The following is a 72,089-nucleotide window of genomic DNA, read 5'->3' as shown; positions in this document are numbered from 1 at the left end:
TACTTTCACTTGTAATTGTTGCATCTAATCATTCTTGCCTTGAAAAGGCATTGAAAGTACTCTTTGGGAGATTATTTGTGTCATCTTGGATTATCCTTGGTAGCCCTAAAATAGAGTGTTCATGGGCTGAATCTTTATTTGTGATCCCCTTCTTTTATCTTGGTAAAACATGGGCTGTTCTTGGTTCTTATGAGTGACTACAAGCTATACTCTTTGTAAGAAAGTTTCAAGGACATCTTTTGACACTGTTATGAGATACTTTTGGTCTCTTATTATCAACCTAAAATAGGGAATTTCAGGGATGAAACCTGTAAACATAGATTCTTCTCCATCTACAATCATTGCAAGTACATACTAGACTTGTAATTCACTCTACAAAGTATCTTGCTTCCTCTTCATTCAAGGAGAGTTTCAAAGAAGTGTTTTGGTGATTTCTTGCCATGATTTGGAATTAATATTGGCTATCCATAATAGTCATTCCATAGGCTGAAGCTTTTATGCAACTGCTTTATTTGTGTTATGTTGATCTAAGTCATGAATCTCTTGATCTTTTCATGAAAAACTAGCAATAGTGATGCTAGTTCCATAACCTTGAATGATTCAAAGGTTGATATAGGCAGTCTTCATCTTGATCCTCTATCTTCGTTGTACTAATTAGTTGAAAAGAGAAAGTGTCTTGAAAATCTTCTTCATGCCTAGCTGATATAGGCAGCTATATTCATTGGCAAGGAAGGGCAAAACTCTTTTTGTATATCAATTGAAGTAGTACTCCTCTTTACAAACCATCCATCTTTGTGATCATAAGTTTCAAGATTTTTCATAGTCTTAACCCATTTATTCAACTCTCTTATGTCTAATCTGTCTTTCCAAGGTAAGCCAAAGTATATGGTGAACTAAAATTTGTAAAGTTCCTCTTGAACTTATAAACATTCACTTGAATCCAACTTATCTTTTGAAGACACATCTCCATCTATCTTGTCCAATTTTCTTGCCAAACCCCTATGGTGACCTTCAACCCTACGCGCTACGATAGCGTGGTTATGGAGGATGGAGCTTGGAGGAAGAGGCTTGAAGATGCTTGAGCTTACATCATGAATCGTGGGGTGATCAGAGTGCTTGAGAGAGGAAGTAACTCAATCGAGCATCAAGGTAAGCTCATTACACTCGTAGAGAGGGATAGCGCGTCAGCTATGTGAGAGATGGCCATTAATGCTTGCTTGAAATGCTTGAATAATAAGCAATTTGTGGGTCTTGGCAGTTGAGATTGTTCTTGCCTCTACATTTTGTTTCCATTGCTGGAATGACCAACAAATTCAAGCTTGAGCACTTGGGCACTTCAAATTGAGCATCGAAGTAAGTGTTTCATCCCCGAATCGGAGCTTGAGGTAGATAGGAGATTTAGGTGTGTTAATCATCGAAAACAAGTAAGTATGTTTGGGTTTGGATTTGTGGATGAGTAGGCTAAAGAAGCATGAATGCTATCTCGTGATTTTTTTATTACATTATGTAGGATAGGATTAAAACAATGTGAGCACATAGTAGGGTTTTGCTGCTGTATAATAGGCTGAAACAGGAAAGAGAAGGGAAAAAAATGATACCTTGGGTTAAATACTAGTAAGAGGAGCAAGATTAAGATGAATGCAGGCTTGGATAGGGCAATAAGAGGCAGGAGTGGCAAGGAAGACCTCATTTCACATTAGAGAGAGAGAGAGAGAGACCTACTAATCACAGAGGATCTCACGCACATTGATTTCGGTGTTTTCGATCGATTTAAGTGTGTAGAGATCTTCTTTACACGCCAATGATGTGATCTAGAAGGTATGATAGGGGGCCAAGAGAAGCGCTAGGAGAAATCAGCCAAGAGTCCTCGCCTTGCATTATTGAGTCACAGTCCTGATTCCCAGAGTCGGGCAGTAAGACTGTCCGATCAAAAGAATTAGACCATCCGATTGCCTGGAGTCGGACCACTAGACTGTCTAGTCGAAAACACTTGGCAGTCAGAGCAACTCCTTTTATCCTAACCAAACCAACAGTCCGGTTAGACACCCACCCATCCAATCAGATGACCTTCTCCAATCAAACCGCCCATCAGTTGAGGACTGCATAACCTGATTGGATAAAAAAACTGCAATTGGACCACACGAACAGTCGAACTACCTTTCGTGGTTGGACCAGACCAGTCAGACCGTTCGACTCTGAGAGTCAAACCACCTAGAATCGGACTGTTTGATTCTAGGAGTCCGACTAGTTGGGTAGAAGACAAAAGAACTAGGAGTAGGACCATCCCCCCACAGTAGGACCTATTGGGATAGATTCCCAAACATATTAGGAAACCCACCTTGGCTGGCCAAAGCTAGGAACTAGAGGAAACTATGACTGTGCCGCTTAGAAGTAGACTCTAGGAGCTTGGTCACATAGCCGACTAGGCTTGTAGCCCAAGGATTGACCTCTTCATTGTGACCCAGCCTTGATAGAGCATAGAGGGAGCAACGTAGTTCCTATACTACCCTCAAGAGCGACCAGAGACTGCACGCAGAGCCGTACTTGATCATAGATACGAAGGGGAGATAGCTAGAATTGCATGATCATTTCATTTATGCATCCCACGTAGTAATTTCTTCCACAAAAGTGCACTAGAAAATGACAAAAAGCCTGATTTTGCACTATCCACAATGAAACACCCAGCACTGAGTGAACATAAGTTTAGGACTGTTTTTAATAACAAGGAATGCAGTCAGACTTAATAACTCAAGGAACACACCAATAGGAGGAGACCCCATAACATAGTCGGATGCTTTGGAGCCCATCAATAGTACCTTCAAAAATGGCAGTGGGACCAAAAGGATAGCAAGATTGAGGGCAAAGTGCTAGCAGAGTTTCTAGGATTAATTGATAACCTCGTGGAGCAGGAACAATGTCAGGAGCAAACACAGACCAAGGAGAGGACTAACTGGACTTGGTCGCAGTCCAAGTCATGGTTAACGAATACGACATGATAACCAGGACATGCTACATGGTAGGCCAGTAGAGGAGGTGGTGGCAAGCCTAGAGAAAGAGAGGAAAGCGGTTAGGAGAGCACTGCATGGCATAGTTGCCTACAACAGCGAGCAGAGAACTAGAAAGCTGCAACAAGACATAGATGTGCACAAGGCTTGACACGTGCTAGCCTTAGCCGACAAAAAAAAGGCAGGACTAACCAGGGAAAAATAGAAAGCACTAGAGGTAGACCTCACACTGAGTGAGCTTGTGACCAAGCACCTCATTGACAACACGGTTGCTTAATAGAGTGCGGCAGCATTAGCAACCTCGCAACTCTCAAGCCTAGGAATTTCTTAGGGGACAAACAACCAATAAAAAATTCTTATGATAGCTAAGCAAGTGGACAAATACCAGCCTAGTAGCAACCCGTACAGTTTTGTTGAGCAGTTTGAGCAAGTTTGCGAGGCCAACGGTCTCTTGGACCTTGCACAATGCTCCCAAGCTTTCAAACTTTGCTTAGGCGATAAGGGTAGGACATGGTATACCAACTTAGACACTACAGAGCGAGCGGGAAAACTTTTCTTTACTAAAAGATCTCTTCATTAAGAGATTTTGAGAAGTGGAATACTCTGATAACCTCATAGTTCAACTGATGAATGTCAGTCAAAGGGAGAAGAAAACCATAAGAGACTACGTCTCTCATGTGTGCAACCTCTTCAAGAGAATCCCCACGAATGAGAGACCAAATGAAAGAGCAGTCTCCACCGTGTTCATGAATGAAATTCACAGCGAGGAGTTGTACAAGGCTTTGGGAGGTAACTCTAGCCTGGAGGAGCGAGATGTGCTAGCAAGGGTCTTTGATGAAGCAATTAGGGTGGACGACTAGTTGACAGAGAGGAGCTCTTGAAATTTGAACTGGGAGAACTCCAGTCAGAGAACCTCTGAGGGGACCACTAGCTCCAGTAAGGAATCAACTCCTAGCACACAAGATAGGGGGAAGAGTACAGATCAAGGCCAAGAGCTAGCCAAGGTGAGAATGGAGTTAGCACAACTGCAAGAATTGGTGAGGAAACCAATGTGACCACACATCCAATGTGTGCATTGTGGTGGCAACCACCTCCTAGCCAAGTGCCAAGATCCTAGGTCTAGGGATTGCACAAATTGTGGTAGATTTGGCCACGATGCCATGCACTGTAGGTTACCTAGGAGATTCCCCCATGTCCAGCAGTACAACCCGCCATACTTGGGGAACAGGTTATTAAATTTCCTTGGATGAGGAGCCTAGCTTGTGCATCTAGCACCAAATGATACAAAGCCCATCATCCCTAGGATAGAGATCAACCCGACGGGCATACCCTGACCACCAGGACCCTATGCGACCTAGCCACCGAGCTCCAGTCCATTGTGTGGAGGAGCCTAATGATGATGAAGCCTATGTAAACCCTTATGTCTCGTACAACAAAGAGGGCAATCCAATCTTGATGGACTATCGACCAGTTCTAGTGATGGCATTAGGTAGAGGTAGGGGAAAGGGATTCACAAGGCTAACCAAGATCCAATCTTGTGTTGGACTTGCGGTCACCCGAGCCACATATCATCATGCTGTCTAGAGAGAGAACAACTGAATAAGGAAAAAGCCGACCTCAGATGTGTCGAATGCAGCATCACTCACCTCTTTGTTGATTGCCCTAGATGGAAGCTATCCCCTAATAACCCGACAAACGTGCCCTCAGTGCCCTTGGGACTATTTGGAGTCGAGACATTCGACAACGAGGATACATCCATCCCATTGCATGTCATGACGAGAGCACATAAAAAGCAAGCGAAAATATCATTGCCAGGGGCCATCAATGTAGATGCAACCTCAGTAGGGAAAAAGAGCCAACGGAGAAGGAGGAAAAAGACTCACGTGTCACTCTTAAGACCGAGGATGCGACAATGCTAGTGATCGGCAAGAAGGTCACAGATACAGAGCCAGAAACTACCGCTCCAAAGATGGTAGAGAAAGGGAGTGTCAAGATAGGGGAGTATCCCCATCCTAGGCGTCAACTCAAGGCAATAGCCAAAGTCAAGGAGTGGGTAAAAGAAGCCTAGGAGCACCTTAAGGATGTTGAACCTGTCTTAGAGGACGAGAACGAGGACCTCTCTAATGTAAGCATGCCAGTCTCACCTGCACGACCAAGGTTGAGAGACACACCCATGCCACAGGTGGCGCCACCATTTAGATGCCACGGGTCAGTCAAGAACTATGGCCAAGGAGCAAAAACCTAGGAGAGAGGCAAGCAACCAGCAACCTCCTCGCAACATTAGTGACCACCCAGTAACCCTGAGTTTAGGAGACCTCCTCAAAGAGCACCCCACGCTATGGCAGGATTTGAAGCACTACGTGGAATAACCGGTGGAGCATGTTGCCACTCACTTGCATGATCATGATGCAGTCACGTAGATGCCTAGCTTGACACTACACTCAATGCTGAAGTCACTATACGTTAATGCCTTTTGGTAAGGCACTGAAACGCATGTATTCTTGCCTATCCTAGCCCTAGGAGACATCACAAGGAAAGGAATCATAGATACCAGGGTGGGAGTGAGTGTGTTGAGCCATACTGTGCTCTAGGCTTGGGGAAACCCACCCATCGAAACCGCTAGGTTCAACGTCACTATAGCTAACGAAATGAAAGTAAGGACAATTGGAGTCTTAAAAAATTGGCTAGTGAAGATCATGGGTGTCCAGTTCTATGTGAACTTCATTGTCATGAAGGGAGTGGACTATGACATTTTGTTAGGACGACCCTAGATGAGGAACAATCGAGTCATTGAAGAATGGGGCAATGGTCTAATTTTCCTAGGGAATCGAACAGAAGCGGTAAATGTTGAGATGGACACTTGGAAGACAACCCCTATTGACGTAGATGCTCGTCTCGCTGCCATGCTCAGGGGTGACACACCAATAAGGAAGTCTCATAAACCCCTGACCAAATACATCCCTTGTCTTGACAAAGAGCAAGATTGGATGCACGTACTAGCAACCATCGATCTTCCATTCTCAGACAAGGAGCAGACATACAAACAGGCTGCAAAAACTGCAAGTGGCTCAAGGAGGGAGTCCATAGTGCCACTCTGTATGATATCCACGAGCTCAAGCAGCCAACCTTCCCATGTTCCTAGCAACAAGCTAGAACTGCAAAAGACCCTCGAGTATCTGGCGGGCAGGTTGACTGGCAATCCCATTGCTTATCTCAAGCCCCTTAGAGACCTCTTGAATGCTCCTAAGTGGAGATGGACTAGGGTGTATGACCTGAACTTAATGTAAAATTGGGCCTTAGTTATCGACAAAGGATAGGCTAGAGACAAGAGTCTAGAGGATGAAAATTGAACAGGAGGAGCCGATTCTGATGATGAGTACAAGGATTGCTACTCCAGTAGTGAAGAGATCGGGGAGGAGGTAGACATCATAGAATACGACACTAAAGGAAGGGTAATAGAATAGCTCAAGGCCAACCCTAAGCCCCAAAAAGGGAGTACTCACAGGATCAAGAGGGGAGTCATGTACTTGTAAGCGACCAAGGCACACACTTCATCAACGAGGTGATTGCCCACCTGCTCAACCTTCTTAGTCATTTATAGGAAATCCTCACCCTGCTACCCTCAAATAAGATCTTAGTCACCGTCCTTACGAAGGTGGTTTCTACCTCGCGAAGTGACTGGGATAACAAACTTATGGTAGCATTATGGGCTTATCGGACGGCTTATAAAATGGCTATGGGACAGATGCCCTTTAGGATGACTTATGGGACTGAGGCATTTTTTCCATTAGCATTCCTTGTCCCTAGCCCGAGGATAACAGTGCGGGAGGGGAGGGAAGCTTGGACCAACTACCTCATGGAATTGGAACGACTCACTGAGACTCGACTCCTAGCTACCCATGCCCTAATTTGTGAGAAATAACGACGAAAGATGTGGTTCGACAAGCATTTCAAACAACGTGACTTTGAGTAGAGAGACCTTGTTTTGCTCTACTATAGCACCAACATACCTATGCATCATGGCCACCACTCGGCGCACGCATACTTTTGACATCTTGATTGACGAGGGAGCTGACTGTAATGTCCTAACTCGTGCTCATTGGACCCTCATTGGTCAGCCACAGTTACATGTATACAACTCTAAACTTAGCCCATTTGGGGGCAGGTCATATGCACTCCTAGGGAAATGCAAGATCGCAGTCTCTATCGAGTTTGAGAGCCTATCCATCATCTTCTACATATTGCCAAATACAAAGGGTGTAAGGTCAAGAAAATGATAAGATTTTTGAGCTTAGGTGAAAATGGCTATGGAGTCACAGTTAGGGTTTTTGGGGCAGTCTGGTTTTTTTGACATTGCACGAGCTATACTTGATCATTTTTAAAACTTTTTATATGGAAATGAAGCTGACTTGATGGGTTATCAATGCCCCATGGTGGTCGTCAACATCGCGCGGACTGTAGGCACACCGTTGTCGTGATGCTATATGTCTACTACTACGAACTTGAGGGCGGAATTTTTTGGCTAGGATTTTGAAACTCTTTAGACATCGTCATTAGGAGTTTATTTTCCATTGCATCTATCTTTTGTGTTTGCATTTGCATGACTCACAAGCACATGTAGTTAGGCTAAGCACAATTTCTTCAATGTATTCATAATGTTTTGTGTGGGAGCATCGCTCCATTGATTGCATCGCATGGATCTAACGTTGCAAACTTTCTCAAATCATGAGTGGATGAGCACAAAGATCTGTTTTAATGTATACTTTCTTTTTAGGGCACAATGCATGACTCAAGGCAAGAAGTGATGACAGTGTAGCTTCTTTGGATACCTAATCTTCCATTTACCGCATAGACAAAGATGCTACAACTTATGGAATCTCATGTTTCTGCAATAAGTCTCCAAAATGAGAGGAACATTGCACCCTACTACAGCCCTTCATAAACCATCTTAAACACGCTTCTCTTGTCATGGAAATTCATGGGAAATTATTTTTGAAGAAAAGAAATGCCAGTGACTCAAGCAAAATCTTGAATGCAAGAAGATGAGGTTCTTTTGGCAAGATCATGAATATGGATTGACTTCAACAAAAGTGTTTTTCACATCAACAAGATCGTCAATTCTAAAGAAAAATTGGACCAATGTTGATTTTTCACTCCCAGTTCTTTCTATCTTATGCTCATCAGACTTCCTTTCAAAATTCTAAAAGGCCTTGATGGAAATCAAAATAAAGCTCATAGTAGAGTAGGATGAAAAGAAAGGGCACATGGAAATGTAGTGGATGGATTTGAACACTTTGCCCAAGGCACCTTATCACTTTGATTTTCGCTACTAATTACTGTGGCACCGAAAATAACAAAGGAAAAATTTTGGCATCGGGAAGGAAACTCATAGTTATTCCCAAACTAATACATCTTTTGCTCATTTTGCCATTATGTTAACAGAGACATCAACAGATGATCACTTGGTAGACACATGAATGTAGGAGCTAAATATTCCCAAACTAATACATCTTTTGCTCATTTTGCCATTATGTTAACAGAGACATCAACAGATGATCACTTGGTAGACACATGAATGTAGGAGCTAAATATTCAAAGTCCACCTACCCCTATCTTTGACCGAATTCAATCTACTGATGATCATGATTTACTAGCATGGATAAGAATAAACTCTTGATATTTTTGCTGTAAAGCGTTACGGGCAAATTGATGATGAAAGCCTTGATGCAATTAAGCTTAAGAAAAAGTGACAGCTTTGAATGATTTGAAGGCGATATAAGTAATATACTTATCGACGTCAAATAAAGCTTCTCCAAAGCCTTCCTGTGGAAAAAGCTATGAGCTTTTTTGATAGCCACGTAAAGGCGACACTATTTATGGAGGAATAATCAGTATTAAATGACCAACTTGCTGACTGCAACGGGAGGAGGTCGTGTGGAGAACCGACAATGGAGGAGCCTGCATAAGACTCCAAGTATGACAACAACGGGGTGAGAAGACGCTACGGTGAAGGACGTGTTGAAGGGCTGACCTGCAGTTGGAAAAGCCACTGCAATGATAAAGAAAGATTTGCAAAAGACGACGTCATCATCTTTGGGATTCCGGTTTGCCAAGCATGGAGGTGCTTCCTACAGGACGAGCCCGCCTGCGTTCAGACCGGAGGGCTGCATGGCGACAATTGATAAGTTTGGTGACTGTGGACAGTGATATCGGGCCGTTGCAAAGGTGACGGAAGAGCTCGGAGGTGCGGACACTGTTTGTGAACGAGGTGATGAAGGCGTGCAGGACGAGGCTCTGACGAAGGAGAAGGGAGGAAAGATGATGGTGACGAGAGAGAGAAAATGGACATTGGTGTGGTAAAGATATCTTTCATCATCGGCATGTAGCGGAATTGAAGAGGAGACGATGCTGAGACCTAGTTGCCTTCCGGCCTATGCCTACTGTCAAGAAAGGTGGCATGACCGCACGCTCATAAAAGAGTGGTTCCATTTCTGTTGCTGCTGCGGAGGGGGCATCATAAGTCTTTCATGGTCCATCAATTGGCGATTGTCAATACACAGGAGAGACCAGTGATAGAAGAAAAAGAAGAGTATGAGAAGGAGTGAGTACGAGAACAATCTTCAATAGTATCTCATGAAAGCCGGTGATTCTTAAAAGATAAAGCACCTCCACCTCTTCTCATCCAACAAGGAACTCTTCGTTGGTGGAGTTGATATCACACCCAATCCGTGCTCATCGCTCCGGTCTATTGAGTCTATTTTCCAACATCGACAGACAGTAATCACCAAAGGTGGCAGTTCAATAGACGGATGAAGGTCCATTAAATCGGGATTAAGGTGCCTATATACACGATTGGAATTTGGGCTGCTAATGTCCAGATGAGGCTTATCAAATGATGTGCATGTTGAATGAAAATTAGTGAGAATGTTTTTTGCTATACGTTTGATGATTCTTTGTAAAAAAACCCATAATACATAAAGCTATAATGCTGAAAATAATTTTCTAAAATGTGAAAAGCGTCTTTTTAGTGTAAAAATGAAGGTTTTATTGGTTTCGGGTGGGAAAAAGAGATGCACATGGGATTAAATTCTGAGACAAAACATCTTTCAGCTGTCATAATCAATCCATATTCACAAATAAGAAAATAAATTATTTTTATGCATAAATAAATAGTAGAAAATAGGAAAAAATAAAAAGAAAATGGGATTTGGGACTTAGAAAAATACGGAAAATTATGGTTAGTATTCGTGCATGTTTGGAAAGGGTCGAGGTATGGAGTTAAGCCTTAGCTCACCCTTGTCTTTATGTTCTAGTGCATCTTTATTGCTTTATATATCGGAAATGACAAAAAACAAAACCGTACACCTATGCAACCCAGCACAACCTAAATGTTAGAGGGAAAGGATGAGGTTAAGAGATTAAGAGGGCTAAGAGGGTGTGAATCTTTGAAATATTTGATTGTGCATTTCATTTAGAATTGTGATATTCCAGTTTAAGGGGTTAGTAGCACGAGAAATGGGTACTAGTCTCCATACATCGAAGCTTATGTTTAGTGAAAATCATGAAAGGGCTATTTTTCCACATCACAAAGTGCTGATTTGATGAATATTGTTTGTGCACTAGGATCATATGCACTATGTATGATGCATGCCATGGTATTGACCCTGGATTGCATAGCAATTGTCTTCCTAGGACATGACTTATATGTGGAGTGGAAAGAAACCTAAGCTGTAGGTTAGTCATTCGTTTTCTAAGTGTATTATTTGGTAAGGACACATGGTATCTCCTGGAATACATTCAAAATGAAAGAGTGGAGTTTGTATTGTGTGTACTTTTTGTTGAAGCGACGCATCTTGGAGCCAATCCGCAAGGTGTAGGAGAGTCGCAGTGGAGCCACGACAATTAGCCGAGAGGTGCTTTCTTATGTTTGTGCTACGAGGCACTATGCCTAAATGTTATGGGGTCTCCCTTTGAGGAGAAGAGATGGTGAACTTTGGACTATGACTCAATACAAATGTAGAATCGATTAGGATAGAGTGAGGCTCAGATGCTCTTGGCCATAAGGCCGTGTGGTGGGGTTGTTTGTTGTGTGCATGAGTCTGCCATAGCCAGTTCCGGCCCATTTTAGGTCCCATCAGCTTTCACAAGTAGCTACTAATTCTATTGCTCATATGATGAATGGGATGAAGAAGGTTCTACGAGATTTTATTCCTAAGCTTACTCTACCCTTCATTGATGACTTACCTATCAAAGGTTGTTTTGAAGAAGGTAAAGAAGATTCTTTAGATGACCATGGATGCAGATTCTTTGTGGCTTCACATATTAGAGATGTTGAGAGGATTCTTTGCAGACTGGAAGAAGTGAATTTGACCTTGTCAGGGTTGAAGTCTATTTTTTGTGCCAGAGAATTTTTGATTGTTGGTCATATGTGTGGATATTATGGCATGAATCCTTCTCCTGCGAAGGTTGATGCCATAGAGAAGATTGCGGAGACTTGCTCTTCTACTTCAGAGATTCGTAGGTTTCTTAAAGCTTGTGTGTTTTATCTTATTTTGGATTCCTCATTTTTCTCATATTGCAGATGATCTCTACCAGCTCTTGAGAAAAGGGAAACATTTTTCTTGGGAGATAAAACATACTAAAGGCATGCAGAAACTAAAGAGATTATTGAGAACTGCTCCGACTCTTCGAAAGGCAGATTATGAGTGTGGCAAACCTATTGTTCTTACTGTTGATACTAGTCCTATTGGCATTGGATGGACTGTTGGCCAAGACGATGCAAATGGGAATAGGTATGCTATTTGGTTTGGGGAGAAAGTCCTAAACGAGTGACAACGAAGGTATCCACAAGTTAAAAGAGAGCTCTTGGGAGTTGTCACAGCTCTCAAGAATGAGAGAGAGTACTTCATTGGAGCTGATGTGGTGGTGGAGATTGATTGTTTGCCTCTTCTAGGTATGATCACGAGTTGTTCTACTCCAGATATTTCCATGCTTAGGTGGATTGGATACATAAAATCCATGAATCCTGAGTTCAAGCACATATAGTAAGTAAAGACAACCCAATAACTGAAATGCTTTCATGAGCAAGGTATGAAGATATGGATTTTTCTTGTATTGATGATGTTGATGATGGGGCTGATCTTTCAACCATGCATGCTAATCATATTTGTCATGTGTCTGCTTTGGAAAGATTTGATGAGAATTTGTATATAGGAGAGTATTTGCAAATTGGTCGTTATTTGAGTACTATGTCTAGACAGGATGGATGGACTTATGCAAACTTCATGAAGATTAGAAGAAAAGATTATGGTTTCTTCTTGTGAAGTGGGATACTTTGGAAGCATCCACAAAAGCAAGGAGGACAGCCATTGAGATTTGTTTGTGATGCCTCACAGGTGCCCATCATGAAAGAATTCCATGAAAGTCTTTGGGCTGGGCATCGAGCTATTTGGGTGACCTATGAGAAGATCAAAGAGTATTATTGGTGGAGAGGCATGTATAGAGATATCTCATAGTTTGTTGAGACATGCGCTGATTGTTAGTTGTTCTCTTCATCAGTGAGGCATAAAGATGAGCTTCATCATACCTACCCGCTGCGTATTCATTACAAGTGGGTTTTTGATTTGATTACTATGCCTGTTGGACTATGGAAGATGTGCTATATTGTTTTGGCATGAGAAGATCTCACAAATCAAGTGGAAGGAAGAGCATTACGAACGAAATCTACTTTAGTGGTTTGTAAGTTTCTATTTTTGGAGGATGTTATTTGCAGGTATGGATGTATTGGAAAAGTTACTGCAGATAGAGGTGAGTTAGATGCTGATGAGGATAGGGAGTTTTTCTCTCGCCTTGGAATTAAACTTACTTTGAATTTGGCATATAATAATACAAAAGGCAACAGGAAGAGCAAAAGAGGCCATCTGCCGATTGTGAAAGCCTTGGCCAAAGCATGCAGTGGACGGGTTGAGGAGTGGCGTAGGTTGTTGCCTTATGCCTTATGGGATGATCACACTACTCACAGTGTGACTATAGATTATATGCCACCTAAGTTGATGTATGGATAGAAGGTAGTCATGCCTACAGAGACTTGCATACTTACTTGGAATGCTTTACCGTGGCAGCAAGAAGAGATGATATTTTGGCTCTTCATATTCGTCAGTTGGAGAGAAGACTTGAAGATATTGAGAGAGCAGTTCAAAAGATTAAAGAGGCTAGAATTCGCAACAAAGATGAATTTGATAGCAGACACAAATTGAGGCATAAAGAGATTAAAGAGGAAGGTTGGGTATTGGTCTATGACAGCAATCTAGACAACCAATATAATGCTATCCACAAGGTTTCTAAACGATAGTTTGGACCCTATTTAGTGCAGCATGTTCATAACAATGCTACATGTTCCTTAACCGAGCTTGATGGTATGGCCTTGCGGATTCTGATTGCAGGGAAGAGAATCAAACTATTCAAGAGAAGAGATGATACAACCTATGCAGTCGAGGAGTTGGATGATGCGATTTATGATGGATTTGAGTCAAGAGATGATGAAGATGAAGATGTCGACATTGCAGATACTTTTACAGAAGATGAAGAGATTGTAGAGATTTATGATGGACTTGAGTTGAGACTTGAGTTGAGCTTGGTGGTGATAAGGATGGGTAGCTGTGGCCCAACCATCTAGAGGATGTGCAGGTTTGCAGGGGGCGGATGTGATGATGCTACGCATCTACCACTGCAAACTTGAGGGGGAGTTTTTTCACCAGGATTTTGAACTCTTTAGTTAGTGTCATTAGGAATTTATTTTTTGTTGTGTGTATCTTTTGTGTTTGTATTTGCATGACACATGAGCACATGTAGCTACGAGGGTAGGGCATGTAGGCAAGATCATTCCGTTCTTCTTGTAACATGCTGCAGAACGCCATCCATGCATTAAAATTAGTGTCCCAAATCCTCCTTCGCCACTTTGGCTATGCCTCATAGCCTTGGACGATTTTGGGAACTTGGTAGACCTTGTTGTGTCAGTAGTCCGTGGGATTCCACTTCAATTGTGTGATGATGATGCTCTGCTCCTCAACCTATTGGTTCTCTAGGTTATTGCCCAAAAAAATGATTCCTTCCTCTACTTCCAAGGGTAAGACTCATTTTAAGGCCCATGGGTAGAGGAAGGAAAACTTGAAGGGTTGGGATTGGAGCTCTTATTGTTGCCAGATAGTTAGCTCCTGCGACCAGTTACGGGGTGGTGATCCTTGCGTGGCAACATTGGCTCGTCAGGAAGCTGATGTGGATGTGTATGTATCCTCTGTTGGGCTTGCTCCACAAGTTCCCATCTTCTTCTTCTTGTAGCAATAACACGCTCATGAACCTGGGTACCCTCTGGCTCTTCTGGGGGTAGATTAGGTAAGGGCAAACTGGCCTCTTTGATATGTTGTTCTTCTTCAAATGCTTGCTCGAGGTCAAGCCCTTCCTTGGTGTCTTGTTCCATAGAGAGTTGGATTGGGGGTGGGTGGGGCTGCTCTTGTTCCTTGAATCCAAGTTCCCTAAGCTCATCGCTAGAGAGGTCGGCTTGTCACAAGTAACTACGTTGCTGCTCCATGGTAATGCCCGTGCTGGTTGAAAGTGTGTGCTCTTGTAGGCCATATATTAAAGCTCTAATTGTAAGTTCCAGCTTCCTCCTCATCCTCTCCATCGAGTCCTTGCCTTCAACTTGTGTGACATGAAGCACATTGCTCAAAAAGGCTTGCCTTTGCATGTTGGAACACGCTTCAACGGCCTCAACTCTGGACTTTGTGAATACCCTCTCACATTTTGATACTGTCGGGCACTCTGTTAGTCCCCGCACTCTTTCAAGGTTGTGCTTCTCCCAGTACTGCACCTTTTCTTCCATGTTTTCCTTACCCCTCTCCATCTCCCTAGACACCATCATTACCACCTATTGCTGCTCGCTCCAGATTTCCATCATCTGGCTCTTCTTTTTATCTTGATGGTTTGGCTGCTCCTTGGCTATGCCCCTACCTTGCTTAGCCACAGAGAGTAGTGATGGTAGGCTTCTACAATCCATTCTGATAGATCTTCAGTATTTTGTGCATAACTTTAAAGCTCTGCCCGGTGCAGCTTCCTTTCAGTCACGGCCATGGCCATTATTGCCTGCACCTCCTCCCGAGCGTTCTTCAAGTCATCTTGTAGGCTTCCTATGGCTTTGTCAATGGCCTCATCCCTCATTTCTGACATGGCTTCTATTTCTCTCTCCAGCCTTCCTTGCTCTTCCATTGCCGACCAGAGTTGGAATATCAAGGCATCCTCTTGTTCTTGGCATCATTATTTTGGTGTCTGGTCTCCTTCTTGCGGTATTTCCTATAGTTCTACATGTATAGCTTCCACCCTTGCCATTTGCTGCTGAAGCTCAGCATATTGTTGGATGATCCACTTGTGGTCCCACTACTCTACCACTAAGTCTTGGGCTTCATCCTCTAGTCTTTGCCTTAGGAGATTTTCATTTTCTTGAGCCTTCTTTTCTTGGGCACTGAGTTAATCTTTCAAGCTCCGAATTTCTTTCTGATGCTCAAAGGATTGCCGTATCATCTCTAGTTGTAGGGCCGCGGCAACCCCTCTTTCGACTTTAGCTCCATAGCAACGACCTTCTTCTTTTCCTTGGCTCTCTCTAGTTGGGCTAGGAGTTTAGCCGCATAGGTGTCATAGTCCATAGCCGAGGGCATTGTTGGCAGTGTTGTGGTGGATGCTTCCACCTTTTTTCGCTTTGGGTCTTGCCTAGACTCGGCATCCACCGTAGGAAACCTTTTTGCCCTTGGTCTCTTGGTGCCATTTCTTGTACTTTTGTGACAAGGAATTGCATCATGGACATGAGTTGAGTGGTGTCCATGGCAAATGTTGGATCTCTTGCGTGGAGGAGGTGGTGGTGGCAGTTTGAGGCATGAGAGTTGAAGGGAGGGGGTGCAACGTGGCCTTGCCCTTTCCCACAATGATTGGGACTACTTCAGCGTTGTTGCTTGGTTTGCCTTCATGCCATGGGCTCAAGATGGCCATGCCTCTAGAATCGTAGGCCTCCTCTACAGACCTGTGCATGGCCTCTACCATGTTTTCATCTTCCTTTCTTTCTAGCTCTTCTGCCTCTCTCTCAGCTCTTCTATTTCACTCATCTTCTGCCCTCTTGGACTCTTTTTGGGCCTTCCTCAACTCAGCCCAACCTGGTCATTGTTTCTTTTGTCTCCTTCTGCAGCTTTGATGGGGTTCCCTTCGTCTGTGCCTTAGGCTCTCCTTGGCTGGTAGACTACGTCTCTTGCTCTTTCTTATCACTTATAGCCCTTTTTCTTACCTCCACTTGTTCATGGTGAGGCACTTGGTTAGGGGTTTCCCCTAATCCCTCTCCACCTTTCTCTGTGTCATTCAAGGCCTCTTGGATGATAGTTGTTAGGATTCCACCAAATCTGATGTTGGATGATTTGGAGGAGGACTTCTTTCAAGCTAATCTTACTGTGGAGGTCGGGGATTCTCCTCCTGCCACCATTCTACCAGTGGTCAAAGCTTTTGTCGAGCTTTCAATAGTTTTGCGCACGAAGGTGTTCCAATCTATTTCTTCTCGGGATTCTGCTGCAATGCTCTCCAACCAAACGGTAACCCAATTCTGCTCATAAGGGCATTATACCTTTGATTGGAAAAGAGAGTATGGACTATCTTTGTATGTAGCTTTTGGTCTCAGGATTTGGAATATCTGCTAAACTTACCCCATCCAATGTGCATACGGTAGCCTTGTTCATCCCTAGCATGCTATACATGTCCCTCTTTGGGCATCGCTCAGTCCTGCTAGCTAAACCTAGGGCCTTCTCCACCACCTTAGGACTCAATTCCACCTCTACTTGGTGGGCTTCTTCCCCTTACCATGCCACAGTTCCTTTCGGCATTGAAGCTCCTCAGAAACTCTACACATTTTTCGTAGTTGACCACCTGCCCAACCTTTTCTACGTACTTCTGTAGGCTGCACTGGTCCACGAGGTGTTTTATGGGTGGCTCTTCCATGATAACGTCCTCTAGGTTCACGGTGTGGTTGAATGTGAACTCACTGTAGCCCCTTGTTTCTACCACCAAGCCATACTTATCTTGCTCTTCCTCCATGAACAAAAGCTTGCTATCTTTATCTTGCCTTGCCATTTTAGGTTTTTGTCATATATCATGGTTTGCCATTAGTATTTCTAAGCCATTTTCTTGCTGGAAAATAAATAGGAATCGATCATGATTTTATGGCAAGAAGAACATGCTTTAAGAAATAAAAAGAATTTCCCCTTGAGCAGTTCTATTCATTTCCAAGATCTTATGACAATTTTCCCTGATTTCACCTTTATCCCCTCCCCCCTTGGGAATGAGAAGAATCCTTTCTAGGATTAGACATGGGAGAGGCAAGACATTTGAGCACTATAGCGTGCTATTTACTTGGGCATCAGTCAATTATAGAAATCAAGGTTGTATTCCATTTGGGCATGACGATGGAGACTACGAGGGCTAATGCATACTTGGGTAATGTAAGTCAGGACATCGGTTAGAAAGTCACCCGAGTTGATGCAGCTAGCCACACGTAGCTCTTCTTCCATAAGGATACAATCAATGTAAGGATGGACCAAGACCTCGACGTCTAGGTGTTTGGATCAGGTGGTGGCCAAGACCCTAAATGAGGTTGGTGCTACGTAAGTCGGGTCATACTCAGTTGTTTTGATTGCACATCACTACTGAGCATTAGTCAATATTTGGCAACTGCATTTCTCCCATTGGAGATTTAGGTTACCCCATTTTTGTAGGAACGAGGAGTTAGAGTTAGCGAGGTGAGTAAGTTCCTCAATATCAATGGTTGACATAAGGCTTTGGGGCTTGCGGTAGGATGTTATTAATTGTCTCATGAACACGTGATCTTTTGAGATTTCACCATTATCGATCAACTCCTTTGAGACTTTGAGGGATGTTATAGTTATAAACTCGTATTCTTCCTAAGTGCAGGAGAAGGGACGAACCTCGGCGGTAAGGGGTTCATCAAGCAAGCCGAGGTCAAGTCTTTCATAGTTCCTAGAACGTGGTGAAGGTGGTATCCAAGAGCTTGATGCAACTTACCAAAGTCTCGGCTTCACCTTCACCACGTATTCTCAGCAAGGTCCTTGGTGATGGATAGAAATGAGCGTTGTTGGTAGAAAGGCCTACGGCCTACTAGTGGTTGGGGTGGAAGGGAGCTAGACCCTAATGGCTTGAAGGGGGGGTTGACGTGACAGTGGTGTGTCTACGGGTAATTCCTTAGCCTGGTTGGTGTGACCTATGCTGCTTTAGGGTACTTCTTGAGATTTCTGTAATCACACCTACTTAGCCTCTTTGTATGGAGAAATGTGGGCTCAGGATGAGAATCCCATATGCACAGTAGGAGAAGTGCTACCATCCAGTTTCCTATAAAGCATTGTACTTGTAATATTTCCGTTGTGATAATATTTCTAACCCATGTGATAGTCATGCAAGGGAATTCCAGCATCCAAAAATACACTGACAGTGTGATTTTCAAATTATCTACAACGTATCTTGATCTCCACTTGCATAAATGAGTTAAAAGAAAAAGAAAAACCGTTTAGTTACGTGGGAACCTCCTCCTAGGAAGCCAAAAGGATAAGCTTTAGGAATAAGGGAATTTTTTAAAATTATTTCCCCCCTTTTTCCCCCAGCGACTGTCGTGCTGGAGGGGAGGGGAATAGCAAGGATGACTGAGCATCCTTGCTGGATGCCGTAGAGGGGATAAACCCATGCACGAACTGCGTGGGGGAGGGGAGGTACCTCTCCCTCTCCCATATAAACCCCCTGTGGGGGGAGGGAAGGATTAGAGAGAGAGAGGCGGTCATAGCCATCGCTTTGCTGAAACCCGCGAGTTGATGAAAGGCTGGAGGAAGGAGGCGAGTTTCTATTGGTCACGCCGGGGAGATCAAGAGGGAGGAGGAAGCACCGTGTGAGGCCGCAGACATCCACCAAGCGTGGAGGGAGGAGACGTTAACTCCTTGCGACTGCTGTGGAGTCAGAAGAGGTCACCGCCATCTGCAGTCGCGGGCCTCGCCGCCGTCCAATTTGCCACCAGTCGTCGTTTTAGCTTTCTTTCCCCCCACGTGGCGTAGAAGCCTTAGAAGCTTCCTGGGGGAAGTTTTTAAGGGCCTCTTAAGCCCCCTTTCCCCCTTAAGCCCTTCCTTGGCTTTGGGAACCAACCCCCCCGTGTTTTATTCCCCTAAGCCCCTTTTTACCCTCTTATAACCCTTTTAACCCTTTTCACCCCCTCATAACTCTTTTATTTCCACAATCCCCTAAGATTTTTCTTAATCCCCCATATCCCCATTATTATTTCCCCCCCCCCCCCCCCTGAACTTCAAGATCCAAATCATCATCATGGCCTCGGATGATATCCCGTAAGGAAAAAGTAGCCCGTGAGATAAAGATAGGGAGGGAAAGTAGAGGGAGTGAAAAGAAGGAGTGAAGGAGGAAGAGTGGGAAAAAGATAAAAGATAGGGAAGGAAAGTAGAGGATAAGGAAGTGAAGTAAAATATAAGGAAGGGAAGTAGGGAGAAGTGAAGGAAAAAAGGGAGTAGTGTGAAAGAAGTAGAGGGTGAGGAAAAGATAAAGAAGAGTAAGAAAGGAGTAAAAGAGTTAGAAAAGAGAAGGAATAGAGGAAGGCAAGGAAGGAGAATAAGTGCCTTCTATTCCTTTACCCCAAGTCCAAGTCCTCTAAGGGTTCCTGTGGTTGCAAAACCACACTCACCCATAAACTTTTTTTCCAAAGAGACGGTGGAATTCCAGAAGAAAGAGAAAAAGGCTATCTCACATTCGAACTACGATGCCACCTAAGAAAGTCCAAGGTGTAGCTACGGGAGGGTCATCTCCCGGTATCCATGTGAATATCTCACCCCAAAACCAGGTTTTTCTTCTTGGCTTTAATTTGGTTGTAAGTCGATCATGAAAAGAGAAATTGTTAAGGATAGGATATATTTGTTCGAGTTATTTGTAACGAAGGAGTTTAGCTTATGAATGATAATGTATAGAACTTAGTTTCCTTCAAATTGCATCAAGCATTATAAATTACGAGCAAGATTATCCATTTACTATAGTAGTATATTTTAGTTAAATCCTAAAGGTATAGAAATTATATCTTGCACCATTAGTCTTATTCCTTTCGCAACGAATCATTGTAAATGATTAAATTCATGAAAGGTTTCTTTCGTTGCTCAAATTACTAGGAAGTTATCATTGCTAATTGCACATCGTAGCAAGGGAAATATTTGTTATTTGGTATGAGTTCATCTGCAAGGAAAAAGAAAGTTTAAATTGAACTGTATTGACTAAAAAGTAAATTGTCACAAGGATAGCAAAACCGTGACAAGACGATTAATATTACCTTCCAAGAGTTAACTAAACCAATCTAAACATAGAAATATTCATACCCTAAGCACTTGACTACTTTCCTTATTGTAGGGTCAATAAATTCGTAAAGATAAAGAACTAGGGTTTGTCCCTAAGGTTCTTAAAAAATAAACCCTACGCTCGACATACGTCAGCTTAAAGGATCTAAAAAAGATTATTCCATCGCAGGACTTGCGCAACAAGTACGAAATCATTTAGTCTTGTGATTGATTCACAAGGAGAAAGGGTAATAACCCTCAATAAGGATGGCAGATCCCTATGCCAGTTATCTTGCAAAAAGACGTATTTTTGGATATCCTTCTAAATAAGGAAAGTTGTAAACCGGAAACTAGCATATCTAAGGAAGTTTAGGGTTAACCAAGTTGGGTTAATAAGGTATGCCCTACACCGGAATGTAAAAGATCTTGCCAATTTACAAGACACCTTGGGAACGAGTGCTGATACACTCAAAAAGGAAAGAACACTTCCTTAGCAGTTTGCCAAACAACTGGGTTGATTAATGGAAATGTTTGTGCTTGCTAGAGATTTTAGGGATCTGTTTGAATTAGGAATTACAAATTAAATGAGTACCTATACTTCAGGTTAAAAGGCCTGAAAGAAGAGGCAGTTTCAATTACCCCCGACTACCTGCCTAACCCTAACCAAGGGGGTTGTTCACCGCGCCGGGAATGTGGACCGAACCCGCCGCGAGAGGTCTCTCCGTTGAGCTCTACTTGGAGTAGGAGGACGCTTGGGTGCCATGGGGGCTCTGGCCGTAAATCCCTCGCCTTCCGGGTCCTGCACAAGAGGCTAATGTGACTCGGGATTGGATCTCGAGGCCCGCATACCAGTTTACGGGCGGAAGCTTGGAATAGTGATCCCTGGGGATTACTGGATAGCCTTCGGGCGGATTATGGACAAGCCTACGGGCAGAACTCCTTGTATTTCAAAGATAAAATGATGAAATGTTAAAAAAAGAACTTGCTTGATATTGTTTTTCTATGTCACGTGATAAGATTACGTGAAGGAGCCAGTGCTTAACAGGATTAATTAAAGAAGCTGATTGTTATATGTCAAATTAATGTGTTAGATAATTACATAACTAAAACAAACTGAGGAAAGTGCGGAGGATGGGCCATGGGTCTGTCCTACGGTTGGGTGGTTCTGATTAGCCGGGAACTTTTCTCAAAAATCTCGAAGAACAGCGGGATGATCATCATCATCAAAACGAATAACGAGAACGATGACCTAGAGTTACGTCTTACCCGATTTATGCTGTTTTAGGGGAACGGAATGGGACTATGTCTTATGGCAGAGAGGTTGAGCTTTGCATCCCTCTCGTTTCCGATTCTCCTTGAATGAAGTGCAGCGTGAATCCGCTTCGGACCTGCCGTTTCTGCGTAAAGTAGTTCGCTCGGGTCTGACGTTAGTTGCTGTTAGGTAATGACCAATCAGGAAAACCCTAATTCCAGTCGATCCTAAGTGGGAACGGCTAGGATACTTCCGCTACGTGGCAGACGCGGAAAGACCTAGATCGCAAAACCCGTAACATTCCATGGGAGTGTCGGGCGGAGTTTTCTAGACATCCTTTCCGATGGACTGCTAAGACGTGTCCTGGATGATACTAGGGGACACGTTACAGTTGGTATCAGAGCCGACCAATAACGGAATTGCTTTTATAAAATCTCAATTAAATGAAGTAAAGAAATTGCTACTGTCCAAACATTTCCTTACCTTCAATGCTGTCTTGTAGAGTTATGAAGCGTGGAACAAATTTTTGGTATTTCGGGTCATGTTTATGACTGCAATGCATTCTCCGCTTTATAGACAAAGAATTGGGATGATGAACATCCTGGAGCAGATTTATAATCAATCACCTTTATACATAGAACGAAGATGGACAGGGGGCGCGCGTCATAAGGTGAGACATCTTGTTATGAAGCGTGTCTCTCACCTTTGACCGTCCCAAATAATCTGAGAATCGTGAATTCTCGGGATTAGGGTACCTTTTATGTAATGCCCGCAGCACCTCTTGCCACAAACCATTTTTCTAGTGCTTGAAGGGAATCATGCAATCTTTGTATGTGGCATGCACGACACTCCTCAAGTAGGCTATCACTTCCTTCCCCTCAAAGCCATGCAAGATACCACCAACATCAGTGATAGAGTAGTACATTTGTGGAGGCTCACCTCTCTCATTTTCCGATGAGGGTGATCGAGAGCCACCACCTAGACAACCCCCACAAAGCCCTCGACCTCCTCGTCCTCCCGCACCACTCTCCCTCCTCCCTCGACGTGCACTACCCTCTACCTCACTCGATACACGTGCTTCTACAGATGCACGTGCTTCGGCTGATCCATGTACCTCAGCTGATCCCTGTGTAGGCAAAGATGTGATAGGTGTCCCAGACATCACACTGAAAACCTCATCTGCAGTGGGAGGGCGACCAAGATAATTGGTCATCTCCCCTATGAATTGCTCCTTGTTGAATGGGGTGCTGGAGGATCCAGGATTCCACATCTACACAAGAAAAATCATATTACCCTGTGCAGATAAAACATATTACATACAACATCTATACCTGCGTCTCTGTGCGCGTCTATATCTGCGTCTCTGTCTGCGTCTGTCAGCCCGTCTTTGTGGGCGTCTGTCGTGCGTCTATTTTCGCGTCTATAGCCGCGTCTACACTGTCATCTGGACGCGCTGACAGATACGCACAGTCGCACCATTTCTTCTTAAACTTGCTTAAAAAACAAAGCTAAAAAACCTCCATAGATGACAAGCTCCAGCATGTGAAGAGAGAGAAGAGAGAGACAAACAAACAGAGAAACCAAACAAGATTGAGAGAGAGAAGAAGAACTCACCTTCTTTGCTTGTTCCAACGGGTGGCGGCGGCTAGGTTGCAAGCTCCTTGTCCTCCTTCTCCCTTCCCTTGGTAAGTTGCTTCAATCTTATTCTCTTCCTTGCTGTTTGGCTCTTCTTCTTTACTCTTTGGATCTTCTTTCCTCCTGTCCTCTTTTTACTCTTATTTCCTTGCCTCATTGTCTTCATGAAGTGATAGATAGACACGAGTAGTGATGTCGAGCTCGAACTGCAGAAAACGCGCAAAAAACGCAGGAAAGCACAGGTTTGAAAAGAAAGCCACAACTTTCTTTAAATTTTTCTATACTTGCGTGGCGCGTTTGTCAGCGCATGTAATAGCACGTATATATGCGCAGATAATTCATGTTACACGCGCGTACAAACGCGCAAAAACAATTTAAGAAATCAATGCATGCATTTAGGGAATCAATTGACCTATGTGGTGACATATATAACAAAGCTTGAGGATAAGAGATAACACATTGGCAAGTCAATTGGCACATATATATGTAGTGACTTACTAGACCATCTCACTTACAATTGCATATTATCCCACTTACGTATCAATAGGTGGATAAAGCACGAATGGTTTTTAGCAAGAGAAAGATAATGCAATGAAGGTGTACACGAAAGAGATAAAGAAAGGCATATTATCCATCAATCTCAGCCAACTTATCATTAGTAAGATCTCTAACATCATCCTCCATTTGAAATCGGCCTGTTTGGAAGGTTTTGTTCCACTAGCTGGCTATTATGTTTTTACATTTATCATTGATCTCCACAATAACAACAGCCTTCAAAAGTATACCCAATTTGTGCAATGCCACTTCTTTCCCACCAAGGCTTGAGAATAAGGACAGAACTGTTAAACCTTGCGGATATAATTCTTTCAGTGTTGAAAGACTGTACGCAATAGTATTGACCTGAAATGAGTTGCTCAATGCATCATACCGATCTGAAAGGGTAGAGCAGCCTCAAGTGTGGTCACGATCATATCCAAGCACCAGCTCAATCTCATGGGGTTCAAGTGGGGCAGCTTGGCCTGGGCTGACCCAAACCAAGTTCCATTTTGCATGCCAGGACAATCTCATGTTGAAGATAAGAAGGTATCTTGCTTTCTTTGTGGGAAGAAAATATTTTTCTGATCAATCCACATATAGTGCTAGGGGCACCCCATGTGTTTATGCAATTCAGATTCTCTCTCGGATCCCATGGGGGCCAATACTTCTTTGTTTTCGGAAGCACCTCAAAGATTGTCATGGGAGCAGGGGGAAGGATCCAACCTTCTTCCATCTACTGGAAGGTTATAAACATAACCATCTCAGCCTAAAGCATGCTGAAAAATATCTAGAGTCTGTGAACTCTAGATCTATGCCATTAAAATGCCGTTTGATGGTCTCCCACTCTGAATTGGAAACATTCTCAACATTTTCAAAATAGAAAAAGGGAGGGCCTTCCATCAAACTATTCAATGGTTTTGGCTTGCCTTTAAAAACTCCAGGAATTCCAAACCCCATGCCCTTTTTGAACTTGAAGGGTGGGATAGAACCTAGATGTGGACGTGATGTTTTTCCATTCATAGATTGAGTCTCGAGCCATAAAACACTCGAGTCTTCACTGCACTTTTATCCAAGTCTAGAGTAGGAGTAATGCTGATCTTTGTTTTAAGGCCCAAGTAAGTGTACCATAGCTTAAGAGCTCTTTCATCTACCCAGTATATTTTGCTACAGACACCTCGTGAGGGTCCAGCATGTCTAGTTATTTGAACACCTCGTGAGGGTCCAGCATGTCTAGTTTGATCTTTTATCTTTTACGACTAGTGCACATTATTCAATGCACTTTGGTGTGAGGGTAAACATCTTCGAACTCAACGTAAAGATGAAAAGAGAAATACCCAAGATTGTGGTGTCCTTGCTCACTTCGAGGATGCCAATGGTACTTCGAGTAATCATTAACTCTATTTTTTTAATTCAATGATTCAATGTGTATATTTCTTAATTCTATGGTTTTTATCATGCGCACACGTGCATGCTTAAGAATCAATTTCAGGTGGTTAAATAATTATTAAATTTGGTTTTTTAATTATGTGAATTGCAATTTTAGGTGGTTAAATAATTGTGCGTCTGCTGGCGCATCTATATTAGCGTCTATTTGCGCGGATATATCGATGCACAATTCGTGTCTATTTACACGCACGTTTACACGCAGTTATAGACGCTATGATAGACGCGCCCGACTTTGCACGTCTAACATGCGCGTCTATGCGTCGTTTCTGTTATAGTGTTGGAGGAGTTTGATCTCTCCATCCAAGCAATATCTCCTCTTTCTTTCTTCTAGAGGATCATTCCCCAGGTCAAAGCACTCCTCCCTGGCCCATCAAAGCTCGACATTGCTTGTTCTAGAGCCTGGCATTGTGTTTGCAATGATTCCTTGCCCAAAATACACCTGCTGTCGTTCATACTACCGATGTTGTCACATGAAATTCGCGGGGGGGGGGGGGGGGGGGGGGTTTCGTGAATGTCGCTTGTAACAGGGATGCTTTGAGATGGGAGGGAAGATGATGAAGATACTCAAATCAAATACATGGAATCCAAAAGAGGATGCTTAAATTGTCATTCAGAATAAGAAGCAAGGAATGTAAAAGCTTTACAATTGCTATTGCGTGCCTTGCTACTTTCAATCAATTTTTGGTAAATAGGCAACAAATAAGGATGAAGTTTGCAGAGTGAAAGTGAGTAAATGTATTGATAGTGCAATGGTTAGCTCTAGTAAATGTTCGCGCCTCCGAGCTCTTCCGTCGCCTCTACAATGGCTTGATAACACCATCCACAACCGCCGAACTTATCAGTTGTCGCCCTGCAGTCCTTTGGTCTGGGGCTTGTCTTGCAGGAAGCGCCTCCATGCTTTGCAAACCCGAATCCCGAAGATGATGACGTCGTCTTTTGCAAAGCTTTCTTTATCTTTGCAGTGGCTTTTCCAACTGTAGGTCGGCCCTTGAACACGTCCTTCACCATAGCGTCTTCTCACCCCCTTGTTGTCATACTTGGAGTCTTCTGTAGGCTTCGTCAACATGCCACCTTCAACATCTGTCTTCTCCCCTCCTTCATTGTCGTTTCTCCACATGGCCTCCTCCCGTTGCAGTCAGCAAGTTGGTCAATTTATACTGGTTATTCCTCCATCAATAGTGTCACCTTTACGCGGCTAAAAAAAAGCTCATAGCTTTTTCCACAGGAAGGCTTCGGAGAAGCCATAAAAAAGCTCATTGCTTTTTCCACAGGAAGGCTTCAGAGAAGCTTTATTTGACATCGATAAGTATATTACTTAGATCGCCTTCAAAAGCATTCAAAGCTGTCACTTTTTTCGAAGCTTAATTGCACCAAGGCTTTTATCATCAATCTGCCCGTAATGCTTTACGACAAAAATATCAACAGTTTATCCTTATCCATGCTAGTAAATCACGATCATCAGTAGGTTGAATTCGGCCAGAGATAGGGGTAGGTGGACTTTGAATATTTAGCTCCTACATTCATGTGTCTACCAAGTGATCATCTATTGATGTCTCTATTGACATAATGGTAGAATGAGCAAAAGATGTATTAGTTTGGGAATAACTATGAGTTCCCTTCCCAATGCCAAAATTGTCCCTTCGTCATTTTTGGTGCCATAGTAATTAGTAGCAAAAATCAAAGTGATAAGGTGCCTTGGGCAAAGCGTTCAAATCCATCCACTACATTCTCATGTGCCCTTTCTTTTCATCCTGCTCTACTATGAATTTTATTTTGATTTCTATCAAGGCCTTTCAGAAGCATGTCTTATGGAATACAATAATGTCGCTCACAAGCTAGCCGATATACTCCTTCAATGTCGAGTCCTGCACCCTTCTTTGGCTACCAGATCAGCCACCTTGTCTAGATGAAAATTCATCTATATAGATAATGTCCTACATCACACAAGTTTAGTGTCAGACTCACTGTGTCAGACTCACTATGTATGGAGTGTGCTAAAGATATATACATCAGATTTGCATAAAAATTTACCAATAGGGCCTCTAGGGCATTGGGAGTGCACACATAAAATTTTGCCAGAATTGGGCCCCCAAAGCTTTACTGGCTGGAGGCTTGCATCTAGAGGCCTAAATCTGCAACCTCTAGGGCATCATGAGTGTGCACATAAAATTTTGCCAGGATTGTGACCCCAGAGCTGCCATGGTCAAAGGCTTGCATCTGGGGGGACCTGAATCTGGCATCACGAGTGTGCACATAAAATTTTACTGGGATCGAGCCCCTAGAGCTGCCCTGGCCGGAGGCTCTCGTCTAGGGGCCTGAATCTGGCATCTCTGGCTAGGGCAGCTCTAGTGGCTCGATCCCAGAAAAATTTTATGTGCACACTCTCGATGCCCCAGAGATCCTAGTGGTAAATTTTTACACGAATCTGATAACATTACCTTCTCTACATAATCTATCTACTGCTGTAATAGAGCATCGAGGTTTACTCTTACAATTGGGCCACCCTCGTCTCTATCTTGGGAAGGTACGGCCTCTGCCGTTCTACCACGGTGCTCATACCGAGCGTGAGAATCATTATTGTTCACCAACTACTGGATTGCTTTTGGAAAAACTCCTAAGTCGAGTTCCTCGTTCTGCTTGTGGTCTAAGATTTCTTCTGACATGGTTGCATTCTCTTACTCCACCAAGCTGTCAATACGGTTGGGCAGGTCAGGTAGATCCACATCTCTGTCATTGTTTGCTTGGTCATGTGCTTGGCTCTGATTGCATGTCTATGTCTTGGAATCTTCTCCTATTGGTGAGTTCCTTCAAGTTCTTTTATCTGAGTGAGTTCCTTAATTATTGCATACAATCCTCAAATTACCTCCACTCAGTGTATGTGTGTGTGTGTGTGTGTATTCTCTTCTGTGCACTTGTGCTCAATCAGGCTTTTAGCTATTCTTAGGTGTACTTCAAGTGTTGGAAATCAAGGTGAGTGCAAAGAACAAGTGTCTAAGCGGCTTACGCACTCTTGTTTCGTCTTAGGACTGATAGGCTTGTTCGATCAATTTTTGGCTCCATCTTGATAGGTTTTAGGGTCTCTTGCTACGTTATCTTACTCATTTTAAGTTCATTTTGGGGTCTATGACTCCATTGGCTCTGCTAGCAGTGACTCTCTCAACAACCTACTCAAGTTGCTAAGTGACTGCATCTTGCGAATTCGCCTATTCCTTACAAAAATTGAGTTTTGGGTGTCAAGATGGCTCACAAGGGTTTGTGCAATTGAAATCTAGCTAGATATGGTGCAATTTTCAAAAAAAAAAATGCAAAGATTTGACTCGGTCCAACTCATCCAAATTGCAAGGGTCGAGTGGTGGATTTGGATGGTCAATGGGGGCGGAGGGCCGAATAGGACCATTGGCCGAATTTGTGACTTGAATGGCCGAATGGATGTGGCCAACGAGTCAAAAAGAGCCGAATGGAAATGGCTGAGTTGGTTTGGGCTGAATCAACTTGGTCGAGGGCCAAATCCAAACATGGCTGAATAGTATGTTCAGATGCATGCCAAGGCGTGAGGGCGAAGGCCAGAATTTAAAGGTGTTGGCCAAGTTGTCCATTCGGATGGGCCGAATCGGCCAAATGCAAAGGGCCGAGGGGGGCTGATTCTGGGACTCGACCCAAAACCAAGCCACTCGGACGGGCCGATTTGCATGTGACGATGACAGCATCGAGGATGATTTCGTTAAATCCAATGATCCAAGCAATCATAAGGCACACAAACTTCTAGATCACAACAAGGAAATAGGAGGAAGGGTTTGATATACCTGACATATGCGAAGAACTCCCCAATGGCAAGATCGAATCAAATCACCAATGGAAGCTCTCTCTCTCTCTCTTTCTCTCTCTCTCTCAATGCTAGGGTGAAAAATGAGCTCTTCTATGGTCTCTTGGCCCTTAAACCCCTTCCCGGGTAAGGTCTTCCTACCCCAATCACTCACTTGTTGCTGATATTAATCATTTTAAACACTCTTTTTTCTCTGTTTACCATGATTTATGCCCTATTTTATAGCAGTAAACCCTACCCTTTTCCAATTTCTTAATCCTAACCTATGCTAAATGCAACAATAATCGAAAGAAAATAAGTGAAATGATTTCCCCTTCTTTTGCAATCATCAAACAACCAAAATAACCAAAATACTTACTTGTATCGAAGATAAAAAACCCCAAACTTCCTACCCATCTCAAGCTCCATTTTAGGGATGAATCCCTTACTTCGATGCTCGATATGAGGTATGCAAGTACTCAAGCTTGAATCCAGTTGGTCCCAACAATGGAATCAAAATGTGGGGAGAGCTCACGCTCAACCGCCAAGACCGACGGACCGCTTATTGTTTCAAGTGTTTCAAGGAGCTCTAATGGCTATCTCTCACCTAGCTGACATGCCTTCAAACCTACAAGTGTAGTGAGCTTACCTTGATGCCAAAATGAGTTGCCTCCTCCCTCACACATACCGATAGCTCCACAATCTTAGATGCTAGCTCAAGCATCCTCAAGCCTCCTCCATCGAGCTCCATCCACCATAGCCACACGCGCACGAGAAAAGAGAAGAGAAGAGAAGAGAAGAAGAGAAGAGGAGATGGTGAAGAACTTCATCCTCTTGATCCCTCACTCCCACACACTCACTCCCTCATACTCTCACACTCCCTCTCCCAAGAGCACACACACAAGCAAGGTGAAGAGAAGAAGAGAAAAAGAGAGGATTCTTGCTAGCCACACACCAAAAGAATGAGTTTTTATTCACTTTTTGAACTTTATATACAAGCCCTAAAATCCCATGGGCACCCATCCCTTCTTACATGACCGACCATTGTGGCAAGGTCCTTTTTCCTATTTCCCTCTTCTTGCCTCATGTCTTAAGCCTATACCCATCTGTTCTTTTACAAATGGCACAGGAGGGAGCCTTGCACTCTTTTACAAGAGTTTTTAGAGTTTTTTGAGGTGCCTTCCATTTCAAATTGCACTTTTTGTCTCAGCTTAGCTTTAGGGGCCACCTCTGTGTCTTTGCTCTTTTTATGTCCTTTTTCCGCTCTTTGCTTCATATTTGCACCATCTCAAATTGAGGTTCATATTTTTGTCATCTCGAATTGAGGTTAACAAAAAGCATCAAGATGCCACAAAACATATACTCAACATATCATAAGAACAGCTCTCACCCTACCCCCTAATAGAATCAAGGCATGAAAATCCACAATGGATAGGTCTAGCATAATCTAATAGAAATCTAGAGTGAGTCGCTAACTAACTGCTCTAACACGGATTGGCTAAAAACCCTATCAAAGAGGTCATCCTAGTGGTGGCCTGAGCCACCTACCTAACTTAGGAAAATTGGACCAGCACCTCCTACTAGACGATGACTCCTATAGCTTGGTCATTATGGTTTTCTTTGTAACACATTTTCTTTCAAGGTTTCCATACTTGAGCGTGTAAAAAGGAGGGAGTTGAGCATAGAGTGACCCAAGGAGAACAAGAAATCGGTCTCAGGTCCTGATTCGGTATGCACAAACCTACCAAGCTCTCACAAGACAACACTTAATCCTTTTCTTAATGCTCACTTTTATTTTCGCTCCAACTTTCCTTATATTCTTTTTTCGGCTAGTTTCTATCCCTAGGAAGACAAGGCATCGGCCTTGGGTCTCTGACTCATCCCAAGGAGCCTACTAGGCCTCCACAAGGCGATAATGAACTGCTTATAGGAATTTTCTTCATTTTTCTTTTCCTTTTCTTATTGAGGGGTCAGAATCCCTTTTTACGCACCTTTGTAATTTTTATCTTTGTTGAGATGGCAAGCTCAACACGTGCGGACATTGATAATGGACCACCTGGCTAGATGAGTCCTTATGTCTACACTTAACACGTTGGTGGTCATTATGATACTCACATGGCCACTAACTTATCACTTATTATATTTAGTTTGTTACACCTACCTACAGCTGGCAAAGGTATAACACCAGTTGATTAGTGTAGTCAATTATGCACTATTTGACTTAGAAGGCCACTTTCCTTTATGTTGTATCTTATCTATACTTTGTGTACATTGTATAGTGTGTGGAAGAATAAGAAAAATCAGCAAGAAAACATTTTGGCCTTCATCTCTCTTCTTGTGTTCTTGAGTGAGCTTCCTCTTGTGTATACAATTTGTGTATACTATGTGTGTTTGGCGCAGCACAGCTCAAGCGCATCCCCCCATCACGCGATTCTTGACATGGCATCAGAGCCACACCATTAAGAGAGGCTGATTTTGAAGTCTGAATTGAAGGAGAAGAAGCAAGGTTCGAGCAAGCAAGCAACGAGTAAGAAGCTCTCCCATTCTTTCACTCTCTCTCTTGGCCGATAGTGCATGTGGAGGCACCGGAAGCAGGGTCGAAAAAAAATCTCAGATTGTTGTGAGATTTGGTGTGCAAGAAAATCACTGTATATTCTGCAAATTGGCCCTTTAGGGCTTTCTCGCAGTTATTTTGGGCATCTGAGGCCATTTCAGGCCACATTTAGAGCCGCAAGGTTGTGGACAGGAGTTTCAAGGTACACTGTGATTTCGACTGTATTGACCGAAAGTGGGTGCACAAGTTATAGATTGTGAATCTGTAATTTTTGAGGTGTTTGCAGGAAGCAAACATAAGGTTTATCTGCAAACAGGTTGCAGATTATATGTACTATTGAGCAATCAATGAAAAAGGTTGCTTGGTATAGTGTTGTGCACGTGTTGTGAAAGATTACAGAAGACTAGCTTGCTGTGTTGTATCCTTGTTTGTGATAATGGCAGAGAATAGTGGAAATTCCATTATTGATAAGCTCGATAAGAATAACTACCCTTCATGGAAGTTCCGTGTGATGAACTTCCTCATTGGAAAGGGCCTTTATGAGTTTGTTTCAGGTGAAAAAAAGGAGCCAAAGCTGGGTATCCCTCCAACTACAGATGAATTAAAAGCATGGAAAGAATGGAATGCGAAAGACAAAAAGGTGATGTACTGGTTATCTGCAGTCATTGATAGTACAATGTTGGGACATATCAGGAATGCAGAAACTTCACATGCAGCTTGGATAATTTTTGAGAACATGTTTTCAATAAATACAAAGGCACGAAAGATTCAACTCAAGCAAGAGTTGAATGCCTTGAAGAAAGGGAAAATCTATGTCAATGAGTATATATTGAAGGTGAAGAGCATTGCAGATGCTTTAGCAGTGATTGCTACAATTCTTGATGATGATGATTTGGTTTCATCCACTTTGAGTGGCCTTAACAATGAGAAGGCATGGAAATCATTTGTTACTTCAGTATATGTACGGAAGCCATTTCTAGATTTTGATGAGTCAATCTCTCTCATGATTACGGAAGAGATCATATGTAAGGTGACTCATCTGAAATAAATAGTGAACAGGTTCAAGCATTTTACTCAAGTTTAGGAAGGGGACGTGGTAGATCCTCTTTGAGAGGCAGTGGTATGGGACATGCTGGTGATAACCAACAAAACAAGTTCAATTAGTAATTTAGTGAAATGCAGGTTTCAGGAGGTCGAGGAAACTTTAGAGGCAGGGGAAGCTCTAGAGGAAGAGGTGGATGGCAGAATAGAGGTTCTAGGAATTCTGCTATTATTTGCCATTATTGTGGCAAAACAGGCCATATTGCAACCCATTGCTATGCAAAGAAGGATGACATTCGCAATGGTAAATTGCAACAAGGAAACTATGCATCGTCTTCACGACAGAATGAAGACAAAAATGAGCATCTATTTGGTATGCAATATATTATGAATGCAGTTACAGGAAAGGGGACACATGATGATGTATGGTATGTCAATTCAGGTGTATCTAATCTTATGACCAGTCATGTTGAATGGTTTGGAGAGATGCAAGACTTACAAAATCTAGGTTATGTGCAGACGAGTGATCGGGTGATGATTCATGCTACCCAATTTCACACATTGGAAATGTTCCCTTGTCCTTGTATGATGGCCAGACAAAGAGTCTGACAGATGTATTACATGTGCCATCAATTACAAAGAATCTAGTGTCTGTTGGCCAAATGGTAGAACAGGGGTAGCAAGTCCGATTCAATGCAAAATGTTGTTTTGTAGAAGACTTTAATGACAAGTATAGGTTGGTCGCAAAAGGAAGTAGAGTTGGCCGAATGTTCAGGCCACTTTTCTTTATGTTATATCTTATCTATACTTTGTGTACATTGTAAAGTGTGTGGAAGAAGAAGAAGAAATCAGCAAGAAAACATTTTGTCCTCCATCTCTCTTCTTGTCTCTTGAGTGAGCTTCTCCTTGTGCATTCTGTGTGTGTTCGACGCAGCATCTTGAGCAAGTCCCTCCACCACGTGATTCTTGACATGGTATCAGAGCTGCGCCACTGAGAGAGGCTGATTTTGAAGGCTGAAGCGAAGGAGAAGAAGCAAGGTTTGAGCAAACAAGCCATGGGTAAGAAGCTCTCCCATTCTTCCACTCTCTCTCTTGGATGTGTTGCATATGTTCATGTGCCACATGAGCTACGGAAGAAGCTTGATCCAAAGGCTGAAAAATATAGTTTTATTGGATACTCTTTAGATCAGAAAGGATATCGATGTTATAACCCTGTCACGAGTGAGTTCAGAGTGAGCACGAATGTTATCTTCGATGAGATGGGCAGCTGGTATGCACCTGTTGGTGATGTATTAGATGATGATAATGATCATGACAGTTATGTGCTAAAAGAAAAACAAGAATCATAGTCTTAGTAGACCAGAAACATCATCTGGAACTATATCAATAGTGAGCCCTTGGTCTGGGAGACTAAGGAGTAGCCCCACATCTTCAGGTGGATCTATAAGTGTTGCAGGGAAGAACAGAGGGAAGAAGAAAGTGCTAGATGGTAACGATGCATCTACCAGTCATGAAGGAGATTTCAATGGTTCAGAGAGTTTGGATGATGAGCTTGGTATTCCTTTAGTTAGGACACCAAGTGTACAGAGAGGTCATAGTAATGTAAAGGCTCCATTGAGTGATCTGATGGTATGCAGATCTAGCAGGGTCAGATACCCTATTAAAAGATTTAGTTTTGAAGGTTATGCAGCTCACCATTATGCTTATATGGTGAAACTAGTTGAGGATGTTGAGCCCACTTGTTTTGAAGGTTATGTAGCTCACCATTATGCTTATATGGTGAAACTAGTTGAGGATGTTGTTGGTCATGCTCATTGGGATCCAGCAATGGATGAGGAGATGGCTACATTAGAAGCCAATAAGAATTGGGATTTGGTACCCTTACCTAAGGGTAAGAAAGATATTGGTTGTAAGTGGGCTTACGAATTCAAGCATAATGCAGATGGTTCAGTTAGCAGGTATAAGGCTAGGCTGCTTGCAAAAGGCTATGCTCAAACATATGGCATAGATTATGAAGAGACATTCAGTCCAGTTGCTAGGATCTCAACTATTAGGTGTGTGATTGCCTTGGCAGTAGCCAAAGGTTGGATTTGCAGCAAATGAATGTTAAGAATGCCTTCTTGCATGGTGAATTGCAAGAAGAAGTGTATATGGAGCAGCCAACAGGTTATGAGGATTTAGAGCATCCCACATTTGTGTGCAGGTTAAAGAAGGCACCCTATGGGTTGAAGCAAGCACCTAGAGTATGGTTTGACAAGATTGAAGAGTATCTTGTCAATATTGGATTTTGTATTTCTGATGCTGATCACTCACTTTATGTGAGAAAGGGAGATGCTCGCTTGGTCATCATAGTCATCTATGTGGATGACTTGATTATTACAGGTGACAGTGAAAATGGGATTATTGAAGTTAAGGACTTCTTGAAGAAGAAGTTTGAGATGAAAGATTTGGGTGAGCTGAGATACTTTCTTGGTATTGAGGTGATCAAATGTGATGATGGTATATGGCTATCCCAAAGGCAATATGGCTTGGATATGTTATCCAAGTATGATATGACAGCATGTAAGCCTCTTTCAGTACCATTAGAGCAAAATGTGAAGCTGAGTGCTGACGTTGGGGATGAGATAGAAGACGCTACTATGTTTAGGAGGATAGTAGGGAGTTTGATTTACATGACTATCACACAAGACCAGACTTGAGCTATGTTGTTGGCCTTGTCAGTCAGTTTATGCATATGCCTAGAAAGCCTCATTTGGATGCAGTTACACGTATATTGAGGTATATTAAGCCCACTTTACATTATGGACTTTTTTATTAGGCACGTAAGGACATACAGGTTTTTGGATACACAGATTCAGATTGGGCTGGTAGCATGTTAGATAGAAGATCTACAAGTGGATTCGTGTTTTCCCTTGGTAGTGCAGCAATTACATGGAGCAGCAAAAAGAAACCTACAATTGATTTATCAAGTATAGAGGCTGAGTATAGAGGTGCTACTATGGCAGCATGTGAGGTGGTATGGCTGCAAAATTTATTAGGTGATTTGGATATGCAAGGAGATGGTCCAGTTATCATTCATTGTGACAACGTGAGTAGCATACAACTAGCTAGGAATCCAGTGTTCCATGCTAGGACAAAACACATTGAGGTGCACTACCACTTTGTGAGAGAGAAGGTACTTGCAGGAGAGATTGACTTGGTATATGTCAGTACTCAAGATCAGATAGCTGAAATTTTCACAAAGGCATTGGGTGCAGAGAAGCTTCAAAAGTTTCGAAGCTTACTTGGAGTTGCAGAGATAGAATTGAGCTTGAGGGGGAGTGTTGAGATGGCAAGCTCAACACGTGCAGACATTGATGATGGACCGCATGGCTAAATGCATTTGCACGTCTACACTTAGCACATTGGTGGTCATTATGATACTCACATGGCCACTCCCTTATGACTTATTATATTTAGTTTGTTACACCTACCTATAGATGGCAAAGATATAATGCTAGTCGATTAGTGTAGTCTGTTATGCACTGTTTGACTTAGAAGGCCACTTTCCTTTATGTTGTATCCTATCTATACTTTGTGTACATTGTATAGTGTGTGGAAGAAGAAGAAAAATCAGTAAGAAAATGTGTTGGCTTCTATCTCTCGTCTTGTGTTCTTGAGTGAGCTTCCTCTTATGTATACAGTGTGTGTTTGGCACAACAGCTCAAGCACATCCCCCCATCACACAATTCTTGACAATCTTTAGATATATTTAGAACTTGATGTTCTTTTCTATTTGGGAAAGCTTCTCTAACTACCTCACACTAGCATAGGGACTCCTAGGATAGCTGCCTACCCACTAGCAAGAAGGACAGGGTCACAAGGACTACCCTCTAGCACAGGTCTTTAAGGCTTGACAATGTCCTAGCAGTAAGAGGTAGAGGACTACTCAAATCTCCCCCATATATACCTAACCACATACTCAAATCTCCCCCAAATATAACTAACCAAACCCTAGGACTTCATGCCTTGATAGCTAGTCTCCACAAACAAAAAGAAAATAACCACCACATACACATATAACAATATTAGCTTAAGAGAAAAACTTGAAAAGGCCACGATACCACCTGGAATGGCCACGAGAAGCTTCTCCACAGCAAAGGCTCCCTCCAGGCACTGCATCCAACCTATGTGATGCAACCACTAAAATAGAAAATCATTAAACATGTCTACACCAAACAGACATATAGCCCTCTTGGTCTAAAGAGATGTAACATTTCACAACCAATAGAACTGGCCCTATGGCCTAAAGAAATAAAACATTACAACTATCTTTCAACACAACATATTGCTTGAAACAATCCCTTGGTCCTAACATCGCTCTACTAAAGCGCAAAAGTGACCAAGGATAAGGCCTCTTAGGCCCTACACTAAGTGCATCAAGTTATTAGCTAATCGCCTTGCATAAATAGCAAGGAGTGTCTGACAAATATGACAATACACAGTCCTATGCATCCACAATAGAGTAGGAAGGTGCTCACTTGCTACCTGACTCATAACCCAAACTAACCATCGGCGGCCAAAATATGATATGTCAGCAAGAAGACACCAAAGTAGTCTAGGGCTAATGCTAGGAGGTAATTCTAAGGGCTCCCCTTGACCACAATTGAAAAATACATCTTCCACAAAAGCATAGTTAGCCAAGGAATCCGCAAAGCGATTCCATTGTCGAGGAACTAATTGACAAGTCACCATCTCAAAGATATGCAACACATCCAAGGTTGCACGATGGTACATCCGTGTAAGATGGGATCCTGCACACTATAGGTCCCATTTAGTTTCTTGATTACTAACTGCAAGTCATCTTTAACTAATAGTCGGCAAATACCACCACATTAGGCTACATTCTATCCCACGATCAAGGCCTTGTATTCTACCATATTATTCGTAAAAGAGGGTCCTAAATAGACTCCGATCTTCATGACAACCCTACATCGGGGATATTTATTGACCACACCAACGCTTGCGTGTTTGTTTAGCAGGCCCTCTGGAAGCTCCATCAAGATACAAAGTATGAACCCAGGCTTCATGGATAGGCCCCACCATAATAATCAGCTCACTCGTACTAATGATAATCAAAATCAAGCCGAGAGAGAGGATGTATAACAGGCACAATCCCTCCTTCTTCACTAATCTTGATAGGAATGCTAGTCAGAAGTCATTGACATGGTGGTAGTAGACCTTAATTTCGCACGTAAAGGATCCATCTTGCCACTCAATAGCGTGATACCCTTTGCTCCACTAGATCAGTCGACCTTGGTGGTAATGTTGCTCAAGGTATGGTTGCTCCAAATAGGGAATGATGCATCCCATGCACTCGTCTTGGTACCTGCTGCACGTTAAAGCTGAATCCTAAAGGACATGCATAGGCACCAAGCACAAAGTCAGCTCTTACACTTCGTAAGGCTTCAACTTATTAAAGTTAGCTTTAGTCTTAAACTCTACCCCTTGCAATCTACTAGAAGGGCCGTAGAGCCATTCTTTCCCAAACATATAATCTTGTATGGTCCATCCCATTTGGGTTCTAATTTTCTTATAAAGAGCTCCCTGCGAGCATCATAATACAACACTAATTGACCTTTTGCAAATTTGTACTTCTTAGCCCAAATATCATGAAGGGCTTTCATTCTCCTCTTCCCTACTTCTTAACGAATCTTATCAAGATGTGCCAAAGAAGTATACCGTTCCTGTAATGCTTCTTCCTTTCCCAATGAATGATTAAGGGAAAAATGCACAATGGGGAGCTGTATTTCTAATGACAAAACACACTCCTTCCCATATACTAGCTTGAATGGGGTGTGGCCTGTGGCTCTCTTGAATGTCGTGTTGTAAGCCCACATTGCCACATATAATTTCTTATCCCAATCAAGATTGCTTTCCAATACTATCCTAGATAAGATTCCCACTAGTTGTTTATTTGTACTCTCAATCTGACCGTTCGCTTGAGGATTATACGAGGTAGTCTTGTTGTGCTTAATATTCAAAGCTTCATTCATGGCCACTATAACCTTGTTCAAGAAGTGTGTCCCTCGATCAAACACAATCTCCTTCGGTGGACCGAAACGGCTAACAATTTGCTCCATAATGAAACTGGCAATCTCCTTAGCATTACTCTCTTCACCGTTGCTCAAGCTTTAAATCACTTTGGAAAGTAGTGTGTTGCTACAATAATATACCGCTTTTTCATAGTTGATGAAGGGTATATTGGTCCCAAAAAATCAATACCCCATTTTTCAAAGGGTAATATAACCAAAATGGGATTTAGAGGTCACCTACGATTTTCCCTCGCATCGTGTCTTTGATAGACATCACAATGCTTAACATAACTAAAAGCAACTTGGAAAATCAATGACCACCAATATCTAGCACGGATCTTTTTGGATAGTAAGCTGGCCAACAAAATGTTCCCCACATGCCAAATCATGGCCCTCCTCTAGAATAAACGGTACCTCATTGGGTACTACACAACAATGGTAGATATCATCTACTCCTCTCTGATACAAGACACCCGCTATAATCAAAAAGTGCAATGCTTGTTGCTTGATCTTTCTCTTCTCACACTTTGGTAAAGCAATCCCAAATCTTCCTGTAGATAAATAATGCATTATAGCCACATACCAGGAAGGGATGGAATCTGTATTAATTTTAAATAGACCTTCAATATCAGTTCCCTCAACCATAATTTCCTTTGGCTCCCCGAAATCCACAAGATATTCTACAATACCTTGGAGCTTTAGTGGCTTGCTCCTAATCTCGTAATCAAACTTCTGCAAAGTGATTAACCACTTTGCTAAATGGTTAGATGGTTGCAACTTATTTAGCAACAATCTGAGTCCTTCCGCCTTCATAAACAATACTACCTTCTCATAAAGAATATAATGCCTAAATTTCTTTGTCACAAAGACCATTCCAATGCACAATTTCTCCATGTATGTATAATTAAATTTTCTCCAATTTTCTACTAGCAAAGGCAATTGGATGATACCATTTCTCCTTCAAAATTTGATCTAAATAGGCAGTTGATACTATACATTGTGGCCTGAAAATATATAGAAAACTTCACCTCTTCTGGGTACTTTTAGGATTGGTGCTTTTGCTAATTCCTACTTCACATCCTCAAAGGATACTTGGCATGCTTCATTCCACTCAAACAAATAGTTAAAAGATAGAAGGTTCGTCAATGGCAATGCTCTTTCCGCTAGTGCATTGATAAATCTTCGATAATATCCCACTGTGATGAGAAATCTCTGCACCTCTTTTGGAGTATGTGGCAGGCTTGTAGAGACTATAACCTTTATCTTTTCTGGGTTAGTTGCAATACCAGCTGCACTAACCACATGGCGGAGCAATAACCCATAAGGCACTCCAAATACACACTTTCGAGGGTTAAGAGCAATGAAGAATTGTCTACAACGCTGTCGAAGGGTTTCGAAAGCAATGTCGCAACTGCAGAAGTCCTTGATAAATTTCAAAACAGTAATGATATGACCAAAAGCAAGGTTTCAGCTGAGCATAGAATTCATCCTTCAACATAGGAACCTTTAGTACAAATCTGGTTATCAACTACAGACAGAAATTTCAGCATTGTACTTTCAGCAGCATCAGCCAAAGGATGGATCTATGGATCCCCAGACTTAACCATAAATCCATAGGGAATTTGATTCCAAATGATGAGGTGAACACTATCTCAAGCAATAGTCAATGTTGCAGGCATGTCTTTCAGAGGTGGCTCCCTTCCAAGAACAAGAGGGTTGGTCACGGAATGATTTAGAACCATGTATTCATTTGCATTCTTTATAAGTTGACAAACTGACTTGTGGCAATGTTTGGCACATCTTTCTCTTCCATGTTAGTAATATCTACATATAAACAACAGTCGTAATCATGTGCAAGAACTATTGCATCACCTTCACAAACATATCACCAGCAGTTGCAACCTGATTTCTGAGGTAATGTAACTGTCCAGCAACAAGTAAACTGAATGGTCCAGGACCTGTGCAAATTCAGTCTTCTGTCATGAGTACAGCAAGGGAAGATACAAGAGGCTGGGGTGGAATCACTGCCCATCCATGAGAGACATATTTTCAGTCAGCAAAAGATTCCACTTTGGGCCTATCCAGGATAGCATCTTTCAAGAAGCAAAAACCCTTGCAGGTAGAGTAAAACTCTTCAACAAGAGATGAAGCCTTTTCCATTGTGATCAACCTGGCAAAACCTCTCATAGAGGGAGACAATTTCCCGTGGAGAGACTGTTATAAGCGACCACAGTGTTCTTGGACGACTTCAATGTCGTCTTGTGTGAACATAGAGGAAGCGTTCCCAATGCCTGTCTATGAAGCTAGCAAGAAACAAAAGACTGAAAGGCAGCCACTTCTTTCTCTCTCCCTGGATTGATCTGTTTCTCTATTTGAAGCCCAGTCTTCTTCCGAGACCTTGAGCATCTATTTGTTCTCGATGCTTCAGACGTATGACGACATGGCCGATACACAGTCAAAATCAGTGGATTTGTCTTCACCTGATGCTCCGAAATCTCTCTTCTCTTACGCAAATAGTCTAAATTTGGGCTCCAGTGTTCTTTTCCTTTTTTCACCCCAGGCGGAGTTTTTCTGGTTATCCCTGGATCGCTCTCCCCCCAAGCGGCCTATCTCCTGATTGTTATTGGCCGAGATTTTCCTTCTGAGCCGTAGCAGCCCCACAGAATTATGCTTCTGACTATGTAGTGTTAAGGACAGTTTGACACAATCTCCTAAAACATCCTTGTGGTTCTTTTAGTGTCGACAGCAGCTTTCCATGAGCTCAAATCTTCAGAAAAGATGGATTAATCGTTCATGGCGGATGGCGAGTGATTGTCTTTCCATGGAAGCTCGGAGCGGAAATTTTCTCTGCAGTCCACATAGACAGATGAATCGTTCGTTCGGGCAGGACGTTTGGGCCTCCCTATCCGTAGAGCTGATGACTTTAGCTATTCGTTTCTTCTTCTCAGCAATTATTTTCCTCTTCCTTTGCAAGGTAATGGGAGTGACCAGTCTCTGAATGTTTAGGAGCCTTGCTGCGCTTCTTACCAGTGGAAAAGGTTCCGTTTTTCCAAGAGCATCCCAGTGGATAGTGAGAAGATTCCATTACTTCTGTGTACCATCAATGATCAGGAGCGGCAGTCGCTGTAACAGAATCGATCCCCTCGTCGACTGAGAAAACAAAACTCCTATCCATCTCTGTTGAATTCCCCTCATAGAGCCCATGATTCTCTTATCGTGATGCTTTTTCTGACCCTAGGCCTTCCAGAATAGTGTTCTTTTTTTTTTCCCCCAAAAAAGGCTCTTTCGAAAATAGTTCTCTTTTGCTTTCTTCCCCAGCACCCCAGTTGATACAACCACTGGCAGCTCACACATTAAAAAAAAGACCTGAGAACTTGCCTTCTGTCACTCATCGGCGACCTTCAAACCTGTCATATGCTGTATCGTGTCTGCCAGTAAGTCAGCACCTGCTTTGGAATTCACGAACACCACTGCTGGGGCCTTTTGGACTTCACAAGCTCTAAGGATTCCTCAAAGCCCATCCTGCATGTCTTCATCAAGTATGCAACCATCACCGTTACACTTCTAGATCTCCCAGCAAAGCGATGTACCAAGACTGCACCACCACTTTGCCTGGCTTCATCTATGAAAGCAAAGCACTCATCAAAGTGCTCCTCCATGTTAATATCTGCACTATCAAGCACACTGATTTGCTTGTACTTGAAATCTGAAGGATAACGCGGCTCGATCGTGTTTGCAACTGTAAGAATGTGTCATTTCTAATCTTAGCAATTCCTCTTTATTGTAAGCTGCTCCAATCGATCCAACGTACAACCCTTCAATGATTTTGCAGTGCAGACTATCATCTCTCCTATATTTGGTTACCAGATAATCCTGCAAGATCCTCTCCATTCTATGTTTGTAAATGACCTCCATCATATCACTCAATATATATCATTTGTTGGCAAAGCATTCACATTCATTTCTTGTCACCACTATGGCCACCAACCATGAATCATTACTCAACTTGATTTGTTGATGTGAATGTATCTAAGGTATTTGTCCTGCAGCCTGCTATGGCAGAGATGGCTCCCCGTTTGATTCCGTGATGATGGCGGACTTTTCGTATGCCCGGATACAGTGAACCACTGCTTAACATAGACTGAAAGCATCCCTTCATGCTCACCACTATGCCTCCAAACTCCTCCCCACTATACTCATACGCAGAAAATAAATGTAAACACAACAACTAAGTATGTACAAAGTATCAAATCACACACATAACTTTTGGGTGGTTTTCACACCTCGAATGCGCAGCAATACGACAACGCTCAAATCATTTCCTCAAAATGATCAGTTTTCACTCACTTGTGGTGGCTACCCCCAGATCATCAATAAAGACTTTTAACTCCTCTAGGGAGATATCACCAAATGTCTTATCAGTTGTGCGTTGCCAAGACCTAGGCCCATTGAATAGACCAAAGGCCATCACATGATACGCAAAGGTACTGAAGCTAGTAATAAATGCCATTTTTAATTTGTCTTCTTTCACAATATCCATCTGGTTACATCCAGCAAAGCAATCCAAAAACCAATAGATTTCCCTACTTGCTATAACTGATCCAAAATTTGATCAATGAATGGCAACATGTAATAATCCTTGACCATATGCTCATTAAGCTCTCTAAAATCTATTCAAAGCCAAATCTAATTGTTCTTCTTCCTAATAACAACTGGTGAACACCATTCCATGTGTTGAACCAAAAATATCATGCCAGTATTTTGTAGCTTTTTCAATTCTTCAAATAGCCCATCCCTTAATTCAAAAGGCATACACCTTACTTTCTGTTGCACGAGGCGGCTACCTTGCTTCAAAGGAATCGTATAAATAGCTAGGATGGGAGGAATGTCTCTAAGCTCATTATAACTCTAAGCAAAAATATCACGAAATTCTTGAATCAAGGACACATATCCTTCCTTTCTTCTAAACTGAGCATGGAACCTAATTTAATTAGTTGTGAATCATTCATCGTATCAAGATCAAGCTCAATTACATCTGCATCCCTTATCCTCTCCTGCTCTATTGGCTCATTCAAAGTCACTTGGTAGATATCCTCTGTATGGACCCCTCATTGGATTTGTCACTTGATGCCATCTCACTAGCAAATGGAGCATCTAGCATATCAAACTCTAACTAAGATAAAGGAACTCTCTCATTCTAAGGAGATTCAGGATAGGCATCTACTACTACATGTCTAGCACCTCGACCAAAGATCAATCACCCAATGGGTATATCAATCTAATAGTCTGCTTGTAAGATCCATGGCCTGCCTAGCAATACTTGATTGCTAAGTTGCCCTACAAACCTAATGATCCTAAAGTCTAGAATGCATTCTACATTGGCAACGGTCGCATGGAATTTAGTAATACAACCTTTAGGTTGTCTTAAACTGTCATCATCCATTTGGAGGATTGTGGAGGCATCTTTTTTTATTTCTAATCCTAGTCTCTCCATCAATTCCAAACTCATGATGTTTATTGAGGATCCTGTGTCCACAATAGCATGGTCCACTAATATTCCATCAACATGTGCTGCAACCCTCACACAATGCTTTTTAGCATGCTCAAATCAATCATCTCCTATTTGCGCTATTCCCAAGGGCTCAACGATATACCCAGTGTGTAGAATCTTCTTGAATTCCTTGCGCACTCCTGAAGACAACTTAATCAACTGTAGGAGATTTACATCTGGTTTAACTTTGTAAGAGAACTTACTAAATCGAATTCACGATAGCTAGCAAGAGCTCACTTTTCTCGCCATACCATTCTCTCCTTGGTCTTTGAACCGGCTTTGGTTATTCTTTCTTGGCTTTTGCCTTCTTCTTTGGCAACTTCTTATCCTTATTGGGGTCTGCTTTACCATCTATGGCCTTGAGAGGTCCACCTTCCATATTGGGATTAAGGACTTGCATCCCCTTATCATCTTACTAGGTGTTTCCCTCAACAAGTTTTGCCTTGGCTTTGTCAACTTCTTTGGCCTTTTGAACTGTCGTAATAACTCCTAGATTAGAAGCTTCAGTTCCATTGACACAAATAGCTTTTATAAGGCTAACTTCAGTGCCACTAGGTAGCTCCTCTACCATGGCTTTCCGAATTTCCCTCTTTGTAATATTTGTTTCAGTCATTCATCTTGCTAGAGATTATTTCCTTACGCTCAGTGATTAACTAGACCTAGCTATCTACTTCCTTGCTAGAGAGAGCTAATCTTACTCCAACAGGTACAAGTTAAATGGCCGGACTTCCCACATATGTCACATTTAACATTTGGATAATTCCTAGGGAAATTTTGGCCACCACACCAGTTACAACTAAATCTTGAGGGGCCACCCTCTTTAGGGTGTCAACTCCCTATCAAATTCTGCTACTTTTTAAGGAAATTAACATCAACAACTTTTTGTCTATATTGTTCGCTAATCATATCAGTATAGTGCTTTATCATATTCTTAACTTTGCTAAGGACATTCGAGGCACTTGACTCATAGATGTGATCGTCTACCTATCATTCTATTGGCCTAACCACTTGATTATGGATTGGCTGTTGATTCCCTGGAACAATGGTAGGATTTATCATTGGGCTTCCAACAGTCGGTGAAGCCATTTGGCTAGTCACAGGCATGATCACACTAGGAGGAGTTGGCAACATAGGCACATTTGGGAATATTCTTTCTCTCCCATTAGGAGGACTCATGGGCATCCCTTGACCTTCTTTCATCAGCACTAAAGTATTTCCAAACCCTGAACTCAGATTCCAATTTGACCTAGAGGCATAAGATGCTTGTAATCGCAATTCTACCTCCTCTGCTCATGTACTAGCCATATCAATGTCCACAAGAGCAACATTGCTTAACTACACTTGAATGCTAAACTCTAGCCCATTCAAAAAGTATTGTAGCTAAGCACCAGCTATAGGAATATAGGTTTGCAATTTTTGAAATACCTCCTTCAGTTTCTTGGCATACCCACGTCAAGTGGTGGAGAAAGTGATTAGGATGGCAGAAGGCTTGGGGAGTGGTGGAGTGCAAAAAGAGAGACACATCCAACATTGTGGGGGACAAAGGCACATGACTACTAGGAAGACAAGGTCATGGAGGTACCCACGACTATCAAAGGGTATGAATCACAACCAAGATGGAGGCAGAGAATCTAGGATGGGAACGTAAATACATGGATGTCATTTTGCAACACCCTAACCTACAAAAGAAACAACCTAGTGTACATGCCATTTCCAAGAAGGGTAGGGGTGGACTTTAACCTCGGCATCCATGGTTGCTACGACTTCCCTAAAATCTACAAACAGACTCCATGGTGTTTATAAATGGAATTTATAGCAAGGAACTCTACAAGGCCTTAGCAAGCAACTCAAGCTTGTAGAGAGATGTACTAGCTAGGGTCTTTAAAGAAGCCATACAAGTGGATGACTAACATAAGGAGAGAAGTTCCAGGAGCTTAATTGAGATAATGCTAATTCTAGATCCTTAGAGAAAGCCATGACATCTAGCGAACAGTCAGTCCTAAGCACCTAAGACAAAGGGAAAAGCATTGACTAGAGCCAAGAGCTAGCAGAGATGAAGTTGGAGCTAGCTAGGCTACAATAAGAGGTGGTGAGGAGATCTACATGCCCACATGTCCAATGCGTGCATTGTGGCAGAAACCACCTTCCAACAGAATGTAAGGACCCTCAGTCCCGACCTTGCGCCAATTTGTGGTAGCTTTGGCCATGATGTTATGCATTGCAGACTACCAAGAAGACTTCCATATGCCCTACCATACAACCATCCATCCTTTGGGAATAGGCCACCAAAATTCTTCAGAAGGAGAGCCTCGTTAGCTCTTCTAGCACCTAACAATGCAAAATCATTCATCCCTAGAATGGAGATTAATCCCATAGGCATACCTAGGCCACCTAGACCTTTCATAATCCACACACCGAGTGATGTTCCAATCCACTATGTGGAGGAGCTGAATGATGAGAAAGCATACATGAACTTACATCTCCTACTTTGAATAGGGCAGTCATATTCTCATGGACTATCGACCAGTGTCGGTGAGGGCATTAGGCAAAGGTAGGGGTAGAGACCTAGGAGGGCAGAGCCATCGCAAGTTAGACTTGTGGTCACCCAGGGCATATTTCTTTGCATTGCCCCAAGAGGAGCAAGCCAATCAAGAGAAGGCTAACCTTAGATGCCCAGAGTATGGAATCACCCACCTATTTGACTGCCAAACTACCCTCTAGTTTGGCAATTATGCCATCAGTACCATTGGGGCTGTTCAGAGTTGAAACACTTGACAAAGAGGCTACGCCCACGTCGTTGTATATTATGACCCGCATATCATTGCCAAGGCCTAGTAGCCTAGATGCAACCTCAATATGAAAAAGGAGGCATAAGCAAAGGAGAAAGAGAACTAGAGTAGGTGTTCTCATGATTCAACTACCCCATTGGACTAGCTAGTGACCAAGGCGCACACACTTCATCAATGAAGTGATTGCCCACCTCATGTCTACCTTCTTGATCATTCATAGGAAATATTCACCCTACTACCCTTAAGCAAATAGTGAGGCTAAATCTACAAATAAGATCTTAGTGAACTTCCTGACCAAGCTAGCCTCTACTTCACGCACTGACTGGGACAACAAGCTGATGGCAGCCTTATGGGCCTATCAAACAGCCTATAAACTGATTGTGGGACATACACCTATGGTACTGACGCCATTCTACCAATGGAATTCTTTGTCCCTAGCCTAAGAATAGCCATCCAAGAGAGATGGGATGAAAAGGAGGCATGGACAAAACACCTAGTTGAGCTAGAATGCCTATCAAAGACTCGACTTCTTGCTACACATGCACTAATTTGCAAAGAGACACGACGTAAGAGCTAGTTTGACAAGCATGTCAAGCAATGAGACTTTGACCAAGGAGACCTAGTATTGTTGTACTCAGTGAAAGGCCATAAACAAAAGATGAAGTTTAGGGGATTAGGGCCTTTTAGAGGCCGCACCATCAACCAAATTGGCAATGTAGAGCTCAAGACCCTAGAAGGAGAGGGCATAGGCTTTTTCAATGATAGCCACATAAAGAAGTACTATCCACCCATGCATCCACTATACAAGTCCGTGATGCTAGAGGTGTTGAAAACATGGATCTAGAGCATGGCATCTATGGAGGTTGGAAAATGAATACTAGGCTCATAGTGACATGGGCAATGACCAAACCAAATGTTACACAAGTGAATTAGGTTCAAGATGGAAGCTTAGACTCATAAACACAATCTTGTGTAAGAGTCTGATAATGACAATGACACTAACCGAAAGTACAAAGCAACATGATATTGCACTACTCATCTTGAAAGTGATTGTCAAGTACAATGCTTTATAGTAGTTGGGTTGTTCCACTCTCCTCACTGTGCATATGGGATTCAGGACATCTCTTCTTGGAGCATGCATCATTTTTCATTTCTCAACACCCCCCTCAAATGATGAGTTCCTATACTTGTTGGCTTTGGTCCCCCCTACATGATGACATTGCTCGAGAGACTACCTCATAGGCAAACTAGTCAAGTTACATCTTGAAACATTACATCTTTGGCAAGGGTTTTGTTGTATAAAGAAAATCCACTAAGGAAAATAAAATCCATTATGGGAAAATGTAAGATCCACTATGGGAAAGTTAATTTCTTCAAAAAAATCATTCTGAGTTGTTGTTGATGGCGGAAGCATCTTCTTCTTCTTCTCTTTCATTCATGAACTGATTCTGGTGGTTACCATTCTACACTTATTGTACTCTTTTATGGTGGAGACATTCACTGACTATATGGCTAGTCTTACTAAAATAATGACATGTCATGCGATCTTTGTTGTCGGAGTTGAATCCTCAGCCTCGGCCTTATGCTCCAATAGCTCCTTTGGTGTATAAGAGATTTTCCCTAGATGATGGAACACCATCTTTTACATTCTTGTTCTTCTGTTTATTCTCTTCATCAAGAAGAGAGTGCTCAATATCTTTCTGTAACAAATTAGGTACATTGCTAAGAGTAGAGACAAGATTTTCATAAGAATACTGGTTTACACTAGCAAGGAGTACAACAATGGCTTCATCTTCATCTATTGTTTTTTTCAAAGTGGCAAGTTGAGTCTTTAGAATTTTGAATTTGTTAATATGCATAGTCACTGAAGTGTTGTTTTTTATGTCAAGCTTATAGAACTGCATTAACAACTTGACCTTAGAGTTTTTGGCTTGACTTCCAAAGATCCTATCAAGCTTATCCCAATCCTTTTTAGCATCTTTGATGCCAAAGATATGGTGCGATACATCATCAGATAGTCCACATGCAATGCTGCATAGAGCCTTGTTGTTCATCTTTTTCCACTCCTTTGTCTTGATCTCGTCTTCTTCAACAAATGCGTCTTCATCATCTTCCTTCTTGCTATATGCATCATCCTTAAACAGGTCGCACAAGTCCTGAATCTGCATAAGGTGGTACATGGTCTTCTCCTTCTAGGCATGAAAGCCTTCTCCATTGAACTTGACTATTTGTTCAAGTTCTATTGTATGGATCAAATAATACTAGAAAGTGAGTTGCCCAAGAACACAAGTAGATTAGTGTCAAATAACACTAATTGAGTATCAATAGATACTATGCTTGAATATTTGAAGATCTTTATGTTGAGCTTGATGTTGCTAGTGATTTCTCCCCTTCTTTCTGATTTGATGGAAAAGAACTTGCTGAAAATTGAGTGAACCACCAAATCAAAATTGCAGGAACTTCCTTCAGCTAAGAGAGGTGTGAAAATGAAGTGAAAAGAAAGCTCGAGGTGAAATGGGTATGGAGTCTTAGTCTTCTCTTGAATCTTTGTGGATGACTTCTAAGCTTACTCAGGCACTTCCAAATTTGTTGTGAGCTGCTCCAGAGCTCCAGAGAGTGTAGCTCAGTGATTAAAATCATTGTTGATGATAATAGTAAGAGAAAGTCAAGCTTTCAGTTTCCTGGCTATGGCTACCAACAGACAGACAACTAGAATTTTTATCTGTGTGAGTAGCAAAGGAAGAATTTTGGGAAACCCTCTTGGGTGAGGTTAGCCCACTTGGGAGGCTACCAAATCCCTATGGTGGCAGCAAGGATTGCACCATGTGCAGGGAGAACAATAGTACAAACCAAAAATGGTGCAGAACAAGCAGTGATCTCCAATTTTTGTAATGCTAGTGAATAGAGTAGCCAATGTCGATGTGCCAAGTAGTTGCGTCCTAAGCAAGAGAACAAGTCTCTAGAAGAGAGCTAGCTAAGATAAGCTCTGGTTGAGGAGATCCAAGAGCTGAAACAGAGGTGGGTGCATGCTTGCTATGGCAGACACAAGGTCAAGATGAGGGTGAAGTTGAAAATGGAATCATGAGATGTGGACAGAGATGAAGAGAGACTAGAGAAGCAGTGTATGGAGCTGTGCCATGCTCAGATGAGCTCTGATGCCATGTTAAAAACATGGATCTAGAGCATAGAAACTATGGAGGTTGGAAAATAAAAACTAGGTTCATCATGACATGGACAATGACTAGACCAAATGTTACACAAGTAAATTAGGTTTCAAGATGGAAGCATGGACTCATAAACACAAACTTTTATAAGAGACTGATAATGACAATGACATTAACTAAAAGTACAAAGCATCATGATATTGTATTACTCATCTTGAAAGTGATAGTCAAGTACAATGCTTTATAGTAGTTCGGTTGTTCCACTGTCCTCACTGTGCATATGGGATTCAGGACATCTCTTCATGGAGCATACATCATTTATCATTTCTCAACAAGAGGCCCCCCTGAACGTACAAGTTACTACAATTACAAAGATTGAGAACGAAGATGAGGAAGCAGTAGCACTCGCTTAGCTACGCATAATGGTCATGCCCAACAAATGCATACTTCAACACGTTGATTGATGAGGGGGCCAATTTTAATATCTTAACTCACGATCATTGGACTCTCATTGGTTGACCACAACAACAACCCATGAACACTAAACTCAACCCATTTGGGGGTCAATCATACACGCTTTTGGTGCAAAGTTGTAGTCTCTATCAAGTCTGAGAGCATACCCATGGTCTTTTATGTATTGACAAACACAAAGGATGCTAGTGAGGAATCATTGCTAAGATGTGCATTTAAGAAGCACACACATTGCAATGTCAATTACGAGTCACAGTGCATTCACCTTGCTATCAACAATGTGTGCATAGTGATAGCCTTCAGCAAGGGCAGCACGGTGTCGTGATGTTATGAGGACACAGTAGTGTGAAAAAGTATGGAATGCATCATCATCCAACTTCTTTATTGATCTAGAGAGTCAATGTGATCTGAGTCATTAGTACTAGTGTGAGGCATGGATTATCCAAAAATACTAGATTTTTGGATAATTTTAGCTTATTTTTTATATCATTTATTTTAAGAATCCAAAAATTTTAGAAAAAGCTTCTAGATTACGATGGCATGTAAAAAGCTAGTTACTTTTTCAGCCAATTATGGAATTTTCACAAGAGGGACAGATTGACAAAATGGCGTGCGTCGCGATCACTATGAACAGGCTGAAAACTGTAGATTAAACTGAAAAAAGGAGTGATCTGGGAGATCCGTGATTAGGTATCTTGGGGTTTTACCCCCCTTTTGGAGCCAATAGAGCCATCAGATTTGGGTTCCGAGCAGCAAAGAAGGAGCTGTAATTTTTATGCACATTTTGTTCTACGAAGAAGCTCCAGGGGATCTAATGCCTGGAGATTGCTTCTGAGTAGTGCAAAGATTCCAGGCTCTTTCAATACATATTGATTCAATTCATTGTGATTTGTCTTTGTAGTGTTTACCACTTGGGTATTCTCTATCTTCTCTTTCATCTCCTATCTCTACTTCCTTTTACTTCTGATCCCCAGTGGATTCAACCTTTTGACAAAAACCCCTCCAACATTGGTTAACCTAACGTGAAAGGTCATCAAAAGAAGGAAAGACAATATGGGAGAATCTTTGAATACATTCTCCAGTGATGTTTTGCAACAGTTGGTTCAAAATATGAATATGCTTATACAGGTACAACAACAACAACAGGTGATGCAAGCTTCAGCTCAAACAGAAAGTGTTGTGATGAATGCTTTGCAAGCAGTTGAGCGTGAGGTGAATTTATTCAATGGCAGGAATGTATCTGCATATGTATATACCTATGCTCAGAAGATGGAATTCTTTGGGGTGGCTCAATCTGCATGGAGCCGGTATTTTGTATGTGTTACTATTCATGAACTGAAAGCACGGATTACTGAATTATACTTGCAGAATGCTGACTGGGTAGCCTTAAAGAAGACACTCAGGGAAGAATTTTACATTGAAGACACCAGTTTGATTAGGCGCAAGACTTTTCAAGAGTGGGTTTTACAACCCAATAAGGGTCTTGTGGCTATGGAATTGTAAAGAGAATTTGAAAGTTGATTTGAGCAGTTGGATCTTGCAAAACAGCAAGCTCTTGCAAGTCAAAAAATTGAACTGTTTCTATGGGCAGCTGATCCTGAGCTTCAAGAGAAGCTTGATGATTTGTTGGAGGATCAGAATACAGAGATAGGTTTGAAAACATAGTGGAGATATGTCAAGGAAGCTATTACTGCACTTGTGAAGAAGCATAGAAGAAGAGAAAGATTGCATGTCTCTAGCTTGCCCACTGTTACAAGCAAGACAGTTGATGTATCCAGTAAGCCACCTACTTCTGTGGCTAATCCTATGGATGTACCTATTATTGTTCCCTCTGTTACGGAAGATGTTACGGAAGATGTCTTAGATGAATTGGTCAAAGTCATGCGAGATCTTCAATTGAAGGTTGCAAAATTGGACGAAAAAGGACAAGAGGAAAGGGGATGGGTAGCAACCCCTAAGCCTAAAAAGAGATGTACGTGGTGTGACAGTTTGTAACACGAGAGAAAGGATTGTGCTGCCTATCAGGAGGCCTTGGTACGACAGCTTATCTTTTGGAAAGATGGCAAGATTAATGCACAAGAAACGGGATTGCCTCTTGCTTTGAATTTTGGAAAGGGAGGTATGGAGAAGTTGTTGGAAGAGTTGGCTGTCCGAAATGCTTATGCGACAGTACATGCTTCTACTTTTGGTCTACAGTTGGATAGAATGCATGGCCAAGTGATGGTTGGTCCAAAGGCTGAAATATAGACACATGCTTTACATGCAGCTGAAAAGAGAAAGGTCACTGATAGTGAATGTCTCATGCAGGGCAAGACATTCATGGCATAACTGGTTGGGAATCACCGGTAGATGCATATTCAGTGTATGCATATTTAGCAAAGGTACAAATCACGGATGTACTTGTGGAAGAAAAACGAAAAAAAGATGAAGATATTGCAGGGACATCTAAAATAATGATAAAAAGAAGTGTGGATCAGCCTAGAGCTGCAAATCAGCCACCTCCCAAGCATGTTATAGAAGAGGTCAGTCAGGAGCAAAAATATGATAACAAACAAGAGGGCAAAAAGAAGGGCAAGCAGCCAGGACATAAGTTGCAATTTGACATTGAGACAGTCATAGATCTTAAGAAGGTTCTTGAAGAACGGATCTTAAACAGTTGGGTGGAATTTACCTTAGAAGAGGTGCTTGGCATTGCCAAGCAAGAATTTCATGATGAGATCATTGACATAATTAAAAGGAAGCGTCAGGTTCTTGGTGATACCACTAGTGCATTGCTGCAATTTGAAGACGAAACTGGTTTGTTGGGTATTCGGGCTGAATATGAGCATGAAGTACAAGATTTTCTATGCAGGATGCTACTAATCAATGGACACCATGTAGAAAAGAGAAGAAAGTGGCTGAAAGTGCATTGTCTTGTAGCAATATGCATGGTGGAGTAAGGCAAATGCAACAATATGGAGAAGAGACTCTAGGATTTATTCATCGAAGTCACTACACAAGAAATCATTGGGCTAGAGCTACCACTAAAACGGTAGTGAAAATAGGGAAACGTGAAACTCCTTGTGTTGCTTTACTTGACCATGGGTCTGAGATAAATGTCATTGAGTGGGGGTTGTATGAAAATGGTGCATGGCCTGTAGACACTAATCATGGTTGGTGAATGAGGGCTGCAAATAATTCTTCAGGGGAGCTCTATATTGCATGTCCTAATGTAAAAGTAAAAATTGGTGATGTACAGGAAGAGCAACACTTCTTTGTGGAAGATAATTCCTCATATGCAGTGATTTTGGGACAGACCTATATTACATGTGTGCATATAGAAACAAAGGTGCTTGATGATGGTTCTGCTTATGCAAGAGTTAGAAGCAAGGATGGGAGAAAAGCAATCCAATTTCTTATTGTTTGTGTTAATCATCCTAGAAATCGGGATACGCTTCGAGTCTCCTTTGGTTCCAAATGCAAGGGAATTCAAAGACCTGGATTTTCATTAAGCACTGTTGAAATGAAGCATGTATTTACTATTGGTAATTCTCAGCTTATAGCAAATAGTTCATGTTGGTTTAAGCCTATGGAAGCTCTGTGTAGGGCTGAATGCATGTCTATGAAATGGGATACTAAGAAACTGAGAGCATTGGGGTTGTTAGCTAAAAATGATGGCATTTTAGGCATCTTTTATGGGCTGAATATTACTGACACTATGGCTGAAATTTCAGCAACTATACATGCAAAAAATGAGGCTGAAAATAGAGTGTTGTTAGTATGCTCTTTGGATATGCATGATGTTATAGCATTGTTTACTCAAGAAGAAGGATTACAATGGGCTGAAGCACTTGTGGAGACAAAGGATAAGACAGTTGACAAAAAGTGAAACCAATTGCTTTGCCACTTCCACCAGAGAGTGAGGGTATGTATGAAAAAGTGTCGAGGCAGCCAAGCTTAGGAGATCCTAAAGATATAGGTCATCAGTTTACATCTGAAACATTACAGGAATTGAAAGTTGGTGCAGAAGGGTTTCTTTTGCCTACTGAGAGAGACTATTTTATGCGGATGTTGGCTAGACATGGGAAGGCATTTGCGTTTTAGCCAAGTTAAATATGTTGTGTGGATCCAAATGTTGTCTCTCCTATGGTCATATTTACTGTGCCACATGTACCATGGAACTTGAGGCCTATTCCAGTGCCTAAATCTTACTTGCCACAGTTGATGGATTTGCTAAATGAAAGATTCACATGAAGATCTTGGAGCCTTCTTCAGTTGATGGAGTTGCACGCGATGCCTCTAGATTGACGTCTACTACACCGAATCGGCCAACGCCTTCCAGATAGGTGCAAGACACTATAAGGAAATGCCAGACATGCCTGGAACCACTATGGTGCTCGAATCGAACGGCACTCCAAGGATCTGTGCCCCTATTTCCCTCTTTTAGCCTGTTATACAGCAACAGGGGACCCTACTGTTTGTTTCCTTTTTTTCTTCTTTTTCTTTGTTTTTTCCTACCCTAAATGCATCCAAATCACAAAATAAATACCTATACTACTCCATTCCACAGCATAAATCACAGAAAGAAAAAAACCTACTTGCCAAGGAGATCGAATACCATCTTCAACCCCCTCGCTTCCTACCTATCTACCTCAAGCACCGGTTCGGGGGAAACCCCTTACTTTGATGCTCGATTCCAAGCGCGCAAGCGCTCAAGGCTTGAATCCGTTGGTCCCGACAACGGAACCAAAATGTGGGAGCTTTCACTCAACCGCCAAGACCCACGGACCGCTTATTGATTCAAGCGTTCCAAGCCGAGCACTAATGGCTACCTCTCACATAGCCGACGCGCCATCCATATCTACGGGTGTAGTGAGCTTACCTCCGTGCCGTTCGAGTTACCTCCTCTCCCACGCACTCCGGTAGCTCCACGATCCAAGTGCAAGCTTCAAGCAAGCTCCATCCTCAAGCTCCACACTCCAAGCTCCATTGCCGCGAGCAAGACAAGAGAAGAGAATAGAAGAGAAGAAGAGAGGAGAAGATGGAGAGCTTCTCCTCCTCGGTCCCTCACCCTCACACACTCACTCCCTCACACTCTCACACTCCCTCTCTCAAGCACAAGCTCAAGCAAGCAAGAACAAGAAGAAGAAGAAGAAGAGGAGAGCTACTTTTGGCCATACACAAGAATGAGCTTCTCATTCACTTTTCAACTTTATATACAAAACCCTAAATCCCTTTTGGGCGGTCATCCCCTTTTTCCCTTTTTACATGGCCGGCCATAGCCTAGGCCCTTTTTCCCATTATCCTTCTATCTTCCTAGCTTCCTTTCCACCGCCCGTCTTCATTTACAAATTGCACGGGTGAGAGCCCGGCGCTCTTTTACAAGATTTCAGGGTGCACCTTTTCATTTTAAAATGCGCCTTTCCCCTTTTGCCTTTGCCTTGGACTTTTAAGGTTGCCCTTGCGCTTTTGGCTTTTCCTCCTTTTCTTTCTTCAGTCGGGCTTCCTTTTTTCCGCCTTTGCCCTGCGCCTTTTCCACTTCCTTTTGCTTTCTTTGTGTTGGGGTTAACACAAGATATCAGAATTACAAGGTCTCCATCGATGGGAATGAACAAGATACAAGACAGTACTAGACAATATCTCATACTACGAGATTACAAGGTGACAAGACAATAGGAGTATAATGGAAGACAAGACAAGACTAGATGCCACGACTAGTCAAGAACTAGAACTAGAATGTGAAGTTACTTACTTGGAGGTCTTGACTCATTGAGCTCCCAAGACTGGCATCGGCAAGACTGAGGAGCTCGATTATTTCAAGGGTCGCCTCCATTGTACTCAATAGGGCTAGAAAGTGGTTTTGCTAAACTATTATGGGAGCATTAGATTGTGCTCAAGAGACTAGACTAGATGCAAGATTTGTTAGAAGAATTTTGATTACAAGATAATCCCAAGTAGAGGCATAAGGTGCATTGATAACTTAATAAGATATGGAAAGTTTCACAACTCGAGACCGCAGGTATAGACAACATGACTCGATAGGATATGAAGGATCCCACAACCTGGGACTGTAGGTATGGATACAAGATATTAGAATTTCAAGATCTCCCTAAATGGGGATGAACAAGATACAATACAAGATCTCATACTACAATATTACAAGGTGACAAGACAACAGGAGTATAATGGAAGACAAGACAAGACTAAATACTATTACTAGATAAGAACTGAAACTAGAACTCAAAATTACTTGCTTGGAGGTTTTGACTCCTTGAGCTCCCAAGACTAGCATTGGCAAGACTAAGGAGCTCTATGGCGAGCCCCTCCTTTTATATGTATTGGAGGGCGGCTAAAGATCTTCTAGAATGTTCCATGATGACATCATCGATGATGTAGGTGAAAACTTGCATATCTTATAGAAGGTTTATGATGACATGGCAAGGATGGATTCATATGGGCTCGAGGATGTCCTATTAAAGGTGCGTTCCCATGGGATGTGGATTCATATGACATGAGCAAGAATTAATATGTACACTTAATCATAGTATGTCCATGATACATAGTCTTGAAAACTTGATTTTATTTTAGACAACAAACATATGTTTACGAGCACATGGTGCAATAAGAAGAAACCCTAGCACCTCGTTGTCACTTTACTTCCCCCATTTGTGTTGGTTGAGCATAGCTCTTAGTGACATGTTAGGTGTCATATAAATGGCTGGTAACTTGCAAAGTGACCACCACTCATGAACATTGATTTTAGTCACTTGTCAAGTGGCATATATATGGTTAGTAAATTACACTATGCAATGCACATCTACTATTGGACAATGTGTGTTGACTATTTATGGTTCAGATTTATGGACATACTATGGACATACTATGATTAAGTGTACATATTAATGGACATACTATGGACATACATGAGCAAGAATTAATATGTACACTTAATCATAGTATGTACACTTAATTTATGGCTCCGTACCGGTTTGGATCAGTGATCGGGAAAAACTTTTTTCCCATCCAATGGAAAAAAGGAATAGGCTTAACTCGGTTTTTGGGAGGGAAATTGTCGGCTTTATAACTAAAATGCCTTTAAAATAAAATGTTGATTTTCATCAAGACGAACTTTAATTGCAATTAGTTTTTTGAGAATCTAGCATATGGGAAAAATACACTACAGGACGGTTTTCTATGAACATTGGTTTGGATAAAAACCTTGCACTTGTCTTTGTCTTTTTGCAATCGCTAGCCATTTTTTTTGGGGGGGGGGGGGTTTGACGAATGTGCAAATATATATATATATATATATATAAACATAATTTAAGCTTAAATTTATTATGAAATTGATAGATTGCATTGCCTTGTGTTTTGGAATAATGGTAGCTCCTCAGACTAGGTCCATTTTCGTGCATCAGGGTTCATCATTTTACAATTTAAGTGTTAGTATTTGCCCCCAATATTTCTAAGAGGTGTTGATTAATATTACCAACACATTTGGGTCAATTGTTGTGCACGTCGATCACCTGTCGAATATGACAAGGTGAACCTCAAGTAATTTTTGACACCCCACATGTATAGCAAAGACAAGTAGCTCCACTGGAGATCAAGTTAATCCAACTTGGAGTCAAAGCCTCTACTCTTTTAGGTTCGTTCTTGCCCATGCCTAAAACACTAGAGTGAGAGTAGGGTAAGGGGCCCACTAAGTTTACAACCCCCAATGACGGTATAGGTAACCCCCCTAAAAAACTTGCACTCTCTCAACTTCCACAAATTTAATTGGTTGGAAATTTGAAAACTAAAATCTACTTTTTTAATGTATTTCAATCTATGTTTCTATCCTCTTTTAGTCCCTAAATGTCACCCAAAAATTTTAGGAAGTCTCTCCTTGCAAATGACCATGATTCAAGCCAATAGGAGTTTTTGAGCATCTCTATGTATGAAAAAGTAGAATCGTCTCACATGTTTGTGGACATGGTGGTCTCATTGCATTTCCAATGACAATAAATTTTGATGTCACTCTAATGGCCCTTTTACCCTAAGCCCATCCTCACTCATTTAATGGTCATTGTACCCCCAATCTTTGTGGAGTCACAACAATTTTGAAGAGACATGTTCTCACACAATAACATAATTTGGCTTATCACATATAAGGATAGTTATAATCCAAGAGTGCACTTAATGTCCATGACATATACAAAGAAGGTTTGATAATTGAGCTCATAGATATCTTGGATTAGACCCACACCAATCATCCATGTTTTTCATCAACTCTCTCAAAGCACCACATTCATGGGAGGGAGGAATCCACTTGGACAAGACATTTAGAGATGTGGACAATTGATTTCTACACCAACCAATCTTCACACATGCTACCTTTTGACCTTGGATGTTGTCTCATAAAATCCTTCAAGGTCCTCATAAAATACTTAAGAATATCCATTAAGCATGCACTATGCTACGTATAGACATCTTATCCACCAAATGGGTTATGAGATGTAGATGGAGTGCGTGAATGGTTCATGGTGAAAAGGTCTCCTCCACCAAACAAGGCATCTCAATTGCCATGATTCTATTGGCTTCAATATCACAAAGATAGACAAACTTTGAGCCTTGGAAAAGCATAAAGGACAAGAGAGTTGAATCACTATTAGGACAACATAGAAGTCATTTATTTTTTCCTTGGTCAATGTAGTGCCTTAATGCCTTATGCAAGTACAACTTGACTTTTTTGGTATTACTTTTTTTGCATTTATATAACGACTTAAGGTGGATAATTATGGATAACACTTCATGCATTTGTCCTTTTCTTTATTCCTTCATGATCTAATGGCCCATGAATGATATAGACTCTAAGTTTTCTCTATGTTATCCACTTGTTATATTTGATTTCCACACATGTAAAGTTTCAAACCTTGAAGAAAAATTTTGGGACCCAAAAAATACAAGGGAATCATCCATATATTGGCATTGCCAAATTTGTCCACTTCTAGGGGTGGATAAGCTTGGGAAATCCATGTCTAGTAAAGATCGAAGGTGCACATCAAATCCTAACATTGATCCAACTGTAGGAATTGACTCTCTCTCTCTCTCTCTCTCTCTCTCTCTCTCTCTCAAATTTCATTTCTAATATTCCTACTAACGAATGACCATTCATGTGGGTATTGAGTTCAAAATCTCTAGGTCAACATGCATCTAACTGATTAAATACCTCTCTCCCTCTCTCTCTCTCTCTCTCTAACCACAAAAGTCTTCTTTCTATATTGTTTAATAGATTATGATCAAAATTAGGAATTGATCATAAGATGTGTGAGTTATTATGCATTCAATCTACCAACTACCTAGTAAGTGACCGCACACACACACACACACACACACACACACACACACACACACACACACATTTCTATATCATATGGAAGTGCCTAAAGAGTTGGGATCTAACACATGGACTTTTTCACATGATTATATCCACACCTATCTAACTTCTTGTTGGCATGAACTCAATACTTAGGAGCAAAAAACATAATATGGATAGCTATAGTATCCATAACACAATATTAGTGAGTTTGGGAATCTCCCAATTCCCATTTTTTGAATACTAAAAAGTTGGCACCCGGATAACATACCCATAAGTTTCTCAAAACCATATGATGTGACCTATCATTAGAAAGCGCTTGAAAAATAGAATCTATTGAGCTATAGAGCACTCGATTTGGAGTTATCGTGCTCAAGTTATAGAAAATCCAAATATTTGGCCACGTGTCCCAAACTTATGGGAAACTCCTATATTCCCCAATATGGTATTCCATAGTAGGAGGCTTAGTTCACACCAAAACAAATTGTGTTATAATGAAAAGAATGCATGCATACATGAGATCCACAAATATCTACCTTCTTGCTACTACTAAGTCAACATCTAAGAGTTGTAACCACAACATGCGTAGTTAAAGTGCTCATGGTACTTAGAAATGATTAGTTTTTTTATCAAAGAGAAACTCTCCTTAATTTCTATGTAGGCATCTTATTTACAATCATTTCATAAAAGGTAAGTGTTCATACATTTATGCATTTAATTTACTGATTAAAAATTTACTCTAAAAGTTATATGCTCAAAAACATGTTTACAATATCTAGCAAGTCATATTCTACTTTAGACATTAAAACGTAGCATATAAGGCATTCACTAAAATGTTGTAAATACGACAATTTAAACTCAAATTCACCTTGAGGTTTTGTATTTACCATGAGATGAGACACACACCAAAAAACAAATGTGCTATGGTTGAAACTGATGATTGAGGAAGCATAAGAGTTTACCCCATATATTGCTTAGTCCTCAAAGTTAAAGAATTTCAAAGTATAAACCAAGTGTATGGTGAATGTTCATGTTCCATTGTGATAAAGTCTATGATCTAGTCACAATCATGTGCATTCTCAACCAAAGGCTTTCTATCTCAAATTGCACACATAATAATAGCAATCACTATGTTGCATTTAGTTGATGGTTGACATCCTGGTTGACATAGCACCTAACATGATGACACTAAAGCGATGTGAATTTGGTAATGGTAGTAAGAGGGAAAAAATGTTGCCTTTTTTGTGCCTTTGATGCTAAAGTTGAAGAGATGGGTGGCAATACACCTCAAAATAGCATTGAACAACAAATGGCAAATGGCACTTTAATAAACACTATTGACCATTCAAGACATGTCCACATTAACACCATATTGGGGAATATGGGAATTTCCCATAAGTTTGGGACACATGGTCAAATCTTTGGATTTGTCATAAATTGAACACTAAGCTCTTTTAATAATATGCCACATCATATGATTTTGAGAAACTTATGGGCATGTTATTCGAGTGCCACCTTTTTAGTATTCAAAAAATGAGAATTGGGAGATTTCCAAACTTACTAATATTGTGTTCATTGGTGTTTGCATCAAAATAACTAATTATTATGTGCTCGTTCTCATTGAGTTCTCCACCCCATATACTCCCCTTGATTTCATGTTTGAGTTATGGAGAATGAAATAAGGGAAGGGAGAATTGGCTCTTCTTAGTTTAGCTCTACAATGAGCATGCATGTAGATGCTCAAATTGTGCAACAAGGATAGCTTGGAGCTATGGTGTATTGAGGGGGACTAATGGTAGTGAGAATGAAGTAACTCAACTCCCACTTATGTTGAGAATGGGGGGAAGTAGATTTTGTCAAAACCCTCACAACATCTACTAAAGGGCTTGTGAGGAACATAGGTTTACTAGGGGAAGTAAAGATGTAACAAATAAATGATCGGTATATGTTGTCAACAAAAGTAAGCAACCAATCTCCAAAATCTAGCATACATTCTTAAGAACTTGCTTTTATTATAGCCAACACATAGATACTTTGCTATCCCCATTAGTGTTGGTTGAACATGGCTCCTTGTCACTTTTTAGGTGTAGTATAAATATTGGTTAGTAATTCACAAGTGACCCCCACTAGTGTTTGCTTAACTTTCCTCTTAGTCACTTGTGAAGTACTATATAGATGGTTAGCAAATCACATTGTGAGATGCACATCATGTAAGATGTGCACTAACAATTGGACAACATGCACATCATGTAACAATCGGACAACATGCACACCATGTAACTATTGTGCATGTAACTATTTTGACAGTGCATGTTAATTATTGGACTCATTGATGATTTTGACTAGGCTACTTCTCATTTCTTCTTATTTTTGAGAAAACATGAAATTTGAAAGATATCTAGAAGGGATGTATCCATGTACCCATCCACACATGTACATACCCACACGCTTAAAACACTTTGGGATACAATCCACTTGGCTCTAGAGGCATTTAGAGGTTTTGATGGGGCTATGCTTGTTCTACGTAGTTTTGTGATGCGAACACGTGAGGAGGTTTATGTGGTAAGAGAAAATTAAACTCTTATAAGAGATCGAGATAACTTTACAATACGATGGCAAGCACTCTTAAGAGATTGACCTGCAAACATTTGCATCACATAATTTGAGAGAGAGAGAGAGAGAGAGAGAGAGAGAGAGAGAACTCACACCAAGGATGGACCTTTCCTGCTTTAGCGAGAAAGCCAATGCTGAGTGTGGCAGCGCTGCCGATCCAGAGGATGGCACAAGGGAGGCCAAGCTTGCGGCTGAGGCTGCGCATCCAATAGAGACTGGAATCAGCGACGACGAATGAGATCTTGGGAACACATCTGGACGTTGGAGGTAGCCGCTGGGCGCGGCAGCTGTCGAGGACCATGCGCTCGATTAGCGCTGCGTGACGGCTCAGGCCGGAGATGATCTTGGTGATGTCCCACAGAGACATGCCAGGATGCGGTGCAGGGACCCCGGCAGCGTCTGGGATGGAGCGAAAGAGGACGCGGGTCTTGCAAGCCAGGCTGCTGTCCCTTACCACAGCGCCCATGGCGGACTCCGCGGTGACAAAGGTGATGGTGCACGCAGCGTGCTGCGTAAGCAGGCGAGAGGCCAAATTCAACATGGGATTTATGTGCCCCTGTACCGGCATCGCCACCATCAAGACGTGAAATGGCTTGCTTTCATGATCATCCGCCATGCTCACTGGGATTAGCGTTCTGGCAGACCACAGTCCGCGAGCGAGCGAGAGAGAGAGAGAGAGAGAGAGAGAGAGAGAGAGAGAGGTCAGCCTTCAGGAAGCTCGTAGACGGTAGGTCTCGTGTCTCTATGGACGCTCCAGACGTATTTTTAGGAAGGACAGATGGATATTGAGTCTTGTTCATTTTCGTTGACGGAGAAATAGTGACGCGATAACTCCGCTCTCCGGGCCCATCTTTTCATTAGAAGACCGAGTAAGCGTTAGGATTTGCCACGCAACCTACCTTTCATGGAACACTTTCTTTTGGGCCTTGCCATTACCACTAGCATAGCAAATTTCAACCTTGCCAATCTATTGACAATCATCATAAAATTATGCTGACTATAGATATAAACATATAACCAAAGCCACTGCACATTTACGATTGAAAGCGCTAAGCTTATGTCTTATACTGACGTTTGTACTACTTTATGCGATACTGTGATATGAAGTAAATAACATGACACACACATCTAATGCAACTACACGTAATGTACCATTTTCTAGTTATATGATATTATATGCTCCAAATTGCTTTCGGTTTTGGATGCACATTCCTTGTTATTGCCCATACGTAGACATTTAACCCAAATCCGTATGCATCCATATAGATTGGCAATTTTCCAAGTTGCTAGTCCAGTGAAAAGTTCCATATTATTTAGACATTTGTAGGATGGGTTGAAGACCCCTAGATGGGTGGATGTCCATCAAATTGAAGCACTTTGAATAACTATCTTGTTATTTTTAAAGAGACTACCACTTCATGCTAGGACTTAGGTAAGCAATTATTAGGGCACCTATAAAGCAAGGATATGCAACCCCCCCTACCTTCCTCCCTCTATCTATCTCCTCTCTCTCTAAACGCCTTCCCTATGAACCCTAAACCCTAAATGACTTCTTGTTTGTATTATATAAACAACACAACTTGCTTTCCCCCCAACTCTCTCTCTCTCTCTCTCTCTCTTTGCATTTTTCTCATGAATAACACAATGCATATTTGGAAGATCTCAAGTCATATCAAAATGCATGAGCAAGCTTTGGGACATATTCAAACCACCCCTCTTCATATCAGAAAAATGATGTGCTATCAATGTGCCTGTAGGATTAAGGTCAGTGATTGGATGTGTAAAGGATGCCTCCACTTGTAACAAATGGTGGTACTATGTTTCTCAAATTAAATGCAAATGTATAACATCTATCACAAAATCCAATTGTAGATCCATCTTAAGATTGTGGTTGAACCATGTTATGGCAAGGCCCTCTAGCAAGAACCTCTAGAACACTCATATTGCACTCGCAATAGCCTTGGTGCAATTGAACTCTTATGGGGGATTTTGTAGGGAATATTTAGTATTACTACGATACATTTTTATGGTTTGCACAATTTGTAATGGTTAAAACATGCTTAAGACTGTTTAAATTTGTTGCTTACTAATTCTTATGGTCCATTGATATATTTCTCTACTATTACATTCACATATAAATCATTTGTCTCATAACATTTAAGCTCTTATTATTGAGGATGCATTCCTCACATGCACAATGAGTCTTTACTTTGGGTCCCGGGGGATCCACTAGGGTTTACCGTATGGTACCACATGAGTGTAAGGGAGGGGGGTTATTTAAGGGAAGGAATGTACATTTTATAAGGTAAGGTCGCATAAATAGGGGGTAGATAAGGAGTATTTTCATATTTTTCTTGCACGCAAGTGACGTCTCCTTATTACTACTAGTGAATCCCCCGTGACTTTGGGTATTTACTATGTGTCTATTCAAGTAGCGAAGGATCATGTCTCTAGATAAACAATAATTCCTCTTGATCATTCAATGATCTTTTGGAACTCCTATCTACTTGAAAGCTATGCCTTGCTACGTAGCATTCAATGTGCAAAAAGATTTCACACAAGTCAACCAAATCATGTGCATGTTTTCTATTTTTGTTGTTTTTATTTTCTAACCTTTTGGAACCATCAAATCATAGCAACATAATGCTTAGTTCTTTGAAATTTAAACATAACCTCGTAATAACTATAACATTTAATCTTTAAAAAGATAGTATAGACTTTCATCTTTAAAATTAACCTAGAAGATAGTTACTATAGCCCTTGAAAGTTATTCGATATACAAATGTATACTTTAGAGAATGTAAGATCCTTAATGAGCCTCATGCACTAATAAATATGAATAATAGACTTTTATCCACATTGTGGAGTCCAAAACTTGTATATTGAGAATATTTTTCTTCTATTCCTTTATGAAAGGGGTTTGAGCCACCTCAAATACCTAAATCTACTCTCTCTCTCTCTCTCTACACACACACACACACACACACACACACACACCCACCCACACAATAATACTTAAAGGGAGTTCAACCCCTAGCATCACAATTGCTTGATCCCTTTGATAGGTTGAAGGATTCCATTAAAAACATAAGTCAATGTATAATTTCAATGAGAACAATACTTCTATAGTGTACAATGATGCATAATTATTTTACATATAGTAACTTCCCCGAGTAATTATTACTCAATTGTGAGTTGTCATGCGAGTTGTCCTTTGTTATAATCTCTCTTTATCAAATGTGAAAATATACATGTGAAACCAAATTTTTCTAAATGACCATAGACATTCGATTTCACACAGATATATTTACAAAAATACTATCAAGCTATAATGAACTGGATAACTACATTATACATGAAATTCTTGCAAACTATAGTGAATGTGACTATAAACATATGAGTGATATTCATGTTTTGATGGAACTAATGTGATCAAAACTATAGTGATGTATCTTCTTCATATGATATACCTCTTACCAATCCATTCTCTAAAATCTACCTTGGCTTAGTACCTTTAGGGTGTAAAAATTACACGGCACAGCGAACAGAATCTAAGAAAGAGATAGAGAGTATACAACAGATAAGAGGAGAATTAGTAAATTCTTTAGCTCCAAACAACTGATACAAAGATGGCTCTGTCCACCCGTGCGCTTCCACTGTGTGAAGCTTAGATGGCGATCTAGACAGAAGATAGGTGAAGAGCTTATGGCTAGCTAGAACAACAACTTTGACTGGGTGAAAGATGAATGATGGATGGCTGTGAAGGGGTTTAGCTTTTATAGCCTGCAAAGGCCATTAGGTCGGCTTGGCCAACATATCATATAAGCCTCCTAGTCGACCAGGGAATATTCCAAGGAAGATTCCCTTTATCATCGCCAGGGGCCGCTTCCGCGGCTCTCGGACCCCAAAATAGGGGCCCCTTTTAACTCCCTTACCCTGCAACTCGATGCAATGCGCCTCGAGTTGCTACCAACTTAACCACTCCGTCTAACCCAAAGATTAGATCCACAACGGTCACCTTTTTGCCATCCGGTCACATAGACCTCATCTGATATACAAGTCAGGACTCAACCAATGTCCGGGCTCACATTTGGCTTCTCCTCATAATGGGGGGCTTACAACTTTGAGCACCATGGATCATTGGTGGCACCTAATGAGGTTGGGGCATTGATCATATCTAACACCCCCCCTCAATGTCCACCCATAGGTGAACTATCTCCTTTGCCCAATGCCGAGTCTCTGAAGATGAACTTGAAGTAGATCCTTCGTAAGTGCTTTGGTGAAGATATCTACTCCATTCTCCTTTGTTGGACAGTAGACCAGTTTCACTATCCCATCCTCTATCAAATCATGCACATAGTGATATTGGATCTCTATATGTTTGGTGCGTGCATGAAACACTGGATTTTTAGCAATGGCGATGCAACTCTGATTGTCACATCTCAGCACAGTTGGTTCTTCATCTTGCACTCCCATATGCCATAGAATCCTTCTCAACCATACTTCTTCACATGCAGCAAAACAAGCTGCCTTGTACTCTGCTTCGGTAGAAGACAATGCCACTGTTGGCTGCTTCTTACTAATCCAAGAGAAAATTCCTGAACCCAAAGAGAAACAATAACCAAAAACTGACTTCCTGGAATCACTGTCTCCTGCCCAATCTGAGTCACAATTCCCCACAAGAGAAGTTCCGAAACTGTATGTAATACCATAGTCAAGAGTTTCCTTCAAGTATCTGAGCACTTGCATCCCAGCCTTCCAATGACTCTCATGAGGTTTGTTTGAGAATCTGCTCAAAATACCAACAGTAAAACTAATATTTGGTCTAGTGTTACACAAGTAGATCAGATTGCCGACCAACCTCCTATACCTCCCAATGTCTGCTAGTGCTGATGTATCCTCGACGGATAACTTTGCATTCACCTCCATAGGTGTAGCTATCTCCTTGCACTCGGTTAGGCCAAATGCCTTCAAGATCTCCCATGCATACTTCTTCTGAGAGATGAAGATCTTTCCTGGCTCTTGGCAGACTTCAATCCCCAAACAATAGTGCAGCAAGCCCAAGTCTGTCATTTCAAACTCGAATCAGTAAATTCTTTAGCTCCAAACAGCTGATACAAAGATGGCTCTGTCCACCCGTGCGCTTCCATTGTGTGAAGCTTAGATGGAAATCTAGATAGAAGATAGGTGAAGAGCTTAAGGCTAGCTGGAACAACAACTTTGATTGGGTGAAAGATGAATGATGGATGGATGTGAAGGGGTTTAGCTTTTATAGCCCGCAAAGGCCGTTAGGTCGGCCGACCGACCTAACATATAAGCCTCCACTAGTCGACCAGGGAATATTCCCTTTACCATCGGACCGGGGGCGCTGCCCCTGGACCCCCGCCAGGGGGGCCACTGGCCCCCTTGGGACCCCTCCGCCAGGGCCCCTTTTAACTCCCTGACCGCACAACTCGATGCAATGCGCCTCAAGTTGCTACCAGCTTAACCACTCCGTCTAACCCAAAGATTAGATCCACAACGGTCACCTTTTTGCCATCCGGTCACATAGACCTCATCTGATATACAAGTCAGGACTCAACCAATGTCCGGGCTTACATTTGGCTTCTCCTCATAATGGGGGCCTTACAACTTTGAGCACCATGGATCATTGGTGGCACCTAATGAGGGTGGGGCATTGATCATATCTAACATAGGGGAGGCAAGATTTTACTACAACTTTCCAAACCTTCATGTCATCAAGAGCCAAGGTACTCTTGCTTATGAACTTGACACTTTGGAGCACTTGTGATATGACATATATGTTTCTCCAAGAGAACACTATTTTTTGGCACCCAAGTGAGATGAAAATGGCTTTGATTTCTCTCCAACGACCCAATAGTCCCAAGCATAGGCTTGATAACTTCTATCTATTGGATGATTCAATAAGCAACTAGGTCATTGATAGTCAATAAATTGACCAAACTTATAATTTGCTTCTATGGCAAGTCTAGTGAGGGATTTGTGGGAATAGGTGATGCATTGTACCAATGTCATGATGGATGTTATAGAACCATCCATAATCAAGATCCATGGCTAATGCTCCACCACACATATAGTTTAGCTTATAGCATCTTGTTTTCTAATTTCTTGTACATGTGATCGTGCACTTATTTGTTTGCACCTTTGTAGGACATGCTTTTTTTCTAAAGGAGAGTATCTTTAATAGCCATAGCATCTTGCATTATCATCATTTTTTACCATTTTATGAAACTCTCACATAAAGCTTCACAAAGGATTAGGAGGAATCAAGAGTTGGATTCTCTTCCCATGGACACTCCAATTTTGCCATGCTCAACAAGCCTTTGTCAACTTTTCGTTCTTATGGATGGACCCCTCCAAACTCCTCCTCTCCTCGAGTACATGCCTGGATTATTTCCACTTCTACATGGCACCATCTCATTGCGCCATTTTTTGTCTCAATGCTAAAGCTACAAGCTTGATATATGTGCCTTCATATATGTTGTTATGCTCTCAATTCTTCACCATCGAGGTGATGGGCTCATCATCATCATCATCATCATCATCATCATCATCATCATCATCATCATCATCATCTTCTTCTTCTTCTTCTTCTTCTACAATAATGTTTAGGGCCATCTCCCAATCCCTCACCTTCCTCACCATCCAACACAAGCATCACCTCCCCATGTGACTCCTCCTTAGTCTCTACAACCTCCTCATCTACCTGAACATTGACCTCACATTAGGGCTAGGGAGGGATCAAAAGGAAGGAGAGTAAGAGACAAGGATAAGAATCAGTGGAGAGGTGGTAGGCATAGAGGAAGAGACATGGGGCGAGACTCAGTGGAGAGGTGGTGGGCGGAGAGAAAGAGATGGGAGTGAGACTTAGTGGAGAGATGGTGGGCAAAGAGGAAGAGACAAGGGCAAGAAACAATGGAGAGGTGATACATGGCACTGCTACTACATCGATAAGACAAGATGCACAAGTAGAACAACAGGAGGAGAGCAACTAGTGTGGTTGTAGAGGTGGTAGAAGGAGGAGGTGGTGATGGTAGTAGTTGTTGTAGATGCAGTAGAGGGAGAAGGTGATGATGGTGAAGTCAAGAAGAGAGTACGCCACAGTCCAATATAATCATGAGAGTTGATTGTTGTGCATCCAATACACACCAACGATGAGAGCTAACTATCTCTGTTGGGGGGTAAAGGCACATGTGCCTAGCTGCCCATGCATTAGTTACATTGATAGTACTCGTACAGTGTATTAATTACTTGCAAATTTGTACACTATAGGTGGCGGGTGCCCATCACGATCACTTTATTCTTTATTCTTTCAGTGATGAAATTTGAATAAAGGACACAATGTGATTGTTGGAGTTCCCACATCTTGTGTCTCTCACTCTCTTGCTCCTGCTCCTTCCACCATAACTCTTGCTTCCACTCCTTGTTTCCACTTCAAGGCTCACACCCTTCAATTGGTATCAGAGCTTTCTTCTCTATGAGCTCAAGCTTGGTCCAACATTTCTTCTCAGCTTTTATTTGAGCTACCTACAATAGGGATTCACCATTGGCAAACATTTCTTCATCTCTTGAGATTCATATCGGCTATTGCTCTAGCACTCATCAGGATCTCTTTAGGTTTGATCTAGGACCTTGTTAGAGGTCATTCATCACTATATCGAGCCCTACTATGGGTAGCAAAGGCAATAACTCCACGACAATTTGCGCTTGCTTGCAAGAGGCTGATTTCTACCTACTTGGATGTTACAGTGGATGCTTTTCCAATTACTTTCACTTGGATGCTTCGGATGTGTACACTTGGATCTTGGATGTCTGATGTACATGATGTGTTTGAGTTGTGCTTGGTCATTCTACATCTCACTTTTTTCCAGTGGGAGCCACTTCATTGACTTTCATTAGGAAAAAAATGAACTCACAAATGGGCCTTTTAGCCCCCTTCTCTCTCCTCCTTAAAACAAGGAAAAGAGGAGAAGAATAGTAAAATAATCCTCCTCTCTCTCTACTTTTGCAATCTCGTTTTTCCTTTTTTATATTATCTACAAAGATATACTCAGATTTCTTCTCTCTCCTCATTCAAGAAGTTTTTTTCAACCAAATTTTATATTAAAAAAGGAGTTAGTTACGGGAGTGTGGTGCTTTGTTTTCAGTGCAAAATGATTAGTAGATACGAGGTAATTGATTTTTTAATCGAGAACAAGGAAAATGAAATTTCGAAAGTTCCTTTTAAGATATTTTGGGGATTTTCTATATCCTATCTTTTGGTCAAAAAATAAACCAACAGGTCAAATTTCATGTTTTTTGGAGATGTTTTTTGAGGCAAAATAGAAATATTTAAAATACAAAAAGTCTTGGACATCCCTACCCTCTGAGCTATTTCCCCCTATATCTATACTCTCTCATGGCTCTATTGTGACCTCTTCTTTTTGTTTATGCAACCTTCATTAACATAGTGAATTACTTACATCCTCCTTTCCCTTGGCACCTTTGTGTGCCTCTCTGTGCATCTTCACTCTACCTCTTGTGACAACCAAGTAGGCTCCCCGTTTCTATTAATAGTAAAATGAATACAGGAAAGAAGGAGATGCATATTGAGGTAGAGATTGAATATGCCTCATTATTCAAAAGAACCCAGCGTACCAGTGTCAACCTTCAGGTTTTGCAGAGTTACAGGCAAATGGGATTGAAACATGTGGATTTGTGGGTTAATGGGGGAATCTACCCAATTGACCCCTTAAACAATAGACCTCCAACTTTCTCAGGAATCACAAATTTGCTAAAGTATGTGTGCGAGGGTGAAAATGGATTACTGGGTTATACTAGGTGGCTCAATGATCAGGTGTACAAAGTATTTACAACTTGCCAAGCAACCATAAAAAATTACCATGATGTGATTGCTGCACATCAACTTTATATACAACATCTCATAGGGCAAGTGGTACAATTGAATGACACTGTAATTCAACAAAACAATCAAATTATTTCAATGCAGGACACTCTCATCAACAGCAAGCTAACACAGGAGCGCAAACGAAATGAGAAGCCAATCAATGAGTTAATTGTGAATACTGGCTAGTGGAAGTGACGTATCAAAGCATGTAAGGTAGCTCAGAAAGAGAACCTAGGTGAGGGTGAGGTTGGATCGTGTATTAGTAGATTGCTGAAGGCAAGTACACTGGAAAACGCTTTGAGAAATCGTAAGTTTAAGGCTGTGAAGGAAAAGGTGATTGAATGCACATTCAAAGATGTGTCAAATGAGTTCTCAGCTCTGTGGATGCACAATCTATTTGTGACAGGGTCGGCATTAGCACACCGACCTACTCAAAGATATTCAAAGGTGTGAAGGCTGGGCTTGGTCGTGTGTTGAAGAGAAATAGAATCGTGCCTCT

At 41.7% G+C, this 72,089-nt stretch overlaps 1 protein-coding gene across 1 annotated transcript; it reads right to left on the bottom strand.

The window, feature by feature from the left end:
- Positions 1 to 36,755: 36,755 nt before the first annotated feature.
- On the bottom strand, positions 36,756 to 63,427 carry LOC148039924 (UDP-glycosyltransferase 87A2-like). Its single transcript, XM_087662601.1, has 2 exons — positions 62,776 to 63,427; positions 36,756 to 36,865 (listed from the first exon to the last, which is right to left on the bottom strand). The coding sequence occupies exons 1-2, from the start codon at positions 63,296 to 63,298 to the stop codon at positions 36,756 to 36,758; spliced, it is 633 nt and encodes a 210-aa protein (XP_087518727.1). The 5' UTR covers positions 63,299 to 63,427.
- Positions 63,428 to 72,089: the final 8,662 nt, after the last annotated feature.

This window comes from Lygodium microphyllum, chromosome 2 (assembly GCF_053477565.2).
Source record: "Lygodium microphyllum isolate KBCC chromosome 2, Lygodium_microphyllum_v1.1.10, whole genome shotgun sequence".
NCBI lineage: Eukaryota > Viridiplantae > Streptophyta > Polypodiopsida > Schizaeales > Lygodiaceae > Lygodium > Lygodium microphyllum.
This window is presented reverse-complemented; position numbering and strand designations above follow the sequence as displayed.

Excerpts from the sequence above, each read along its gene's own strand:
- LOC148039924 (XM_087662601.1), bottom strand. The coding sequence starts at position 63,298 with ATGGCGGATGATCATGAAAGCAAGCCATTTCACGTCTTGATGGTGGCG. Across the intron at positions 36,866-62,775 it reads AGGAAAGGTCCATCCTTGGT|TGGTTGCATCACATAGGTTG; the intron begins GTGAGTTCTCTC and ends TTTCTATTTTAG.